The 61348-nt window shown below is 48.4% G+C and overlaps 1 protein-coding gene and 3 long non-coding RNA genes across 4 annotated transcripts; all 4 read left to right on the top strand.

Moving 5' to 3' along the window:
• The first annotated feature begins 5670 nt into the window (after positions 1 to 5670).
• On the top strand, positions 5671 to 7198 carry LOC117879932. Its single transcript, XR_004646429.1, has 3 exons — positions 5671 to 5864; positions 6600 to 6703; positions 7067 to 7198. It is a non-coding gene; the product is annotated as an uncharacterized LOC117879932 (long non-coding RNA).
• A 3582-nt stretch (positions 7199 to 10780) lies between these two features.
• LOC117879771 lies at positions 10781 to 11550 on the top strand. The gene is made up of 3 exons (XR_004646385.1): positions 10781 to 10810; positions 11064 to 11158; positions 11325 to 11550. It is a non-coding gene; the product is annotated as an uncharacterized LOC117879771 (long non-coding RNA).
• Positions 11551 to 12504: 954 nt separating this feature from the next.
• Positions 12505 to 14661, top strand: LOC117881033. Its single transcript, XR_004646674.1, has 4 exons — positions 12505 to 12664; positions 13201 to 13305; positions 13685 to 13884; positions 14026 to 14661. It is a non-coding gene; the product is annotated as an uncharacterized LOC117881033 (long non-coding RNA).
• A 12667-nt stretch (positions 14662 to 27328) lies between these two features.
• Positions 27329 to 33731, top strand: ADIRF (adipogenesis regulatory factor). Its single transcript, XM_034777834.1, has 3 exons — positions 27329 to 27732; positions 31412 to 31474; positions 33263 to 33731. Exons 1-3 carry the CDS (start codon positions 27672 to 27674, stop codon positions 33367 to 33369), a joined length of 231 nt encoding a protein of 76 aa, XP_034633725.1. The 5' UTR covers positions 27329 to 27671; the 3' UTR covers positions 33370 to 33731.
• The last annotated feature ends 27617 nt before the right edge of the window (positions 33732 to 61348 follow it).

Raw genomic sequence — 61348 nt, 5'->3', positions numbered from 1 at the left:
GAGGAAAAGACATGGAGGCTGTGACTAAAGTTAGAGCAGTGAGGCCAGGATAGCCGGGGCTAGGTCCCAGAACTGGCTATCAGAAGACCTGCCATTTTCTATTCCTGGCTTTGGGACCAGTCTCTTCACCGTTGGGTGCCTGCCTCGGTTTCCTCAACTATAGCTAATCAAGGTTTTGTTTCTTTTCCCCATTTTACAGGGTGGGAAACCGAGACACAGTTGGGACCTGTCTATACTACAGGTCTGTAGTGCATTTGTAAGCTGCTGACCCCCACATGTTGTTGAGAGCCTATGGACAACACAGCTCCTAAAGGTGTGTTTGTTCTGTGCCTTTTCTCTATGTACCAGCAGGGCTGGAAGGCCTTTTCTCACTGTGCTGTGGGGAGCAGGTCCTGGGTACTAAGGGTCTGAAGAAGCTCTGAAGGACTAATTTTTTAAAATAATTTTTATCAGTGAATTGGGAGAAAACATACAATCACTGGGTGACAAAATACTGGCAGAGTGGTAATTACTGATGAGGAGAGGGCAGTGATACAGAGCAATCTGGCTCATTCAGCAAGCTGGGCCCATTCAAAGAAAACAAGTTTGACCAGAGCCAAATGCAAGGTCCTATACCTAGCAATAAGGCATGCCGGCCACACCTACAGAATGGAGAGGTGTATCCAGGAAAGCAGTTATTCTGAAAAGGATTTAGGGGCCATAGTGGAGAAGCCACTTGACATGAGCTCCCAGTGTGATGCTGTGGTGAATAGGGCAAAAGCCATCATTAGACGTATGAGCAGAGCCGTGAGTAGGATAGGGAGGTGACACAGCATCAGTGAGACTGATATTGGAATACTGCATCCAGTTTTGGTGTCCTCATTTGAAAAAGATGTTGAGAAATTGGAGTTGGGGCAGCAAAGAGCCACCAAATGTTCTGAGGACTGGAGAAAAATGCCTTCTAGTGAGCTATTGAAAGAGCTCAACTTGTTTAGCTTATCAAAAGAAGAGTGAAAGGTGACTTCATTGAAATGTTGAAGTGCCTTAATGGAGAGAAAATATTGGGTATTAAAGGGCTCTTTAATCTAGCAGAGAAAGGCATAACAAGACCCAATGGCTGGAAGGTGAAAAGAGACAAATTCATATTACAAATAAGGCACAAATATTCAACAGCGAAGATGATTCACCACAGGAACAAGCTACCAAGGGAAGTGGTGGATTCTCCATCTCTTGATGTCATTTAATGAAGACTAGATGCCTTTCTGGAATGTGTTTGCCCAAAAAGTAGCTATTGTGGTATATAGGAGGCCTGTGATATGCAGGGGGTCAGATTAGATGCTCTAATGGTCTCTTCTGGCCATAAAGTCTACTAATTTCTGAAAAACTGAGTGTAGCATTGGGAGCAGCCTCTGATGTTTTACTATCTAGCTGGCTTGCTTCCTAGAATGAACACTCATTGAGTGGGGTGATCCACAGGGAGTAGCTCAAACTTCCAAAGTGTCTGGCCAGCGGCAGGACATTAGCACTGCAGGGGAGGGGTGGGTGTGGCAGTGACATCATAAAGGCCTTTTGCAGGACCTCAGCCTATTGGTCAAAGGTGGTGGGGAGGTGGTGACCTCACAGAGGAATGCTGACATCAGCTAGGCAGGACAGGGGTGCAGGGTCAGGGAAACCTCAGAGACCCCTGTGGCTTTGCTTCAGCAAGTCTCCTTCTCGAGGTCTCTCTTTGAGGACTGAGAGAGTATTGGGGTTCATGTATTTGAGCGTGAGGAGGAACCTCTTTCAAGTTTTCTCCTTTTCTTTTACTGATTTTACTAGAAAACAGACATCCTTGTTTAGAAGGTAAGAGCCTCCGAGAGGTTTGGAACCTCTTCAGTCTGATCCATCTGGTGCCAGCTGAACTCTAGGCATGGAAAACACTAGCTTAAGGTGGCAGAATTTTATTCCTCACCTAGGATTTTGTCCCTTAGAATCACTGGGGATGTTAGGATTTGTCCTTTTTGTTTTACCTTTTTCTTCATCCCTCCCTCCTTTCTCTTCCTCTCTTACTTATTTTGTCCTTTCCCCTGTTTCCCTCCCACCACCAGGAGGGGTGTGTGTGTGTGTCACAGGGAGTGCTCTGCAGCTCCCATTGTGGGAGGTCCACCCAAAAATGTGGGGCTGAAATAGTGCTCGGACAGTGATCCCCACCGGTGACCTGGGCCATCCTTTGGGCTCTCTGGTGAGAATCCTCAGCCTCCTGCCCCTCAGTCTCTACCCTGATTAGCTGAACAGGGGGTTATTGGGAGATTCAGGTCCTTGTTGTTCTCTTTTAAGACCAAGTAAATAAGTCATGACCAGTCATATGTTTGATGAATTTTGCTGCTTCTCTGCATTAACTGTCACTGAGCAGTTCATGATTCTCTCTAGCATTCCAGTTCTCCTAAAATACTTGCTGAATAATTACTATGAACTGTTGTTGGTTTGGAGCTCATTTGAGAGCACTTTATTCAGGTCATTCAATGTATGAAATTCAAGATCCGATGGTTAGTTTGAAAGTAAGGGCTCTTGGGTCATATTCCCAACTTTGCCACTGACTGGCTGTGTGACCTAAGACAAGTTAATTCTCCTTTCTCAGCCTTAGCTTCTCCCTCTTTCAAGTAGGGATAAGAATCTGCTCCTACCTACCTCACAGTGGGGGAGCAGTGCATAATATGAGGTGTCCTATCATGTTTACTCAGATCAGATTATGACATAATAGAGTAGCTGAAATATTCTATTTTATTTGTATTTTATTTTTAAATTGTTAAGAGCAGCAACTACTTAGCTCAGACTGAAGCATCTTGTCTAATTTTCGAGATCTAAGTGTCTCCTCTTTGTGTGCGATGAGACAATTTAACACACTGTGACAAACAGGAGATGCTTTTGTTTTGCAACAAAATATTTTTGCAAAGAATTTTCATCCCACTTGTTAAGATTTCAAGAAACAAACTGATTTATTCTGAATGGGATTTTCTGACAGAAACAGTTTCAATGAAATTTCCCCACCATCTCGATTCCTGGGCTTTATCCCTGCCTCTGGGGAGTTTGTTGTCTGTTAGAACAGGAGTCAGGACTGGTGGCTTCTCTTTCTGCCTCTGCCACTGCCTTGCTGTGTAGGCCCTTGGGTAGGTCACTTCCCTTCTCTGTACCTCAGACTCCCCATCTGTCCAATGGGAACAGGGCTAATTCTTGAACTCTGGGCAGTCGTGAGCCTGGGTGAGATAAGGGGCGTTAAAGCCTTTGTGAAGAAGAAAGAGGAGTTTCACGGTGTTGAGCACCAAGGAATTCTAAACTTTGCTAAACTGTCTAGTCTGCGGAAACAAGAAATGGTCGGGGCCAAATTTTAACCGTTGTCTTTTTTAAAGCCCATTCAGGGGTGTGAGTCCCACTCTTTTAGGTACCTGGGGTTGTTTGCCAAGAGGAGAGAAGAGGTTCCTGCCTCAATTTTTGTGGCCTTAACAAAACAGGTGCTGTGCCTCAGTTCTTGTCTGAGATCCCCGAAAAAGAACATCTTCCCATCCATTAATAAGACAGTACCAATCTTTAAAAGGGGAACAAAGAGAACCCTGGAACTTACACACTAGCCAGCCTCACTTCCATACCTGGAAAGATACTGGAACACATTATTAAACAATCAGTTTGTCAGCACCTATAGGATAATTTGCTTCTTAAGACTAGCGAGCATGGATTTGTCAAGAACAAATCATTCCAAACCAATCCTATTTCCTTCTTTGACAGGGTTACGGGCCTAGTGAAGGTGGGTAAACAGAAGATGTGATCTATCTTGGTGTTAATAAGGCTTTTGACACAGTCCCATAGGATATTCTCACAAGCAAACTAGGGAAATGTGGTTTAGATGCAATTAGTATAATGTGGGTGCACAGCTTGTTGAAAGCCCAGACTCCAAGAGTCCTCCTCCATGTTTGGCTGTCCAACTGAGAGGGTGTGCCTAGTGGGTCCAGCAGGGATCAGTCCGGGGTCCAGTACTATTCAATATTTTCATTAATGATTTGGAAAATAGAGTGGAGAGTATGCTTCTAAAATGTGCAGATGACACCAAGCACTTTGGAGCACAGGATTGGAATTCAAAACACCCTTAACAAATTGGAGAATTGGTCTTCTTGAGCCAAACTCCATGGGTGGGCCCCTCTCTATAGACGGGGCTGAAGCGAAACCCCAGAGCCAAACACTCCTTCTCCTGGGCAGTGCACTCCGACCTTTAATGGTCAGATGCTGCTTAGCACTGTCAGAGCAGCTTTTGCTGGGGGAATTCTCCCAGCACTTTCCAATAGTGGGAAAGTATTAAATCCCTATTTGACTGCTGGGGACAGAGCCATAGAGGTGGGGCAACTTTCCCAAAGTCCCACAGGTCAATAGGAAAACCAGCAATGGAACCCAGGAGTCCTGACTCCCAAGCTCCTGGTCCAGTCACTACAGCAGAGCACACTCCCTCTCAAAGGCAGGGGGACCAGACATGAGGGCCTGGTTGTAATTGCCAGCTGTGGGAGGGAGTGTGCAGCTGTGGTTAGTGCAGGGGCCTGGAAATAAGGACTGCTGGGTCCCATCCAGGGCTCTGACACTTGGTGTGATCCTGAACCAGTAGCTTCCCCTCCCCAGGCCTGTTTCTCATTGGTAGGGTTGGTGTTGCAGTCCCTACAGCCAGGGGGGTTGGGAGGCTCCAGGAAGCTGTGTAAAGTGCTGGGATGTCAGGAGCTGAGAGGAAATGCCACCCCTGCACTAGGGCAGTGTTCTGCACCCCCTGCTGCTGGCTGAGTTTCTCTGTCCCTTGGCAATAAGACAGACTCTTGTTTTCATAGCCAGTTGATTGCCCATTGTCATCACCCTGCCTGCTGGCTGGGCAGAGTAACTCCTCAGGTCACCACCTCTCCAGCCTGCCTTGGGCTTGGAGAGTGAGGAGGAGGGCGAGGGACAGCTGGTTACCCTGAATATCTGCCACCCATCACTCCATCACCTAGAGCAAGTGAGTGGCATTAGGGTTCCTCTGTGGCATCCCCTGTCCATCTGGGGAGAGGCAGAAGGAGGGGGAGAGAATCTCTCCCAAAGGAGATCGGATTTGCAAACCGCCCCCAGGAGTTCCTCGCTCTCAGACCGGGGAGGGGCTTCTCCAGAGCTGTCTCCAGTGTGTTTGGAAAGGTCCCAGCAATGGGGCTCCCAGCCCTTCCCTTGTTGGGAGACTGTTCCCCAGGCTGAGAGTCTCTGAGCTGGGCCAGACCCTGTGAGCTGCTGAGCATGGAAATCAATGGGAAATGAGGGGCCCTGGGCTTGCTATGCCTAAGGACTTTGACATGGGGAATGGTTTCCCAGGAGAAGTCCGGACTCCTGGGTTCTGTTCCTTCACTAGCCTGGGGAGAAGTGTGTCCTGGGATGGCTTGTCCAAAGTGACCGATGGTCTTTGTGACTGACCCCAGTGCTTGAAAAGGAGGAGACTCCCTGGGTATTGCAGCGCCAGGGATGATGAGGGGGAAAGTTGGGAGCAGATCATGCAATGAACTCCTGCCAGTGTGTGTAGATTCCACTCCCTGTACCCCTGTGGGGAGAGGAGGAGCTGCTGTGGCTGAGGCAGGGTTGGGGAGGGACCAAAAAGGCTGGTTAGCGAGAGGCTGCCTTGACCCCAGACTCATACCTGCTCCCCACTCAGTTCCAGGATGGCCAGGCTCCTGAGGATGTTCAGGAAGAAGGCTCTGGAGGTGGCCCCAGAGCCTGAGGGAAGCAGCTGCCATCTTCCCCAGGAGCAGAGCGGTCCCTCCATCCCCGCTGGTGGGGAAGGAGCTCCCGGCTGGGCCAGGAGGTGGAAGTGCCCAGCCTTCTGGCAGAGGAAACCCACTCCTGGAGCAGGTGCCGAGGTGGGAGAGGCACCGGCCAGGCTGAAATAGAGCTGGCCTGGGATGTGGCTGGGCAGGCAGGACCCAGCCCAGGAGGGGAGCTGGGCAGGGTGGCTCTGGGGCTTGTTGTGTGGGAAGCCCTGGCCCCAGGAGCCCAGCCCTGATTCCCAGCAGGAGGCATCGATCGCCCTGCCCAGTCACTGAGGACCTTCACCTCCTGCCCTGGGGAGGCTGGGAGGATCCCTGTCCCAGCACCAGCAGCTTGGCCTGCTTCCCATGGGACAGCAGCAGCACCTGGGACTCGGGCAGCAGCGAGGCCGATGGGTGCTGCTGCTTTGTTCCAGGTGAGGAGCCAGGCTGGGCTCAGGGAGGAGTGAGGAGGGGGCTGTGAACACCCTGGGCCCAGGCACTCAACCAGTGCGATGGGGGCGGGTCCCCAGCCCAGGTGTCTGGCCTAAGCCATGTGAACCCCACTGACACTAGATGCTGCCACTATGGTCCTTGATGCTCCAGCTGGGGGGAGAGGCGGAGAGGCAGGCACCTCCCAGGGAGTCCAGGACAGTGTGTGTGTGTGGGTCTTTTGCTATGGGCTCCTGACAGAGTTGGGGGCTTAAGGCATCACTGAGAGGGGGGAGTGTGGGGCCCGATCTGCCCTGGATCCTGGAAGTGGGAAGGGGGCACGTTGCCCCACCATGCCCCTGTCCTTCCCCTAAATGGTAGCAGACGTCACCCTGTCCCCTTCTCTCCCTGGTGCAGGGACCCCCAGGGACTCAGAGGACAAGGAGAAGGAATGGGTGGATGTGGCCACAGAGGAGGCTGCTCTCAAGAACATCCGAGAACGGCTCCAGGGCCAAGAAAAGGTACAAACATCCCCCTGCTGCGCTGGAATCAAGATTGTCCTGCCCCTTCCCAGCACCCTGACCCCCTACAGAGGGTCTTGTCTCTATGATTCACCAGCCCTAATGGGGACCTTTCTCGTCCATGATCTGGGACCCCCAAGATGGGGGTGTTTGTCACACAGCAGCCGCGGTCTCCTCCCCACCCCCACAGGCACTGTCCCAGTTCTTGACCCTGCTTGTACAGGAGTCGTGGGTGATTTGGACAATGGGCAGGTCCCCACTATCCCCCATTTAGGTTTGAGTCCTGCAGCTGGTGTGGGTGGGGCTGGGAGGTCCCTCGCTAACTGGCTCTCTCTCCCCTAACCCCACTCCTGGTGGGTGCAGGATGAGGCCCAGCAGCTCATGTTCCTACACGCCATCCACCACGCATGTCTTGCTGCACAGCAGAGAGGGCAGCACACATTGGAGCCACACTGCTGAAAGGCAGCTGTGGTGGAGAGGATTGTGGTGAGTGAGACATGGCGCCCAGCAGCTGGAGGGAGGACAGAGACATGGGAGGGGCAGGGGTCTCCCCAGGCCAATGGATGGGGGATGGCTGGTGCTGGAGGGGCAGCTGAGGGCAGGGATTGCTGGGGCTGAAGATTGGGAAGAAGAGACGGGAGAAATTCTGAGATTGGTCACATAGGCGTGCACAGAACATTTCATTAGGGTGTGCACCCAGAGAACCCCACCCTAGCCCTGCCCCCATCCATTACCTCCCACTTCCTGCCTCCTGACTGCCCCCCTCAGAACTCCCAACCCACCCTGCTCCTTGTCTCCTGACTGCCCCCTCCAGGGACCCTGCCCCTAACTGCCCCCCAGGACCCCATTTAAGCCTCCCTGCTCCTTGTCCCCTGACTGCCCCCTCCTGAGACCCCCCCATTGTAACTGCCTCCCTAGGACCCTACCACTGCTCCATCTCCACCCCATCCCACCCCCTTCTTTCCCCACTGCCTCTTTCCCCCTGCCCTGCCCACAACTCACTGTTGTACAAAATGAAGGATGGCTCCCAGCACACAGAAGGGAGCTCAACCAGCACTAGGACCCAGAAGATTGTGTCCAGCTGCAAAGTCCAGGGAGCTGAGTAGCACCTCCTTTTTTCAGCGGGGCTGCACAGCAACTCTGCGTTCACAGAAATGGGGGGCAGGGGAGAAGTGGCATGTGACCTTGCACCCCATGTGGCCCCCACCCCTTGCCTCTCTTTGGGGGGGCAATGCCCCCAAACTATGCCATGAACATTCCCAATCACATCCCCTGATCCTCCTTCACTTTCTGCAGGGAAGCAAAGAACACTGCAGGAGGGGGACCTGAGCTGTTTTCATTCCCCCTGGGGCCCAGGAGTACCCCACACAGACCCCCACTGCCCAGCACCATCCCCGGAGACCCACTCCCCCGACCCTGCCTGACCCCCAGCCACACTCACTGACCTGCTGGGCGGGGGCTATTTGCCTTGCCTGGGCTGAGCCAGCGTCATAGCTGGGGTCGGTGGGGGATCAGAGTGGGAGAGGAGGGGCCTGCCTGGGCTGGGCTCCCTCATAACCCCCTTGCCTAGGGTGACCAGATAGCAAGTGTGAAAAATCGGGACAGGAGGTGGGGGGTAATAGGAGCCCATATAAAAAAAAAGCCCCAAATATCAGGACTGTCCCTATAAAAGCGAGACATCTGTTCACCCTACCCTTGCCTGGCGCCCAGACAAGCCCCCGCACCCCGCTGCCCGAGAATGAGCCGGCCCCTGCACTGGTCTCAGGTGGCTCAGCCCCGGGAGGTGGCAGGCTGAGTGAGACAAGCCGGAGCTGCGCTGGGGAGCGGGGCAGGCAGATCCCTGTGGGACATGACTCCCGAGATGGAGGAGCAAGTGGGCGGAGGGGACAGGGTGGAGATATCTGGGCTGGCCGGACAGCTGAGCGGAGCATGGGGGAGGGGCTGGAGAGGAGCGGAGCCAGCCTGCGGTGGCCCCTCAGCTGGCAGCGCCAGTGCAGTGCAGTGCCTGGCCAGCTGACGGGCCCCTGTTGAGCATGGGCCCGGCGCCAGGGCGCCTGTGGTGCCATTATAAACCCACTGCTATTGCTCAGGGGCCAGGCATTACAGTGTGCCTGGGCACACCCAGCACACGCCCTGCGGATGCCTGTGATTGGTCACTAGTGGGCAGAAATTGGAGGAGCAGGAGGCAGGTGGGGGGATCCTGCTGGCTGTATGAGGCGTTGGCTGTGTAATCTCACTGGGAAGTGTCAGTGAGGCCTGAATCTCACACGCTCCTTTGGGTCTCACAGGAGCTCATTGAGGAGCTGCCTGATAACTTTCCATCCGGCGCCGTCCTCGCTAACTCCCTGATTGCTGTGGGCAACCTCAGGTACCGAGACCCTCCCACCTGGTTCCCTTAATCCCGGTGCTGCTCAGGCCCAGTGCTGGGAGTCACTGTCCCTCCCACTCCCAGGTCACCTCCCAAGGGTGGCTCCTCTGGCAGAGGTGGTGGGAAGATTCACTCTCTCCTGGCTGGGCTGTTCTTTTCACTCCAGTAACATTGCAATGGCTTTGGGGGAAAGGCTCACTCCCAGGATCAGATACTGGAGGGGCAGCAGGGTCCAGGGAACGGGCGTTATTCCTACCCTGCCACTGTCTGTCTGGGAAACCTTGGCCTTGTCATTCTCTGGCTCGGTTCCTCAGTTTCCATTCTCGCCAGCCTGTGCCTATTTCCCTGCAGTTTCACGTCCGTGTTGGTGCCAGTCCCACCCCCGCACTGCACAGTCTAATACTGGCTCCTCTCTCTTGGACTTGAGAGCCACGGAAGGGGAGAGGGGTCTGTCTCCTTCCTGGTGAGCTGTTCAGGAATCAGGAGTTCAGGGAGGACGGGACCAGCCCTGACACCGAACATTGTTCCAATCTAGAGAGACAATGACAAGTTGTAAGCTGCAGGATACAAGCATCATCCTGGGGGAAATAATCCCCTTCTAAAGCTTTGTGATCAATGAATCAGATATTCCACTCTATGCACAATGTCTCAGCCCCTTGGGGATGGGATGTGTGTCTCATTTGCACAACGCATGCACCAGCCCCTTGACCCTGAGCTGCCTCCTTTCCCCACAGCACATTAACTACTGGATCGTGTCCAGGGTGTCACAGGAGAGAGCCAAGGCCACTAGGAGCAGCACGGCCCTGCTTAGATTTACCATCACCCTCCCTGAGTTTGATGTAAGTGACCTCTGACCCCAGCTTCCTGACTCCAGGCGTAGGTGGGCTGGCTCTAACTGGCTGTAGGATCTGCTGCTGCAGGGGCTGTGGGTTAGGAGTGTTCCTCTTGGAGAGGCAGAATCAGAGCAGAGAATGAGCTTGGCTTGAGTCAAGTTCTTCTTGTCCTGGTTAAGTGGTGACTCTGGGCTTTTAAGGGGACCATACTCCAGGTTCATGCCTTCCTGTCAACCTGGAGCATCTGGGGAACAGGAGCGGCGCCAGGGTTTTTGCCGCCCTAGGTGGCAGCGCTCCTCCTCTGAAGCTGCGTTCTCAGTGGGGGGGGGTCCTTCCACTCTGGGTCTTCGGGGCACTTTGGCGGTGGGTCCCGGAGCGAGTGAAGGACTTGCCGCCAAATTTCTGCCAAAGACCCGGAGCAGAAGAAGCCCCTTTGGGTGGCCCTGGTTCTCGGCGGCATTTCCGCAGCCGCTTTTCTTCCCGCCCAGCGGAATCGCCGGCAAAATGCCACCCCCCACATCCTGCCGCCCTAGGCGACCGCCTAGGGTCGACCGTGGAAGCACCGTCCCTGCTGGGGAAGCAAGTCCTCATGGAGGGCCCTGCCCACATCCCTGTGCTCCAGGCTCCCGTGGGGGCAGAGGAAATTAAGGGTCTAGCTCCTATCCTCTAGCATCTCCTGCAGAGGGGCTGAGGGGAAGGAGAGTCCTGGCCCCGGGGGGATGGGGAGCTTACAGGAAAATGCTGATGGAGTCTCCTCTCCCTCCCATTAGAACTCAGCAGAATTCCCCAGGATGGGTCACCATGTGGCACAGCTGGCTCTGTTCATCAGTGACCCAGCCAAGGACATCAGCCAGCAGGCCAGGGAGGGGGTTTACCGGCTCTACCAGCTGCTGCTGCACCAGAGGGGTAAGGAACCCAGCTGGGAAATGGCACCCGATAGAAGAGTGAGACTGGGACCCCAGCCAATTTCTCTCAGACTGACCCCGGCTGGAGGATGAGTCTCTCTCTATCTCTTTCTCTGTTCTACACCACCCCTGCAATTCTGTTGGGCCAGGCACGCAGTGAGGACTCTGCCCACTGTGCAGCCACCAATGGGATTGGAAGCACACAAGCACTGCAAGCAGAATGACAAATGTGTGTGCGTGTCTCTCTTTCCCAGGGCTGACCATCCATGAGGCCGAAGACCTGTGGTGCTGGGACTGGCACCAGGACAGCAGGCTCCTGGGCTATAGGAGCACAACCAGGGTGGGGGAGGTAAGAACACTCTGCCAGGGCATGAGACAGCTCAGGGAGTGGGGATGTCTGGGTCCCCTGCAGTGGCTGCCTCCTGGGGCCACTAGACAGAGGTACTGTTCTAGCCCCAGGATTTGGAGGCTGGCTCTGGGCAATCTACTAATACCTCACATCCTGTTGGTTTTAGATCTTGGGAAAGTTCTTCTTGGAGGGGCAGAGAAGATTCTTCCTCTGGACAGCAGTGCTGGCCATCCACATCCCCCTGCTGCATGTCAGCCAGGCTGGGCTGCTCCTCCCCTGCTCCCTTCTGGGGGAAGCCCAGCAGTTGATGGGGGACAAGGTAAGCAGCTGCATTAGACTCAGGGGATTCAGGCCTCATTCCCATCCTATTGCCATTTGCTGGCCTGGCAGCAAGGAGCAGGGCCGGCTCCAAGCACCAGTAAACCAAGCAGGTGCTTGGGGCGGCACATTTTCAGGGGCGGCATTCCAGCCAGCCTTTCTTTTTTTTTTTTTGGCGCTTGGGCGGCAAAAGCCTAGAACCAGCCCTGGCAGCAGCAGTGTGTCCTGCACCGGGGGCGCCCTGGGGCCGCTGTGGTACGCGTCGGGGAACAGCGCCCACACCTTATGGCCAGGCGGGCTCCGAGCATGGGACATTAGGGTGGGGGGCCGCCCCTCGGGGCACAAGGAGCTGCCCAGGGACTGCAGCAGGGCGGCCAGGAGCAGCAGCAGCAGCGGGGCCATAGTGGGGACTTGTGCCCGGGGTGCTGCTGTGCGGGGTCCGCATCCCGCTCTCCGTGGCTCCGCTCCCTCTGGGGCTGCCCTGCACTGGCTCCTCAGCCCTCTGCCGGGTGGTCCCCCGGCTCTGCCCTCCCAGGTCCCGGCTGGTTATGGAGGCGGGAGCCCCGGCTGGAGGGACCCTGAGCTGAGGCGCGGTCCAGGAGCCCCGCTGCTTACCCCGACTCTGCCAGCGCCGGACCGGCTGGAGGCAAGGAGGGAGCGGGCGGAGTCAGCACTGGTGGGGGGAGAGCCCAGCTCTGGGGCAGCAGGGGGTGCAGGTCGGGGAGGGAGAGCCCAGGGGCGGCAGGGAGGTGCGGGGGGAGCCCAGGGCTGGGGTGGGGGGCAGCCAATACATTTTTGCTTGGGGTGGCAAAAAACCCGGTCCTGGCAAGGAGCCTGGTGGGGAATGAGAGTGAGAACAGGTGCTACTGGAAAGGAAGATGAATTCACCTCCATGAGCAGGAGAGAGCCAGCTTGTCCCCGGAGCAGCTCCAAACCAGCTCTTTAGCAAGGCTAATTAATGACAAGTATTGCCTCATCACGAACTTATGTTCTTAGGACACGGTGCTGTTGCTCTTGGGAAGGGCAGAAGAGTCCCCTAAGTGCACTCTGTGAGCCTCTCCTGTCCCACCGGGCCGCACCCAGTTCCCAGTGGCCTAGTGTCCATGTCACCCAAGCCTCCACCCAGAGTTGCTCCCATGCCTGGCAGCCTGGGAGGCCAAGGACTGACTGGTGATGGCGACTGACCAGGTAGGGCTGAGGTACATGGGCGGGGGAAACTTGTCCTGCTGCTGGCAGGGCTGGACCCGCTCTAGAGAGAATGGGAGGATTCAGCCAGCAGGGGCAGCTGATCTGCCCCATTCACCAGGGCTGCCATCCTGCAGCTTCAGCATTAGTGGCTGGGATGACTTGGGGAAAGGTCTCAACCTCCCCACCTCCCACTTCACTGCTGCCAGAATCCCTCCTGCCCCCCCTGCTAGAGTGGGGGTGGGGGTGGGGGTGGAGAAGAGGGTTCTGAGAACTTGAGCTGTGGATTGGAGATGGAACAGCTGTCAGGGGCACTGAGGGGGAGGTGGCAGAAACTCACCCTACAAAGAGGGGGGTTGGCACTGGAGGTCACTAGAAAGGACAACAAGACCCATTCTGGGGGTCAGGAGAGTGAATCCATCCCTCAGAGGTGGGCAGGTGCTGCGTGGAAATGCTGCTGGTTCCAGGTGCCCTTACCCCCCCCCCCCCCGATTCCTCGGGGGTGTCTGAGTCTCTGACAGGTTCTCGTTCCCTTGCAGCAGGAGGATGCCAGCTCCGCATCATCCGGCACTTGTGCCAGGTGCCTGAGGCCCTGCAGGGGCTGTGCCTCTGAGGCCACCAGCAACTCCCGCTCCCTGCTGCAGGTACTGCTCTGGCTCACTGTAAATGGGGAGCTAGTGGAAGGGGAAATGGAGCCCCCTGGCACTCACAGAAACTCTCTCCCCTCTCTGTAGAGCAGGGTCCTTCCCTCTGTCCCCCAAATTCCTTCATCTGGGGCAGGAGCCGTTCCCCTCAGACCCATTCCTCTCCTGCTTTGCCTTGGTCTACCCCCATCCCATTCCCCCTGCTCCCAGGCAGAGCTCTCCCTGCCCCATATGGTGCAGAAGGGCTGTTGTGTCAGGGCAACAGCCCCTAGCCCCACTGAAGCTTGGAAAGCTCCACTTTTGAGGTAGTGGGGGTGGGACAGAGGCTCAGGGCTAGCTTCACCTCCTGCCCTTTATTCTCCCCTTGGCCCTTCTACAGGGTCTCTGGGTGTGAAATGAATAGGAACCTCCTTCCCAGCTGTCTTCCAGGCCCTGGGATCTGTCACAGCCTCTCAGACGGGAGCAGCCTGCAGCTGAGCCACCTCCGGGAGCAGTGGGGATGGGTCACCTCGTCCCATCAAAGCAAGCAATGCTGGGTCTCAAAGAGGCTTAGATGGAAGACCCCACTCCCTCATGGAGGTAAGAGCCATTTACTCCTTGGGGCATGTGGGTCTCTTGCGGGAGAAATGCATAGCCTGGCTGGGAGCTTCCCCTGTCCCTGGCTCCCAGCTCTGGGACAGAGATGTCTCCATCATCGTACCACCCTGGTTTTGTTCCTAGGAAGGGACTCCCCAGAGATGTCCTCGAACCTGGACTCCTGAGAGCATTTCCGGTAGGAGGCTCCAGCCCCTCAGGCATGAAGAGAGCATCAGGTAGTCTCATTCACATGGTATCTCCGGTCTCCAGCTCCACTTCCCGCAGCACAGCAAACGAACCCATCAGCTCCCAAAATCCCAACTCTTTGACCTCCTTCCGCTCAGCAGTGGGGTTTCTCCAGCCCCCTCACCACACCTGTCAGCCTCTGAATGATGAAGGTCCTGAATGTCAGAGTCACCAGAACAAGAAAACTCCAGTTCCAGGCAGTGGGACCTGTGTGTACTCAGCCCCTCTAGAAACCAGGTCTGAAATGGGGAGCAAGAACCCCAGCCCAGTAACAGTAGGAGTAGACAGAGCAGACCTGTAACAGGGTGCTTTCTCCTGGGCTGCACAGCCTGGGGCTTAGCCCAGCTGATTACAGAATGAGCCCTAACTGAGAGGCACCATATACCTCTCCCCCTAAAGAGGCAGACTTCAGTGGTGATACAACCCAGCTGGGGTATCAACAGGAATGAGAATGAGGTAGGAAGTTCAGAGCAGCAAGGAACTCCCTAGAGGGGAACTTGAGAAGAGAGGTAGGAAGTGCCCAGGGAAAACTGCAGCAAAGAGAAAGCAGCAGACCTAGCTGTTGGGTACAGGGCCCTGGGCTGCTACCAACGTCAGGATGGTACTGGGTTCCTCTACTGGCCCCAAATAAGGGGGCGTACACGCACCCAGAAAGGGTTACCATGCCCAGCAAGGGGGCTTCAGGCTGAACAAGAGCCCCAGCGATGGCAGAAGGACTTCTTTTTGTGGAAAGACCTCTTTGGACTTTTAGTGTAAGACAAGCTGGGCCCCAGAAGGGTGGACTAATGGTGGTGACCTGGCCGAATGGCTGAGTTACCAGGCAGAAAAACTGCCATGGTGCTGAAGCGACCATTGATGGGGGACACTAGCCCAGCGAGAGGGCTGTGATGCCATGCCTGGCCGCTGGGGGCGGGGCATATAATGATGAGTAGATTCGTTTATGATTGGCCTAGTCAGGAGGATTGAATTCCTCCTGTGATCCATGAGGGCTGATGGAAGTCTTGGTTGCTGAAGGAAGGTCTGTCCTCTCAAGCGGATGTATCATTGGACTGGTCATTGGATTTCCCACTTCAGTTCCAGGGACTGGTTAAGCAGCCAAAGCAGATCTAGGGGTTTCTCCAGCAGCTCCTAGAAAAACAGAAGCAGAAGGAAGTGCAGGCAGAGCTGCAGACACAGGAGCAGCAGCAATACCTGTGAGAGATCCTGCAAAGGGAAATCAACCCAGGGTCTGCTGTGCCCGTGGACAAAAAGAGCAGACAAAGAGAGCATGCCTGGGCTGTGCTGAGAAGGTTAGCCCAGGAGAGCAGGGCATGAGAAAGTGTACAAGTGTGGCCTAATGCCAAGTTGGGGACAAGAGTTCTTTGTTTTGGGTGCAGAGAAGCAGGCCATATCAAAAGACACGGGTGACGGCCTGCTTAGGAAATTGCTGAGTGACAAAAGGAGGGGCCAGGGCCCCGACAAGGTAGAAAGAAAGGAGAAGGTGTCCTCTGACACAAACCCACATGAGGCAGGCAACATGGAGGTGGCAGGGATGGCCGTGGGCCTTGCAGACCCTCCACCAACACACCTTGTTGGGTGCTGCAGGGAGATGAAGGACAAAATGGTTGGCCCAGAGATTAAGCAGACTGATGTAGGGACAAACACAAGGGTGGAGCAGTCCATGGTGAGTTCTCAGACCCTGACAGAAAAGGTTTTGGCATATGCAGCGGCAGTAGCAAAAAGGCTACAGAAGAAGCTAAAGGCTTCAGAACAGGCTCTGCAAGCAGTTGTTAATAAGAATGAGTGGCTGCAGGAAGAGCGTTGGGATACTGCAGAAGAGAAGGATTGCCTCTTAATTCTGGTGAGCGAGCTGGCAGTGGAGCTGGAGACACTGCGCGCACAGGCTGTACAAGCGCGTAGCCGGTGACAGTGATGAGATGACGAGGGATGAAGCTTGGACAAGAATAGAACTTAGGGGCCAGGTTCTAAGAAGGAGGGTAAATAACAGGGGGGCTTGGCCTGTGGGCGGGCTATGAAGCCTGAAGCTAGGCCAAATGGATTACAGAGTGAGCTCCACCTGAAGGGAAAACCAGGGAAAACTGCAGCAAAGGTACAGGAGCAGGCCTAGCTGTTCGGTACAGGGCCTTGGGGCAGAACCTAGATTCCGGAGTAGGACTGGTTCTCCCATGGTCTCTAAGGAAGGGGATGTACAAGGCCATAGAAAGGGCTATTAAGGCCAACAAGGGCAGGCCGAGCCAAAGTCAGGCTGAGGAAGAGCTCCCAAAGGGATGGAAGACCTTGTTTCTGTTAAAGACATTTTTTGACTTTTAGTTTGGGATGAGCGTGATCCAGGAAGGAGTGGACTAAAAGACAGTCACCTGGCTGAAGGGCTGAGTTCCCAGCCAAAAAACTGCCAGAGTGCCCTAGCAACTATCGGCAGGGGTGCTAGCCCAGCAAGAAAGCTGTGACACCTTGCCAGGAAAGACTCCTATCGGTGAGTGAACTCTGTTACAAGACTGCTTCCATAATGGAAACAGCCTGGTATTGGAGAGTGGTGGGGATGGCCTATGGGAGAGGATGGCTGGAGGGGTCATACAGGAGGGGCAGCAGGTTCCAGTGATGAGAGCAGGGAATGGGTTGTACTGCAGCCCTGCCACTGTCTGATAATATGATCCTGGCCAGGTCACTCTCCCACCTGGTGCCTCACTTTCTCTATCTTTGAAAGGGGGATTATCCTGATCCACATTAAGAAAGTGTTTGATCCTGTGCTCTTGCTTCCCAAATCCCTGCTCTCTTTGCCCCACACAGGCCTCTGCCCTATTCCTCAAACATCCATGCCCATGTTAGTGCCTGTGTCGCCTCCCAATTGCAAGGTCTCATGTACAGTTTCCTGCCAGCAAACTGAAGCCACCCTAGATCCAGAACAGGAATTGCATTTCCTGTGTGCTGCCCTGAATGGAGTATAGACCATGGGCATGGGGAAGGCCAACACTCACATCCAGGTAGATCATCAACCTACTCCTCTGTCCCAGGAGCAGGAAGGCCTCTGGTTCTTGCTCTCTTTGGTAGCTGGAGCTGCTGAGTTGGGCATGCGGTGGGCAGAGATGGGAACAGGCCATAGGATTAATCAAGTGTCAGGGGGAGACTCCCCCTCTGTGGGAGATTATGTTGCCCCTCTGTGGGGAATCCCTTCCTTGCAGATGCTGTGCATTGGTTCCTGGACTCTGCCAGGAAGCCCAGCTCCCATCCCTAGCAGCTTGCCTGTTCCCTAACCTGCTGTGCACAAGGCCCTCTGCAGAGAACTGCTCTGGGTAAGGACTGCAGAGCCAGCTGTCATCCTGCCAGGTGTAGCCCCAGGTTCCATGACCCTGACCCATGGTCTCCCTCCGCTGACAGGGTCTGAAGAAGGCCTGCCCAAAGACATGGATGCCATGCTGAAGAGCTTGCTGACAGCAACCCCCAGCACAAACTCCAGCACAACTTGGAAGTGAGCATAATGGGCAGGGGCAGCAGGAATTTTACCTTAGCTCTGGGGAGGCCTGGAAATGAGAGACTGGATGATCCACATTTCCATTGCGTCCTGCTACCTGAGAGCCATTGGGCCACCTGTGGTCAGGGCAGTCAGTGCCGAGCAGTGTTGGGGCCCTTCCTCCTTCAGGGACGGAGGGAACGCGCTGGTGCTCGACAACAGGGTTCTGCCTCATTCTGTTGAGCACTAACTCCAAGGCCCCAGGCAGGCTTGTGGAGTGAGAGCATCCTACCCCTGTGAGGTCCAGGAGAAGGCCCTCAGAGAAGAGCACTGGCTCCTTCCTAGGAAGCTGCTGAGATTCTCAAGGAGGAATTCATCCCTTCTCTCCCCTGGACACAGAGTATTGTAAGGAGCAGGGCGTTGTTCTTTGTCCAACAGAGACCTGTCCTAGGTCTCACCCACAAACCTGGGAGAGAGCTGGGAACTTGATTGGGTCCTATCCCAGCACTTGCCCTGATACACTCTCTTCTCCCCTCCCCTCTTGGCTATTTAGCTATGGCTCTATGAACATGAAACAAACAGGAACTTCTTCTCCATCTCTAAGCCAAACTGGTTTATCAAGTCTGATCCCTCAACATATTTTAGGGGGTGTATTTCCAGTACAGGTACAGAACTCATTATACCCCACTCGGACCTACATCACACAAGGATATTCATGACCTGAGTGTTGTCAGCTTTCCAAACATAAGAACAGCCATACTGGGTCAGACCCAAGGTCCATCTAGCCCCATATCCTGTCTTCCAACAGTGGCCAATGCTGGGTGCCACAGAGGAAATGAACAGAACAGGTAGTGATCAAGTGGTCCATCCCTTGTCGCCCATTCCCAGCTTCTGGCAAACAGAGGCTAGGGACAGCATCCTTACCCATCCTGGCTAATAGCCATTGATGGACCTATCCTCTATGAATTTACCTAGTTCTTTGTTGAACCCTGTTATATTCTTGGTCTTCACAACATCCTCTGACAAGGAGTTCCACAGGTTGACTGTGCGTTGTGTAAAAAAATACTTCCTTTTTTTAGTTTTAAATCTGCTGCCTATTCATTTCATTTGGTGATCCATAGTTCTTGAATGACGAGGAGTAAATAACACTTATTTACTTTCTCCAGGTGAGTCATGATTTTATAGACCTCTATCATATCCCCCCCTTAGTCGACTCTTTTCTAAGCTGAAAAGTCCCAGTCTTCTTAATCTCTCCTCATTTGGCAGCTGTTCTATACCCCTAATAATTTTTGTTGCCCTTTTCTGAACCTTTTCCAATTCCAATATATCTTTCTGAGATGAAGAGACCACATCTGCACACAGTGTTCAAGATGTGGGCGTACCATGGATTTATATAGAGGCAATATGATATTTTCTGTCTTATTATCTATTCCTTCCTTAATGATTCCCAACATTCTGTTTGCATTTTTGACTACCGCTGCACATTGAGTGGATGTTTTCAGAGAACTATCCCCAATGACTCCAAGATCTCTTTCTTGAGTGGTAACAGCCAATTTAGACCCCATCATTTTATATGTAGAGTTGGGATTGTATTTTCCAACATGCATTACTTTGCATTTATCAAAATTGAATGTCATCTGCCATTTTGTTGCCCCGTCACCCCGTTTGGTGAGATCCCTTTGTCACACTTTGCAGTCTCTTTTGGACTTAACTAACTTGAGTAGGTTTGTATCATCTGCAAATGTTGCCACCTCACATTTTACCCCTTTTTCCAGATCACTTAGGAGTATGTTGAACAGTACTGGTCCCAGTACAGACCCCTGGGGGACACCACTATTTACCTATCTCCATTCTGAAAATTGACCATTTAGTCAGACCCTTTCTTTCTTGCCTTTTAACCAATTACCTATCCCAGAGAGAACCTTCCATCTTATCCCATTTTGCTTCAGAGCCTTTGGTGAGGGACCTTGTCAAAGGCTTTCTGAAAATCTAAGTACACTATATCCACTGGATCACCTTTATCCACATGCTTGTTGACCCCCTCAAAGAATTCTAGTAGATTTGTGAGGCATGATTTCCCTTTACAAAAACCATGCTCACCTCTTCCCCAACAAATCGTGTTTATCTATGTATCTAATAATTCTGCTCTTTACTATAATTTCACCCAATTTGCCTGGTACTGAAGTTAGCCTTAGTGGCCTGTAATTGCCAAGAGCATCTCTGGAGCCTTTTTTAAACATTGGTGTCATATTAGCTATCCTCCAGTCATCTGGTATGGAAGCTGATTTAAAGGATAGGTTACATACCACAGTTAGTTAGTAGTACTTCTGTTTCTCATTTGAGTTTCTTCCGAACGCTGAGTGAATACCATCTGGTTCTGGTGACTTACTGCTGTTTAATTTATCAATTTGTTCCAAAACATCCTTACTGAATGCATGGCATTAAGGGGTAGGCTGGGTCCCCAAGGATAACTATAGGCATTTCAACATTCCCAATGGTTATTTTCTGGTCTGGAAAGTAAGTCCCTTGCTGCAGCTGTTCAGACAGACCAGAGTTCCTGAAGATGTGAGGGTCATGTACCTTTTCCAGCCATCCCACGTTGATGTTGGTGAAACATCCCTTGTGATCCACCAGTCCTTGCAGCACCATTGAAAAGTACCCATTTCAGTTTATGTACTGGCTGCCGTGATGGTTCGGTCCCAAGATAGGGCTATGCGTTCCGTCTATCGCCCCACCACAGTTAGGGAATCCCATTGCAGCAAAGCCATCCACTATGACCTGCACATATTTCCCAGAATCACTACCCTTGATAGCAGCAGGCCAGTGATTCGGTTGGCTACTTGGATCACAGCAGCCCCTACAGTAGATTTGCCCACTCCAAATTGATTCCCGACTGACTGATAGCTGTCTGGCGTTCCAGAGGGCTATTGCCACTCGCTTCTCAACTGTGAGGGTTGCTCTCATCTTGGTATTCTTGCGCTTCAGGGCAGGGGAAAGCAAGTCACAAAGTTCCATGAAAGTGCCCTTACACATGTGAAAGTTTCGCAGCCACTGGGAATCGTCCCAGACCTGCAACACTATGCTGTCCCACCAGTCTGTGCTTGTTTCCCAGGCCCACAGTGGGCGTTCCACAGCATGAACCTGCCCCATTACCACCATGATGTCCAAATTGCCAGGGCCCATGCTTTGAGAGAAATCTGTGTCCATGTCCTCATCACTCTAGTCACTGTGCTGCCATCGCCTCCTCGCCTGCTTTTGCAGGTTCTGGTTCTGCATATACTGCAGGATAATGCTCATAACTGCCGCGGTGATCTGAGCGGGCTCCATGCTTGCCTTGGTATGGCATCTGCAAGACTGCAGAGTTGCAGGGGAAGCAGTGGTTGGATGACCAGTTTTGCACACTGTCTGCTGCCAGGACACAACAGCTGAGCGGGCTGCACGCTTGCCATGGTATGGCAAAACAAGAGCAGGAGAGCTGAGTTGCAGCAGAAGCGGTGGATGTCGACAGTCATATAGAGGACCTGCAAGACCAATAGGAGAGCAGAGTGGCAGTGGAAGCAGTGGTCGGAAGACCAGTTTTTTTGACCTATTGCACCGTCTGTGACCAGAGCAGGAGAGCAGATTGGCAGAGGAAGCGGTTGTTCGATGACGACGGGTAGCAGTCCTACTGCACGGTCTGCTGAAAGCAGTATGGCACCCGCACGAAAAAAAGGTGCAAAACGATTGTCTGCTGTTGCTTTCATGGAGGGAGGGGCGACTGATGACGTACCCAAAATCACCCGCAACAATGTTTTTGCCCCATCAGGCATTGGGAGCTCAATCCAGAATTCCAATGGGCGGTGAAGACTGCGGGAACTGTTGGATAGCTACCCACAGTGCAATGCTCCGAAAGTTGACACTAGCCTCAGTACTGTGGATGCACTCCGCCGACTTAATGCACTTAGTGGGGACACACACAATCGACTGTATAAAATCACTTCCTAAAAAAATCGACTTCTATAAATTTGACCTAATTTCATAGTGTAGACATACCCTTAAATAGCCTGGGACCTACCCATGAGAGACCATACTGCCACAGCCCAAATCAGCAAAGGCACCTGAGCCGAAGCCCCATTCCTATGAGAAAGAGGGAGCAACTGGCAGGGTTTCTCCATTAGGGCTCCAACCCTTTAGAACTTATTTCCTCCCCAGGTCTATAACAACGTGAGTTTGTTAGCCTCTGCGGTCAACCGCATGCAGGGCCGGCCGGCTCCAGCATTTCTGCTGCCCCAAGCAAAAAAAAAAAAAAAAAAAAAAAGCCGCGATTGGCGGCGGCAGTTCAGCAGCAGGTCCTTCGCTCCTAGAGGGAGTGAGTGACCTGCCGCCCCCGAATTGCCGCAGGTGCCGCCCCTCTCCCTTAGCCGCCCCAAGCACCTGCTTGTTAAGCTGATGCCTGGAGCCGGCCCTGACCGCATGGCCCCACTTTTCTCCCTTGCCCAGGAGATGAGAGCTCGGCAGTGGTAGCGTGGGACTCTACTGGAGATTGCAAAAGGAGGCTGATTACTTGTTGTTATGTCTATGTTGTTGCTGGATTATTTGATTTGATCATGGTACCTGAGTGTTCTGTTTTTTTTTATTATTATTTATTTTTTAAAAGATTATCAAGGGACCCAGAGCATTCAATGTGTACTCGTTTATTGTAGTATGTAAAAATCCAAATAACTAAATCATTGAGAAAAAGAAAACCAGCCAGAAACTAGAAAAAACTACCAAGGGGAGAAAATAGTTAAAATGCTAATAGACCTGACTGGGAGAAAGGATGGCTGCTGTTTGAAATGAAAATGAGTGGTGCCAAGAGTTCACAAGTTACTCTGCCATTGAGTGCACTCATCGAAGTGGGACTACTCTTAAGAGTAAGGTGCTACTCAATGTGCATCAAGGTATCGAAATCTAGACCAAAGCATTTTGTGAACTGGAAAGTACTCTGGTGATAAAGATGACACCACATTCCACAGTGCTGAATGGACCACTAATACCTGACTCTTCCAAGAAAACAGTAGTTTATATGGATAAATGTTCTCTGCACACAGGATTAGTGGTGGAACAAAAACTTTAAAGGCTAACAGAAAGCCATGAAACACAGGAGACTAAGGCCAGGCCTAGACTAGAAACTTTTGCCCATATAGTAATGTCAGCTGGAGGTGTGGATTTTTTTTTTTTTTTGGACATTTCTATATCAGCAAAAGCCCTAGTCTAGATACAGTTATACCAAAAAATGTTTTTGACAGTATAGCTTTTTTCATTCAGAGAACTGGTATAATCTATACCAGCAAAAGCACCCTTTTGCCAGTATAAATTGAGTCTACACTAGGACTATATAGATAGTTATACTGGCAAACATCTTCCAGTGTAGACAAAGCCTTAATAAACCATGAAGAGAAGGTTACTTAACTTATAGTAACTGGAGGTTCTTTGAGATGTGTGGTCCCTATCTGTACTCTGCTTGCAAGAATTCCCCGATTCTGGACATATAGTGTCCGTTGGTCCATGCATGTGTCCTTGCCTTCCTCATGCTTCCAACTGATGGCATAAAGGGCGGAGCAGACTCACCCACTTTCTAGTTCCTTTTTTATCACAATCTAGTAAAGATCCAAAGGAGGGTGGTTAGTAACATCCAGTTGCAATAAGTTAAGTAACCTCCTTTTTTTTCTTCAGGTGCTGACCCCTATCTGCATTCCTATGTGCATTCCATTGTGGATGACTGACAAGCAGTACTCAAGTGGGTGCGAGGATGCAGATGGCAGAGCCGTCTGGAGAACCACTGTCCTAAAGGAAGAGTCAGTGGAGTTCTGCAATAGAGCATAATGTCTCGCAAACATGTTTTCTCCTTTGCAGGTAGAAGGCATGAGTGTGATGTACATTGAAGGCGTAAAGTCTCTCTTCTTCAGAAGCATGCAATTTCAGAAAAAACACAGGTAAGTGAATCGATTGATTCATTTGAAATTCCGAAACTACGTTGGGGGGAGCATTTTGGATGTAGTTGTAAAGAGACTTTGTAGTGAGACCGAATGGGAGTACCCTGTGTTGAAAGTGGTCAGGGCCCACAATGAATTTGATAAAAGGCCTGTAGGCCAGGTGAATATCCATGTGAAAGTAAGCGTCCTTCATATCAAAGAGCTGTAAAGCATGTCTTTTTCTATTATTAATAGGACTATTGATACCAGAGTGACCATACGAAATCTCAGTTTGCATATACAAGAGTTAAGATTGCAGAGATTGAGGATAGGTCTCCAACCTCCCGTCATTTTGGGAACTTGGAAGTACACAGAATAAAAACCTTTCCCTTAATGTTGAAAAGTATGCGCTCTATTGCTCCTCCCTGGAAGAGGGATTCCACTTCCTGCCTGAGAATCCCCTCATGATGGGTCCCTGAAGAAGGACAGAGATAGGCGTTTTGCAGGAGGTAGATAAGTAAACTTGATATCATAGCCGTTATGGATGATATCTAATACCCACCTGTCTGTTCATATGGCACTCCAGTTGTGGAAAAAGAATGCTACATGATCTTTGTAAGGGTATGTGGGGGTTGGGTAGTGGTGTCATAATAAATAGTTTTCAGCTCTCAAACTCCCATCAAAAACATCTTTTTGCAAGGAAACAGGATTGAGATGATGCTGTAGACGTGGCAGGTGCAGGGAAAAGAGACGTCTGTACTCTTTGTCTCTTACAAGGAGGGTCATAGATTGATGGAGATAAAACTGTTCAGATGCTGGTCTAGGTTAGTAAGGTTGCCTGTGATACTTCCTTTTGGTGGCAGATGTATATACTCCCAGGGTGTGGAGGGTGGCCCTGGAGCCCTTTAAAGTATGTAAGGACTCATCCATCTTTTCAATGAGGGTAGGTCCTCCATGGTGTTTTGGACCTCGCTGGGAAACCCTGAGGAGTGCAATCATGACTCACAGCACATCACAATGGCCATTGCCATCAACCAGGATGATACATCTGATGCATCAACCACTGATTGGGGTGAAGTTCTGGCCACTAGCTTACCCTCTTCAATAAGAGCCTGGAAGTGAACTCTGTCCTGCTGTGACAGCTAGTCCACACAATTTATTAATTTGGAATCATTTAGGTAGTTGTACTTAGTCAACAGTGCTTAATATTTCGGTATAGGAAACTGAAGGCTAGTAGATGTGAAAACCTTTCTTCCCATGAAGTCTACACATTTAGTCTCCTTGTCAGAAGGAGTGGATTAAGATGTTGTCTAGATCACTCCATGGCAGCCTGGACGACCAGAGAGTTCAGTGCAGGGTGTGTAAAGAGAAAGTCTACTCTCTTAGCTGGAATAAAACAGGGTTTCTCTGCCCTCTTGGGTATTAGGGTGTATGTGGCTGCTGTATGGCAGACTGCTTTAGCAGGTTCCAGACTAGCTTCATTAACTGGAGGTGCTATTTGATCGAAGCCAGTGGTTTTTAGGATATCCAGGAGTACGTGTCAAGGGTCCTGGACCTCCTGTAGGGAGAAATGGAGTTCCTCTGCCACCCTTTGCAATAAATCCTGAAGCTGTTTATGATCTGGAGGGGACAGAGTTGCCATGGTGACTCCTTCATGAGAAGATGAAGACGACAATCTTGTCGGTACCAGTGGAACTGTTTAGCATTCCTCCTCTTGCATGGAGTCAGGAGGCTCTGGCTGTTTCCTTAGAGGCTGTTCCCTGGCAGAACGCACAGGTTCTGTATATCTGGCACATCAAGATGATGTTGTGGAGGACCCCGTGACATGGAGTATCAGCGGTCCAGAGGCAGAGGTTGGTACCAGGAGGCTCTGGTTCTCCTGTCTGAACTAACATTTTTGTAGAGGAGGAGACAATGCGTCATCTGGCAATTTGGATCCTATCAAGTAAGAGAAGAAAGGGTCCAGATCAATGGCAACAGTGACGGTTCAGATGGAGGAAAGGCATAACCAACAGATAGAAAAGGCGATAGGTTTCTATCAAAAGTAATCACTTGGTGGAGTCACAGTCTCCCTAGTGGAAGAAGTTCCCTGATGATGGGTGAAACTAGGACTTGGGAAGAGCAAAGTCATCCTCTGGTGCACTATTAGTCTTTGACGTTCCTGGAGTGCAAGGGGTCTGATCTTTTTGTGCTGATGGGGCAGGAGTAGGAAGAGGGTTCCATGTGCCAGAGTATGAGACAGTGATTGTACCACTGGCAGTAAAAGCTCGGATTGTGCCAGAACCAATGGATCTCGACTTTTTGACTTGTAGGTTACCAGTGGAGTGGGTGTCACTGGTATGGGGTCTGGTACCGGTAGAACCCTGGATTTATGGACTTAAGAGTTGTGGCCATGGGATTTAGGACATACTAAACTTTTTGGGGTTGAATGATCAGATTTGCTTGATTTAGGCAGAGTTGCTTCAGATGCAGACTTCAAGGGAAGACCTGCTCTTCTGCTTGTGCGAGCATTCTCAGCCTTCCTGATGGGAGGTCTTTGGGTATGGATTCCCCTGCAGTTGGAGCTGGGGCTGTGTGCCCCAGACAAAGCCACTGCTGCATGCCCCTGCCCTTTGTCTTTGGCCAGGGCTGAAGCCTGGGCTGTGTGTCCTCCCCGTCCTGTGGCTGAAGCAGGGGCTGGAGCCAGGGTTGTGCTCCCCGACATTGGTGGTGGGACTGGGACTGTCAGTCCCCACCATCGGGCTCCAGCTGTTATTCCTCCCTCCCCAGCCTTTTCTCCCCCGTTATTTTTAGTAAAAGTCATGAACACATAACAGCTCCCATTAATTTTTGTTGATTGTCTGCAATCTGTCCGTGACTTTTACTAAAAATAACCGTGACAAAATCTTAACCATGCCCATGGGTATGGCCAGGGAAAGAGTGGCAGATATTACACCTAGCCACAACATGTGCCTCCTTGAGACAGTATAAACTGTTATGGAGGTTGTCACTGATCGAGAAAGAACAGGAAACACAGTTTTTTGAAGCCTGGAGTTCTGGGCATAGTCCAAAACCTATAGAGGTACGGGGGTGAGGTGTTTCCCCAAGGCTGGGAATCTACCTAACTAGAAAACTCTGCTAAAAATTATAAAACTATTAAAAACTTGCCAACTATACAGAACTATATACAAAAGGCACCAAGGCAAACTTTGAAATATTTACAGATTGAAGCAATCGAAGGAAAGCTCTGGACACTGGAGGTTCTAACCCAGGCCACCTGGCAGTAAGAAGGAACTGGAGAAGCAGTCAGTGCATTCCACCCTTTATACCTTTGTTGGAAGCACAAGAAAGGCAAGGAGGCACGCGTGGACCAATGGATGCTGCTTGTAAGAATTCTCTGATTCTAGGAGTATGGAGCATACATTCACATCCGCATTGGAATACACATAGGGACAAGCACTCAAAGAACCACAGGCATCTGGAGGATATTTGGGAGACACAAACTCTACCTTTGAAATCCAACTAGACACACAACCAGATTGTTAGGTTCACTTTAGGGCCTATGTTCATTAGAACTCTCATCTTGTAAGGGTATTCCAAGGGATTTATAACAGCCAAATATGGGGCTAAGGTAACAAAGTGCTTCAAACTGTAACATCACTTATAAGGACATTTTCTTTGTGTTTTTAGCCTACCTCCACAGCACCTACAGCATAAAAGAAAAGAAAATAAGGGGAAAAAAGAGACCCATTGGAATAAAAACCTAGCCTTCCAAAAATCCATTCTAAAGCTTACTTCAGTAATTTTCAATGTCCTTCCATTGCACTTTTATGTTTTGCTGAGAAAGTTAATTTTTTTTGTTTAGAAATGTTTATAAAAAAAACAAAGGCGATGAAAGAATTAATTCCTCTGTTGCAAAAACCCTAGATGCATACACCCTCTCTTTGGGAAAAATAAATAATTCACAATTTCACTGCACACTGTCAGCTCTCATTCATTAAACTCAAATTCTAAGCCTTCCAGCAGCTCCACCCATTGAAACAATTTGCCCAGTGGGCATCTGGAGGAGCCTTGGCACATGTATAAAATCAGCACAAGTTAGAGCAAACCTGGCATAGCGTATAGTATATTGCTTTGCTTTTTTAAACTGAAGCAGAAGATTTTAAAAGCTTTTAAAAGCAACCATGTCTGGTAAGGGCTTCCAGGGTTTTAAACAACACGCAGAAGGGGAGGTCCAGGATGCTGGTAAGAAACATTAAATATAATTTCTCTGTTTGTTGTTCTGAAAAAATCAAGGGCTAGTTTCTGCTCTCACTTACACCAGTCTAAATTTAGAGTTACTCCACTGACTTCAGTAGAATTATTTTGGATTTAAACTGGTGTAAATGAGAGCAGAATATGGGCCTGGATCTATTTTTGTTTGTCCTGAGGCTGGTTTTGTAATTTTGTCAATCTCATAATGTCAAAAACAACATAATATTTTGGTCTTTTATTTGATAGTACAGTGAGAATCCAATCACTTTATAGATGGGATTAGCCAATCAATGTCCATTATTATTTGAGACTGATTTTTTACTACTTCTAAAGGGAAAAAAAATTGATTTTACTGCTCACAAAAAGACTCATACTGACAGTATGGGAGACTAGTGTCTTCTGTTCACAAACAAAATAACTGGGATTTAGGTTTTGCCATTGACTTCAGCGAACACAGAATCAGAGCCATGGACTGTAGTTAGACAAGCTTCCCTGTTAAAGAGCCTTAGCCATGATTTGGAGAACACCACCTTCAGGATTAAGAACCCGACCCTGGAATGAGCTCCATGTGGACAGCCTCCCTCACCCGGATGGAATTTACTGCAGGATAGAGTTCTAAGAAGATGGTTCAGTCTTTATGCTTGTTGAATAACAACTTATTTTAAAACTTCATATTTTGCAAGCAACTAATTACTTTTTATTCTGAACCATTACAAATACTTCAATGTTTGTTTTTGGGTTTTTTTAAATGGTTACTGCCTATGAGCAGTGTAACCTTTTTCATACACTGCTCTCTAAACTGACCTCTGTTGAAGAAATTAGATTTAACCTGTGGTGGGTATGTTTGCAACCTGGAGTGAATAACAATGCTTTGCAGAAATCAATTTTAGTATTTATACTGACTAAAAATATAGACTAATTCTAATAAATATAATATAATACTTTGGTTTTACTCTCTACTATGAGCTTTCAGATTTCTCTGGGTTTAAACAAAAACCTTTATACTTTTTATCATAGGGGATGTTTGATGTATTGCAATAACTATAACTATATTATGACTATTATTGTGCATCAGAGGTTTATATTTCAACTTAACGTACAACAATTTTCTTTGTAAATTAATATATCCACTCTATATATGGCTTACTATACCCCTTAAAATATGTTTGCTGTAGATTTATTTACCCTCTGCTGAAGCTTCTACAGTTTGTCATGAGATCACATGACCTCCTTAGCCCAGAGCAGATCTTCAGCAGGTAGAAACAGCACTGCTGGATATAATCCAAGGCTCTAATCCTGCACATACTTACGTGTGTAGCTTAAGCATGTGAGTAATCCTACTGACTATAAAGGAATTATTCTTGTGCTTAAAGTTAAGCATATCTGTAAGTGTTTGCATAGCTGGGGACAAATTTTAATATACAAACAAAACCTAGTTTATTTTGGTATCTACAGGTTTTATATTTCCATACTTGGGGAGTCCAGTTTCCAGAGATGCTGATTTTGTACATCTCACTTCAGATGCTGCTCCAACCACACTCAAAAATGTGTAAAATTAACGTACCCAAACCTCTTTAACTGCTCAATTGCTAGCAATCCAGTTAAACAGCATCCATTTAAGCCATTGTTCAAATATTACTTCCAAATTCATTCTAGAATCCAGGCTGTGATGCTCAGTTTCTTTCTTAATATATTTGATACTCCTTTTATGGCTTGAAAACAGGTACAGAAACAGGGTATATAAACTGAAGTTGTCTTTCAGGGTATAAACACCTTCTCTTGCATTTACTCTCATCTTTTTTCCTTACTCCATCTCTCTATGTTAAGCCAAATGTGCAGATGACTGAAAACTGGATTACCTGGGGGGGGCCTCCCCAGGAGGGCAAAAGGAACTCCCCTCCCTCAGCTCCTAGCTCCACGTGCTGCCTCCACCCATAGGCACCAATGGGAGCTGCAGAACCGGGGCTTGAGGTGGAGTGGAGGCAGCACATGGAGCTAGGAGCTGGAGGTCACCATTTCCCAGGAGTCGGGTAGGGAACCTGCCCTGTTCCTGCCAACCCTCCTCCCCCCAGCCTCCCGAGCACCCGTGGCGCCCCCGGGCCACAACACTTCCCCCCCCCCAAAACCCCCTGCAGCGCCCCCAAGCCCTCGCGGCGCCCTCCCAGGTCACAAACCCTCTCCCCTCCCCCCCGAGCACCGATGGTGGGCCCCTGGGCCATCCCTACTGAGCCTGCCTCCCCAAGTTTTAGTCAGGGATAAATAGTAAAAGTCATGGACAGGTCACGGGCTGTGAATATTTGTTTACTGCCCATGACCTGTCCATGACTTTTACTAAAAATACCCGGGACTAAAACATAGCCTTAATCATGATACACTGACCAGAATTTTCCAATACAATTTAACTCCAAATCAGTGTGGATCAGACAGAGGTGCAGGGCACTTCAGCTGGAGATTTCTATTGCTGTATGTATAGATGTTCAGTTCAGAAGAGATTAGGAAGTAAATGTCATCTAATGTTAATGTTTAATGCTAGCCTTATGAGCTCTTCTCAATGTGGTATGTGCACTCCTGTAACATAAGGTTTATAAAACAAAATGTACCTAGCTATGTTTCTAAGTGCCACATATTTTCAGTAAATTCTTGTCATTGATAAGGCAGGTCACCCAGATGCTGGGAAAGTGAGACTGTGCTTTCATAAACTGCCTATATCTTTGATGTGAAATGGCTTTTAGAGGGACATTCCCACATAATTTCTCATTATTGTTTGGTGTTCTGCAGTTGATCCATTATATTTTTACCTCTTGTTTCTCTAGCTGTTCCTTGTAAACATACCCCTTTCCCTTCACTGGCCTGTCATGGCTCCATCCTTCTTTCCTTCCTGAAACCACACTCCTTCCAAAAAGTCTACAAAGGCTAGGTCTATACTACCCGCCTGAATCGGTGGGTAGAAATCGACCTCTCGCGGATCGATTTATCGCGTCCCGTTGGGACGCGACAATCGATCCCCAAATCGGCATTCTAACTCCACCAGCGGAGGTGGTAGTAAGCGCCGCCGACAGAAAGCTGCAGAAGTCAATTTTGCCGCCGTCCTCACAACGGGGTAAGTCGGCTGCGATACATCGAATTCAGCTACGCTATTCACGTAGCTGAATTTGCGTATCTTAAATCGACTCCCCGCTGTAGTGTAGCTGTACCCAAAGACTATTTTACCCTTTGAGGAAATGTTAACAACCCAGATGACAAAACATCTTCAAAACAAGAAATGTAAATATATAAATAAAAAACCAGCATCATGGAATTAGCAATGTGCAGCTAAACGCCACTGCTAATGACATCATTCTCTCTCTCTTCCTACATTTTGTTATCGTATCTATCACTAACATGCCCAGAACACTGTTGTTGCTATATAATCACATAGCACACTTCGCTGGCAGCATGCCAGCCAGCTTATGTACCTCATACAGATACCCATCAGCAATCTGCATAGCCTCGACCTATTCTCTATTAATAATCTTCTGATATACTCCCACCATGGTCTACAGCCTGTTAAACATGCAGCAGAGCCAATGGTCATAAGCACTTCATGGGCTGTGCTGTGGAGAGTATGGGAAGAGAGAAGAGGAGAACATAATCTTTAACAGGTTAAATGCATTGTTTTTCTTCATTACAGCAAATGCGCTGGGAAAGTCTGCACAGCACGTAGTGAACCAGGCTACAGATGCGGGTCAGAAAGGTATGAGAAATTATATTACATTCAATGAGGGCAAACAAAACTGGGCATGAAGGGAAAGCTAGCAAAAGACAGCCATCTTTTTTTTTTTTTTTTTTTTTAAAAGAGTACAATGAACCCAGGTCCAAATCCTAATGTTCTTACACAGTTTTTACTTGCTGCTTTCTCGGGCAAAATTCCCATTGATTTTAGTGAGAGTTTGACCTTACAAAAGGATTTACTAAAATGGGGGTAAGAATTTCAGGATTTGTATATGTATTTACTCTTGTTGTAGCTGTGCCAGTCCCAGGATATTAAAGAGACAAGGTGGGAGAGGTATTATCTTTTATTGGACCAACTACTGTTGGTGAGAGAGACCTGAAGAAGGACTCTGTGTAAGCTCGAAAGCTTGTCTCTCTCACCAGCAGAAGTTGGTTCAATAGAAGATATCACCTCTTCCACCTTGTCTCTGTGTATTTACTAGCAGATTCACTACTATTTCTATAGCTCACACAGTACATTTAGCATTGTGTTCAAAGTTCATCATTGATCACAGTGAGGGTTCTGGCAGTAGTGTAGTCAAAACTTTGTCCATCTTTCCTAGAGGCTAAGTAAGCATGTGGTGTATCTTGATTTCTCCAGCTCTAAAGGCAGGAGGCCGTAATGATCCCAAGCCCAGCTCCAATACGTGGCAGCTCAAGGAGCTGCAGAGACAGCAATGATGTCAATTATTAAATGGTGCTGGCAACCTTATGGCTGTTGTGAGGGGAGTATTTTGTTTCCTTTCTGGTGATGAGAATTGCCAGAGCAAAAAGGTCACTAAATCAGTTTCTAAGAATGATGGCAGCATTAACAACTTTGGAGTCTAAATGTGCACTTATTTGAAAGCCAGAAGCTAATGGTAATATGTTCTCTCCCTCTAGAACAGGGCCTCTCATACTGGTGATTGTGACACCAAGGATGGTCACCAGGGCGTGGGGTTTTAGCAAAATTGCCAAATATGGCAGCTGCTAGGACCCAGGCAAGAGAACTAAAGGGACACCAGGAGAAGCTCCACTCCTTGCTGCTGCCATCCCCTTCCCTGCCATTCCAGCTCTACTACAGCTTCCCATTCCTCCCACTTCCCCTCACTATCCACAATGTTCTCTGCTTAAAAATAGTGAGAAACCAGCAATTTTGTTCCTGCAGCCTCTCTCGGCGTGCAGCTCCCTGCATAACTAAACAGTGATTTCCTGAACTTTTATGCAAGCTAGGGAAGGGAGGGGCCGGGAGGAAGCACCTCCCTACATTTCTTACCCCACTGACCAACACCACTCTCCCTTTCATCAGTACCCAACATCCAGCCATACCTCCAGTAGCCACTAGAACACCTATCATCCCACAAAGTAGCATCCACCCACTCATCCAGACAGCACCTCCACCATTCTTAACCAGCAGCCCCCCAACATCCATCAGTTCCAGCACCAGTATCCCCAACCAGCATGCCCTATTATCCCACCTAATAGTTCCCAAAACCCACAGGCACCTGCCCAGCAGCACCCAACCTGTGTACCAACACTTAATATGTCCCACCACCACCACCCCAACCTGCACTAGCAGAGAGAAACTCGTCTTTAGGAAATGTAAGCAGCTGGTATCTGGTGTAGTGAAGATGAATCATATGGTTAATGATTAAGTACACAGTTTGGTGTAACAACAATATGGATACTTGAGTCAGTTTCTCACTTCCCCATTCCAGGATAAATATGAAACAACATACATTTGAATGTATTGACTTTGCTTTTATATTAGCTGCCTCTCTATTTTTCTCAGCTATTGATCAGGCTTGCAAGACTGCTCAAGATGGTGTAGAAAAAACAACTGGACAAGCATCAGAAGCCGTGTCTGGCCTTGGAAAAAAAATTGGACTTAAGAAATGATGATAATTTAAACAGAGTGTGAGATGTTGTAAAATCAATGTTTGCACTGCAATTCAGTAATCATTTCTGTAGAAATATGAACGCTGTTTTAGATTTGCATCATTTACTGTGCTTAGCTTTATGCCATATGCAGAATGCTCACCCACTAAATAGTTTTTAAAAAAATCTTGTATGCTCTAGTCATAATCTCCCATTCAGCATTAATCACAAAAGTTTCCGCAGTGACTAAGGCATTGTCTGTCTCATACAGTGATGTAAAGGTTGTTGATACATTAGTTCAATGTACCTAAGAATTTAAATGATGAAACTATTAATACTCCTGCCATTACATAGGTAATAAACAGCAGAAGATTTACCTATGACATTCATGTTTTTTTTCCCAGCCAGAGCTAAGTTGTTGTTACATTTCAAGCCAAATGTTCATTTATTCTAAAATTTTAAAATAATGGATAAGGTAATAAGAAAAACATATGATCAAATTTCTTTCACAAAGGAAAAATAACATATAAGTACACTGGTTAATTATATAGAGCTCTCCACCAAAGGATCTCAAAATGTTTTGCAAACCTCTCTGACCCTGATCCAAAATCCATTGAGCGGGCTAAGTATCAAACACATTTTACAGATAGACAATTCAGCCTTTGTGACTCAGTTAGCCTAAGGCCACAGAGGAACTCAGTGGAAAGGTCTGGAACAGAAAAGAAGAGTTCTGGTACTTAGTTCTCTGTTCTAACACGGCTTGCCTCATTTATTGTTATATTGTGCACCTGTCATAGTGCCTGGTCCTACTGCCATTGGAGTCAATGGCAAACCTCCCATTGACTTCAATGGGAGTGAGCAGGATCAGACGGGCATTCTCCAGGCACACTATATAACTATTTCAAAAACACATACCAACAGTCAGTTCTAGTGATGCATCACCGAGGCTGAAATAACTCTCTTAACCTCCAACTCTTGCCTATCCGTAAAGTACCCACTCAGAAAAACCCTCACTAAATATACTGCCTTTTAAACATGCCTTAAAACTAATCAAGTTTAGTTTGTCTCACACCGTGGGAAAGTGAATTCTAGAACCATGGGCCCTCCACCAGTCTAACCTCACCCATTTAATGTACAAATCTAGGAAATGTCAGCTTGAAAATCTCTGCTGATCTTAACAGTTGATCAAGACCATGCAGAGGGATGCAATCTTCAAGGTTACCTTGACCAAAACCTTAAAGCGTTTTGTAGGCTAAAATTATTACCTTGAACTGATCCCTGAAATATACTGGAAACTAATGCAGTCAATACACTCCTGGCATAATGTACTGTATGCATGAAACATTGTTAAAGATGTGGGCACCTGCATTCCATGTGAAGTGAAGTTTTTGAGTGGTCTTCCAGGGCAGGCCCGAATACATTACATCAGAGTAATCCAATCTGGAGGTTACAGAAGCATGGATGTCTGGTACAATGTCCAAATCCAAGAGGAAAGGAGATAATATTCTCCCTTGGCAGACAGTACCGGGTTTACCATGGGGCCGGGCCCACAATCAGAAGGAGCCCCAGCCAGCCCCATCCCCCAGCTGGCTGAGCTGGCCAGGAAAACTGCCCCCGCTCCATCCCTTCCCCAAAGCCCCCACCCCTCCTCTGCCCCCACCCCACCCCTCCTCTGCCCCAGTCCCACCCCAACTCCACCCCTTCCCCTGAGCTACATCCCAGGGGTCTGCAGCAGGGGTCAGGCCTGCCCTGCACTTCCCAGGCAGCGGGAAGTGGAGCAACCTGGCCCCAACCGGCTCCGCGCCGCTGGTGAATGCTGGGGGGAGGTACCCCCCTGCCCTCCAAAACCGGGAGTCAGGGGAGCAGAGTGGAGTGGGCTGGGTCCGGGTCACTCCACTTCCTGCCGCCCCGTGAGTGTGGGGGGGGTCGGGTCCGCCCTGCAATCACCGGGCGGCAGAATGTGGAACAACCCGGCCCCAACCCGCTCTGCTCCTCCGGCTCGTGTTGGGGAGGCAGTTTCCCCTCTGCCCGCCAAGCCTGAGGAGGAGATGGAGCAATGGGGAAAGGGTATGGGATGGGGAAGAGAAGGGGGCAGGGGGAAAGAGGCAGTGAGGAAGGAAGGCGGTGGGATGAGGAGGAGATGGAGCGGTGTCGAAGGGGTGTGGGATGGGGAAGAGAAGGGGATGGGGGAAGCTATAGCTCAGCATGCGGCATCCCCTTGGTAGAAGCTGGGGCTCCCCTGTTAAGCAGGCCCATCGAACCCTCACCTTGACACGCCCCACCTCCCTTGCAGCTGTACCACCCCGATGAGCCCCCCCAGACACTCTCCCCACTGAGCCCCAACCACCTGCACCTGGACCCCCACCCAAATGAACCCCACCGCCCCTGCACCTAGACCCCCACCCATCCTGAGCCCCAAACACCTTCAGCTGGATTCCCTGCACAGTCCCATTGCCCCTGCACCTGGAACCCCGCAATGAGTGTCTGTGCATCCAGGTCTCCCACTGAGCCACCCACACCCAGATTGCCCCACAGCGACCTCTCTTACCCCGACCTGGATCCCCCCCCCACACTAAGTCCCTCTGCACTTGGATCCTGCTGCCGGGCTGAGCCTGCTCACCCACACAGGGTGGCACACAGGGGGGCAGGGCCCCTGGGGGTTTCTGGGGCAGGCCTGGCCCTTGCACTGTGTCAACACTGTGGGGGTGGGGGAGGCTGCAGGGTAATCTCCCACCTCCATGCAACCAGCGGCCTGTGCCCCCACTGCCATGTTGGAGCCTCCACATTTATTTATTGACAAATAAAATTTGGGCATAAGGGTGGGGCACTGGGCATGCTGGCAGCACAGGGCTGGGCAGGCCAGTGTGCGTCTGGCGGCTGCAGGCTGCGCAGAGCAGGGCTACTCCCACCGCACTGTGCCTCATTGCCCCCAGCCTGCTCTTCACTCTGGAGACTGACCATCCCATCGCCCCTGCACCTTGCCCCATGGGGGCCCACAAATATGTTTGGCGCCAGGCCCACAAAGTTAATCCAGCCCTGTTGGCAGCTACAGATCATAAGGAGCATTTTTGTTTGCAGCTGCTTTCTGGCCAACCCGGAACAAGCTGGAATGGAATAGAGCCGCGGGTTAGTGCGCCTTTTCAACAAAAGAAAATGATATCCTCTGAATCAAAGGGACCAATAAATGTTCTCTTTCTCTCTCCTCTGAGTATTTGCTCGGCCACCAACATCAGCTCTATTTTATACAGTTCAAGACTTACCCAGACAGCTCTTAATCAAGCCCTAGTCTTGGCCACACACAGGGAAAGCTGAGTGACCATAGTATCTGGGTCAGATGAAATCGCATGTAGCTGTTGGCACAGCAGTGCAGAGTGACTCACTGTCTCCCCCAGTGGCACATACCTACTGATCGGGAGGCATAACAGAATAGATCTTTATGCATAGAGCCCTGCCAAATTCATGGTTCATTTTGATCAATTTTACGGTCATAGGATTTTAAAAATAGTAAATTTCATGATTTTCAGCTATTTAAATCTGAACGTTCACAGTGTTATAATTGTAGGGGTTGGGGCGGGGTGAGCAAGGTTATTGTAGGGAGGTTGTAGTACTGCTACCCTTACTTTTGTGCTGCTGGTGGTGCTGCTTTCAGAGCTGGGCAGCTGGAGAGCAGCAACTGCTGGCCAGGAGCCCAGTTCTGAAGGCAAAGCCACCTCCAGCATAATAGAATATTGCCATCCTTACTTCTGCACTGCTGCCTGCAGAACTGGGCCCTCGGCAAGCAGCTGCCACGCTCCAGCTGCCCAGCTCTGAGGACAGCAGTGCAGAAGTAAGCGTGGCACAGTATGGCATTGCCACACTTACTTTTGCGCTACTGTTGGCAGTGTGCTGCCTTCAGAGCTGGTGCCTGGCCAACAGCCGCCGCTCTCCAGCCGCCCAGCTCTGAAGGCAGCGCAGAAGGAAGGGTGGCAATACTGTGACCCTCCCCCCCAAAACTTCCTTTTGGATCAAGACCCCCCCAATTTCAGAAACGCTGGTCTCCCCCATTAAATCTGTATAGTATAGGGTAAAAGCACATAAAAGACCAGCTTTCACAGGGGGAGACCAGATTTCACTGTCTGTGAAGTGTTTTTCATGGCCGTGAATTTGGTAAGGCCCTATTTATGCATATTAGTAACTGTCAACAGGCTCTCAGAAGAGTGACTCACTACTGAAACCACTGGAGAAAGCTGTTATCTCCAATCTGCACAAGGAGTGTATGCATTAAGAGTATGTTTACACTGCAATGTAAACTCAGGGGTTGAACTAAGGCTCAAGCCTAACCCCCCCCCCCCCTTCTGCCTACATAAAAATTGCACTAATCCAAGGCACAGACCCAGGGTTCCAGTACCCCACAGGAATAGAGGGTCCAAGCCAGACTCAAGTCAAGACCCAGAGTTCAAGCCCTATTGCCCTGCAGTGTAGACACAATCCCACTGGTTTCATGCTCTGTAAGTCTGCCAATCCCACGTATTTCACAATCCCACGAACTGACTTTCTTTGTCCTCCGGACAATGACGTTTGATGGACAGTCAAGTTTTCTCACACTGCACCACATTTTGGGAAGGTTCTAGGAAGTCTGGGATATGGGTGGTTAGACACAGGCCTGCATGATGCAGTGGCGCTCCAGGGCTCAACAATTCCTAACCTGGGGTTACAAGTGAGTGTAGATGCTCAAACCCTATGTTAACAAACCCAGGGTCTGCTAAGTTGAGTTATACTAACCTTGGTCTTACTCTGCAGTTAGATATACCCTAAGAGCCCTGCATGGATAACCACGTATAGCAGTGGTTTTCAAACTGTGGGTCGCAACCCAGTTCTGGGTTGCAGAATGGAAAGGACTGGGTCACGACGGCTCTGGTCAGCACCGCCGACCGGGCTGTTAAAAGTCCTGTTGGCAGTACTGCCTGGCTAAAGTGGGCTAATCCCAACCTGTTCTGACACTGCGCTGCGCCCCAGAAGTGGCCAGCAGCAGGTCCGGCTCCTAGGCGGGGGGACACGGGGCTCCACGCGCTGCCTCCACCCCAAGCACCAGCTCCGCACTCCCATTGGTTGGTTCCCTGCCAGTGGGAGTTGGGGGGGGCGGTGCCTGCGGGCGAGAGCCGTGCAGAGGTGCTTGCGTGCCTCCACCCAGGGGCGGCTCTATGTATTTTGCCGCCCCAAGCACGGCAGTGAGACAGCCTTCGGGGGCATGCCTGAGGGAGGTCCGCTGGTCCCATGCCTTCAGCGTACCTACTGCCAAATTGCCGCCGAAACTGCAGGACTGGCGGACCTCCCGCAGGCATGCCGCTGAAGGCAGCCTGACTGCCGCCCTCATGGCAACCGGCGGGCCGCCCCCTGCGGCTTGCTGCCCCAGGCACGTGCTTGGTGCGCTGGTGCCTGGAGCCGCCCCTGCCTCCGCCAAGGAGCTGGACTTGCTGCTGGCAGCTTCTGGGGTGCAGAGTGGTCTGCGGTGCCAAGACAGGCAGGAAGCCTGCCTCCGCACCCCCCGCTGTGCCACTGACCAGGCGCTGCCCGAGGTAAACCCGCACCCCAATCCCCTGCCCCAGCCCTTAACTGCCCCCAAAACCCAGAGCCTCTTCCTGCACTCCAAGCCCCTCAACCCAGAGCCCTGACCCCCTCCCACACCCCCAACCCTGAGCCCCCCCAAACCCAGAGCCCCCTCCTGCACCCCGAACCGCTCATCTCCAGCCCCACCCCAGAGTCTGCACCCCCAACCCAGAGCCCTGACCCCCTCCTGCAACCCAACCCCTGCCCCAGCCCAGAGCTCCCTCCCACACCCTGACCCCCCTCATTCCCAGCCCCACCCCGCAGCCCTCACCCCTGTACTCCAACCCTCTCCCCCAGCCCTGAACCTCTCCCACACCCCAACCCCTCATCCCCCGCTTTGTTGGGTCACGGGCATCAATAATTTTCTTCAACTGGGTCGCCAGGAAAAAAAAAGTTTGAAAACCACTGATGTATAGTACATAGTCTGTGAATAAACAGGGAATTGCCATGCATTGCACAGAGAGTGCCACTGCAATGTCCACTGTTATTTAAAGCTTCAAAACCTAAATATTTACCCAAGCCAAGTCCACAGTGGAACCATTACACTGCTGTACTCTGTTACTGGGCAACGCACAGTATTCTTAATTATTTAGTACTTTTCATGGTTACTTCCCTGATGGTAAAAGATCCAGAGAGTTTATCTGAAGCAGCTTGGAATTTTGAACTCTAGAAGGCTGCTGTCATTATCTTTATGACTCCAGGAGTGGTTCTGGGTGCCAGTACTCATTCACATAGAATTGCCATGAAGTATTTCTGCAGTCACATTCACAACGGGACTGAACAGATGTATTTACTCTGCTACAGCCAATAATCATCTTACATGAGTGTTGATATTCTTACTCTGTGCTCTCGGTAAAGACAGAGATTTCATGTTCACTTGACAGGTTATTTATGTTATCTTATTACACTTCCAGGCTGTGTCTTCAGAGTATTACCCGCTTTCTTTTCAAGTTTGTTTCATGTTTCAGACTGATATAAAAAATGATGGGGCCAAATTCTCAGCTTGTGTAAATCAATATAATTCCATGGACTTCTATGGAGCTCTGTCGCTTTACATCATCAGAGGGGCTGGCCCATAATATCTGGTAGCAGCAAAACTGGGTATGGCAGAGGTGTCTGGTGAGCCAGGGTGAAGACCTGCAGGTCACTGTTGGAAGCTTTTAGCAACCCAGGATTATGACCTGTAGGTTGCTGTCCAGACTCTGTGGGGTTGGGAAATGATTAACAAATCATTTGCTTAGCACATCAAATGCCCTCTGTGATAAAATAAGCAAGTCCAAACTGAGCCACAAAGTTAGGGATATGGCAGAGGATGGGACGGCCACATAAGCATAAAAGCTGTTTGAGAAGGAGGTAGGGAGAGGAAATGTGCCTTTGTTCAACTGACCCACAAACACCAACCAGCAGATCCTGGCCTCCCAATCCCTACATCACAGACATGACAACGATCCCTGACTACTGTTAGGATCCCAGGACTGAACCCAGGCTCACCAACTCTGTAGGCAGCATTAATTAAGGCACTGAACTGCTGTCCCCCACCGATAGCTTTAGTGCTAAAGGCCTAAAGAGCCACAGCAGCCCTGCCTCAGGCCTGATTGGATGGACAAGCAGCACTCTCATTTGGTACCTGGATTATATAAAGACCCCAGCAGGAAGAGGCAACTGTCTGAGCAATGGAACATTGGCTGCTGGTTGTTGCTTTGTCTGACCTTGCCTCCCTAAGTCACTGACCCAGCCTCTTGGATTGGATCTTCCAGCTACTGACACCTGCAAGAACTTGGCCATTGCCTCAGACTGCTCCTTATACCAGTTGATCTCCCAGCTAACTGATCACCCGTGCACACTTGACTAGTGCTCTGGACTGCCGCTTAGCCCACCTGGGCCACCAAGCATTACAACCAGAGGCATAGTTTGTTTTTTGGGGGGGGCATTGCCCCCCCCAAACAGAGGCAAGGCATGGGGGGTGCACATGGGGGTCATATGTGACTGCCTCCTCCCCAATTTCTGCAAGTGCGATGATGCTCTGCTCAGCCTGCTGTGGGTGGGGTGGATCTGTCCTTCCTGTGCTGCACCCCACCCACTCCCAGCACGTTTCCAGCTTGCTCAGCCCCTCTCCCTGGCAGCCAGGCGCCAGCAGGGAGCAGAAGGGATGAGACAGAGCTGCTTCTCCTGCCGATGGTAGCCACTCTAACTTGCTCTCTTTGCAGCTGGACACTGCCTCCTGCCAGGTCCTAGTGCCTGTTGTCATCGCCTTCTACAGGTGCCTGCATGGCCACCATCTGGTTTCCTGTACAACAATGAGTACCTGGGAGGAGGGGTGGGGCAGAGCAAGGGGGACTGGGGAAAGGGATGAGGTATGGGGAAGGGAAGGGGATAGGGGAATGGTGCGGCGGGGGGCGGGAAAGGAGCTCGGCCTGCAGCATCCCCTTGGCAGCAGCTGCAGCCCCAGCAGGAAGACAGCTGCAGCAGCACCGCAAGGCACCAGAGCAGTGGCATGGCCACAGCTCCTGCACTCAGGTCACCACAGAGGATAGCAGCAGCAGCAGCAGCTGGGGCTCCCCTGTTAAGCTATCCCAGAGCTCACCCCTCTCCCCCAGCCCCAGCAGCCTCAGTACCACTCCAGAAAAGGAGGAGAAAGCCAGTGAGCTTGGGAACTGGCTTCACTGCGCGCATGCATGCTTTCTTCCTTCACCCCACCCCCATATAGCAGTCAATCTATGCCTATGATTACAACTACAGACTTCATATTCTTCACCACAGACCACATGCCTCATGAACTCTGGAACCCCAAATCTTGAATCCCACAACTGGACACAGCATCCCAGACCAGAGTGGAACTGAATGGGTACCTCTCCCCCCAGACTCCACTGATCTGCACCACTATGTGTTGTGATGAATGTTTTATTCATAGTTATCTTAGACCCCAAACTTTGACTCTTGCCTACAGAGCCCCTTATAGATTCCTTCCCCTACTGCAAGCAGTAACTTAAGTTAGTTTGCCCTGTGAATCTAGGAGAGAATCTGATAAAACAAACTCATCTCTGTCTCTGCCTTGCCTGCTCTTTCCAACCTAAAGCAGCCCCTGCCCTGCAAAGTCCTCACAAAAGGGAAAGTGAGGAAAATGCAATGGAGGTGGCACTCCCCTTTTCCCAAATAATCTAGGGGAGCGTCACCTTTGTGCATGAATCTCTGGGGTAAGATCTGGCCCATGAATTTAAGTTTCAAAGTATCAGAAGTGAGTTTGAGCAGTTTATTTTAGTATCTCACTTTCTAAAAAGTCACCACAACTTCATCCTGTCAGCTAGGGGAGGCTTAGAATATTAAATACTGCAGTTTTTTTATATGCAATAAAAAACATTTTTTTAAAACAGCTTTCGAGCTTCAAAACAAAAACAAATCCACAAAGTTACATTCTTGCACTCTGGTAACAATTATTTGTCGTCTTGTAGTTTCTGTTTCCAGCCACAGCGTGGAGCAACTGTCTGTGAATACAATTATGTGGTATCTTCATTTATGTGGTTGGTAACTGTTACTCAGGTTTCCTCTGTAATTATAGCACTGTGTTTTGTGCAAACACAAAGTAACGTGAAATAAAATGAAAGACATTAAATGAAAAATATCCCCTTTTCAATTACTGTTCTCCCTCACTTTATCCCCCTCGGTCCTCATGTGAGGGAAGTTTGAAGACTCATTCTACATGAGTGACATGATTGTGAGGTGGAAGCATGTGGCTGTACCTAGAGGTGGGTGGGTGGCAACAGTACCAGTTCCCAGGCTAGGTGAGGGGGATGCAGCTAGTGAGCTAGACAGCCAGGCACAGACTCCACCACCCAGAGCCAGAAATAGAAGCTAATAGGGAGCTGGGGTTCTGTTGAGGAGGGAGGAACATACAGGGGCGGATGGGGAGGGGTCCCTGAGACTAATGAAGGCGCTGAGGTTCAATGGGAAAGGGTCATTTGAGGAACTTTATTCATGTAACTATAATAAAAACACAGTATTTTAAGGATAAACCAGTAACATTAAATTCCCCCCCAAAATAAAATGATAAAAACAAAAATGTCACAGGGCTGTAGCTGTAATTTGTAATCACAAAACACAGTGGGTTTGTTTGTCATGTACAGTGCCTTTGCATCATATTGGATAGGATATAGGAAAGAGAATGGGAGCAAGTAAATAAATGTATCTGAAAAGAATCAATGTCTCCAGAGAGACCTATGGCCAGTCCAACCAAAGAGTGAGAGTGTGTGTATACATGTGCACCTCTTCCCCAATAAATACACAATGTGGGAACTGTATTGGAATACCCCTTTTGCTCCCTACTATCACTCCTACCACACCCCCTATTCATGCAGAGCTAAGAGAAGACAGGGCACCATGTCAAAATTTGTTATGGGTCTCCAGGTGCCCTTTTTACTACACAGCATGTGCAAACTTCTCTGAACATATCCGGTGAGCATGTGGAGGGTGGTTGCATATGTTCATTGGCACAGCTTGATGAGGTCACAGCCTTTACCCTGCCATTTGCCCTCAGTTAAATAATTGCCAGGTTTTCCTAGTATTGCTACCTCTTGCAATTGTATCATGAGTCTCTCATATTTTAATGTTTTATTACAAGTCCAGGTGCTGAAATCATGATAGCACGAGGGAATCTCAACTCTTTTTTTTACTCCTTTTTTTACGTAAGTTCAGTCCTCTTGGGTGCAGAGAAAAACTTCAAAACATGAAATGAGTGCAACCTTAAAGGTTCAAAAGTCAGAAGGCAAGTGCAAAGAAACCACCTTTTTTTTTCCCCATGATTTTGGGAGGTTGACCTCATGATATTTGATTACTTGGGGTTGGAAATACTGTTTTCCCCAAGGCATTGTTTCCTATAACTATGCAGAAGGGACAGTGGATGGGGAAGTCTTGTCTGTTTATGGTCATAGTGGGGGATGGAATTTGTAGGAGAAACTGGAAAGCTGGCATTCCTACTGGGGGCAGTAGTTAAGGTGCATTCTCTGAGGTGTAGAGTGATTCAACTAGCGGTGAGCTGTGTATCTTTGGCTGGAAGAGCAGAAGCGATAAGTTCCATGGTGTGGACAAAAGAACCTGGGATATGATTGGGAGGATAACTTCTGAGGCTCATGTACTTGAGGAAGTCAAATACTCACTTAAACTAAGGGACGATGCAGGACATGCAGACATCATTTTTTAAGTGGATGCTCAGGTACACAACTATCATAGTAGAAGAAAAAAGAGCCAAAAGGAAAAGACTATCACTTCAAATGATCTCTGTGCATAAGTTTTGAGCTTGACAAATAGGACAACAATCTTATGCTCTGCTTGCTTCTAGTACAATCCATAGGCCAAATTCACCACTAATGTAAGTGAGTGAAGCTACAATGATTTAAAAGGATTTGAACTTCCCCACATCAATGGTAAATTTCACCCTATGCTTCTAACCTGACAACTCAATTGTGCTGAACTCTATGGGTGGGGGAAGAAGTAGCAAAGGTGTAAAGAACCTTTTTCCCCTTGTGCACCCTCTAAGCTAGGACTGGTACCAACTCTAACTGCCTCAAAGTGATTAGAGAGAAATGGGTGGGCACCACAGCACCATCCTTTTGGAATAGCCAGAAAGTCAGTGCAAGGGAAAGTGTACATGGTAGCACAGTAGACACACTCCGCCTCTCTTCCAGTAAGCATTCTGTCTGACTGAAACACAATGCCTCCTGAAATTTTCACTGGCATGACGCATCTCCGCATTGCTACATCACCTCTTACTGCAGACTGTGGCTTAAAGTGAAGTTCTAATTTGAAAACTGACTGTAAAAATGATACCTTCTTACTCAGAAAATCAATTCCAGCAATATATTCAGTCAGAGCTCTACTAAATATGAACTGAGCTTTTGCTAAATGAACCCATTCATAGTTTTCTTTTGCTGGGGTATAGGGAAGTGTTTTTAATCAAGTTAAAAAACATACTATTCTGATCAGTTACCTTTTTCAGCAGTTCTGCTTGAGATGCAAAGCCAATTGTCATTTGCAGCTTGTGCATGTCTACTCAGTACACAACTGGTCCTCCTGCATCCTTATTGGTGATGTACAGTTAATTTTGTCTCCAATCTCCTCTCCGGGTCCACAATACCATGAGACCCCCAATTCCATGAAGCTCCCAGCTGCTCCCAGCTCCAAAATTTATGTTCCTCCTTGGGAGAGGAGGGGGTCAGTGTTCATTGTGGGGCAGGGGATGGGCAGATGTGGGGGAGAGAGCTCTTTCAGCACAGGTCTAAATCACCTTATCCAATAAGTCTGGGGGGCATGGGCAACACTAATTGCCAAACACCTGAGGGTGGACAGGGAGACATTCAAAAAAATCAGAAGACAAATCAAAGGAAAACACAGTATAGCCTTCAAAAAAAAAAAAAACACCTCATGATTTTTAATAATTTAAAGGGGATCAATTTATGATTTTTTTATCTCTTGAGGTTGGTGCTGAGGGTGCATAGGACAAACTTGGACTGCCACATCATCCTACTATACATGTGACTCCAGCTTCACTTCTTGTCCAACTCTGCCTTGATTGCCATTCAGAGTAATCACTGAGTGTGCAAAGTCATCTGTGGAGTTATAGCAGGAAGCTTAGTAAGATCTTGCTAGTCTAAGGGCATGGCTACCCTTGCAGATGTAGAGTGCTGAGAGTTAAACCTGCCTTCATAGAGCGCAGTCAGGAAAGCACTGCAGTCTGTCCACATTGACAGCTTCAAGCGCACTGGCGTGGCCATATTTGTGGCACTTGCAGCAACATTGGGAGCGGTGTATTATGGGCAGCTATCCCAGCATGCAAGTGACTGCAATGTGCTTTTCAAATGGTGGGGGTGGGGTGGGGTGGAGTGTGACAGGGAGTGTGTTGTGTGTATGTGGGGGGAGAGAGAGTGCGTCTTTGGGGTGCTGAGAGTATGTCAGCATGCTGTCTTGTAAATTCAGACCTCTGCCTCCCCACCCACCGCTCTCTCACTCACTCAAAGCAAACAGTAAATATTTGCTTTTTTTCAGAACTGATAAGCAGCCGGCTTCTCCGAAATGGAGCTTTGAAAGGGCATTTCTGCATTCCTGCAGCCGATTTCACAACAATGACAAGAGTGGCCACTTGATTTAAGGGGATTATAGGACGTTTCCGGAGGCTGATCACAGTGCAGTAACGTAACACCTTGTTCACACTGGCGCCACGGCACTCCAGCAGGGGCACAGCAAATGTTATGCCACTTGCCGAAGTGGAGTACCAGCAGCGCTGTAGATGCTGAGTCAGAGCGCTCTCTGTGCCTTGCCAGTGTGGACAGGGAGTGAGCTAGGGCACCCAGGGCTGCTTTGTTGCACTGTAATTTGCAAGTGTAGCCAGCGAGCCTGTTCATGCGGCTACGTTATGGAAGCATGTTAGTGCCTCTATAGTGAAGGTTGTGTCAAGTTTTTGCATTTGATGGGATATAAATACCTCTTGTCATTCAAACTGACTGATCTGTTTTAAAAAACAGAAAGTGGAAGCTACTTTGAGGATTTGGATGAATTTTTAAAGCGATTCTGGGCAATGACAAATACTACTTGGTTAGGATATAAATGTGCTAAACTCTCCCACTTCTAAAACTGAGCTAAGTGCATCTTCCCTATTTTTTATCTATTTTCTAAACAAATCTACTGTGAACATTCACACCAAACTTGAAATAGAACTGAAATTTAATTTGCATATATAATGCAAATATGGACATTTTCTCAATAGTTTGGTGAAACTGGAGTTATGTCAGAAATGTTTTTAATCTGTAGAGTGCTAAGCCAAGAAATGCAGGTAAAAATCTGGAGTTTCAGCAAATCCTTCTACTTCTTCTGCCACATACCTGACCAATGTAGAGGAGAATGGGAGGCAGGGAGTGAGTCAACATGTGGAGGGAAGCAGGGAACCAGTTGCAGGTGTGGGGAGGGCAAGGCACACAATCGCTCCCCCATTGCTTCCCATTTCCATTGCCCCCCATAGTTGGAGAGGGTCAGCCTCCCCAGTAGTGCTCCCACTTCAAACTTGCAAAGCTCAGAGTGTGTGGGCTTATGTGAAAGCATTGGAAATGGTATGGTTGAAGGAGGCAGGGATATGGGGAGAATGGCAAGTGGGGTTGGCTTGGTAGCAGAACTCTTCCAATAATAAAGCTTCCATGTACAATGTGTCATTTGTGCAACAGCTTCTTATCAACCTCAGTAGCCTTAGAGTTGAAGCTGTTCAGGTGAAAAGGGAATGAGTGGCTAACTGTGGGGGATTGTGGGAATGATCTGAGACTTGCGGAATCTCTTTTTGGCATCTCCAGGGGGTAGAATTTGGTTTGTGGGTGGAGTTTAGGATAAGATGTAGTGTACAGGAACAGGGTAGTATTGTTTTAAATTGTTTAAATCCTTAAGAGAGCTCACTGGCTTTTATGTTTTAGAAGTTGCCAGAACCCAACCAGAGCAACAGCGCGTATACGTAGTTAGGCCATACATGTTGTCTAAATATGGTTATTTGGTGGGCCCTGCCATGCTGTGTGATTCTTTCATATTATATTTCTTGTGTGAATAGCAAAAGACACAACAGAATAGTGCTACACCTCTACCCCGATATAACGCTGTCCTCGGGAGCCAAAAAAATCATACCGCGTTATAGGTGAAACTGCGTTATATCGAACTTACTTTGATCCACCGGAGTGCACAGCCCCGCCCCCCCAGAGCGCTGCTTTACTGCATTATATCCGAATTCATGTTATACCAGGTCACGTTATATCGGGGTAGAGATGTACTTCTTTTTCTCCCATTTGACCTTTGCTCCATATAATAGCCTAGAAGTAGATGTGCTATAAAAAATAAAACATGAAACAATTAATCTGCTACTGTTTACAGTCCAATTAGGAGCTCAGATTTTAAAAATCCATTTTTCCCCTTTCAGAACAACTTCAACTGCGAGGGCTTTAAAAGCAGCAGAAACTATGGCACAGGCTACAGCCAAGAGCTAATTTAAGTCCATAATAGAGATCTAAAGATCCTGGTGCTTTTCAGACACTTTGAATGGAAAACAATTAAAAAAAACATTTTTAAGAAACACTTATACCTCTTAGATTTTTTAAAATGTCTTAGTTATTTTTCTTAATGTTGAAAATTCTCATTTTGTGAGTAATAACAGATGCTGTGTCATCCTGGCATATCTGTCTTTGGCTTTATACTTTGCTATATACTTGCAGCATGCCAATCCACACAAACCCTGCTGTTATCACATATACATATAGGCCCAGATCCTCAAAGGTGCATGAATAGTTAGGCACCTATATACCTTTTAGTATCTAAGCCATATAAATATAAAAATAAAAATAGTGTATATGTATATAACACACACACACGTGTAATGGGTTGTATAGCAGCCATTAAAGAGTTAATAGATGGAGCAATTACCTCGCCAGTAGCAGCTACAAAGTGGCTAGCTACAGCTTAGGTAGGGAAGGGTGATTGCCAGAGAGTTACCTTTAAAAAAAAAAAGCCCCAGCAACAAACAGGGAGAAACCTACCAGAGGGGTAAGACTTCCAGGTAGAGTGAGTCAGAGAGGTAGGAAAATGCCTGCAAGCAGGTATGAGGTAGGAAGCAGCAGCAGATTTTAAGAAACAGTCCTTGGCTGCCTAAACACAGGGTTGCTGGGCTGGAACCTAGATGAAAGGGTGGGCTTGGGTTCCTTACTATCACCTGAACAGTAGTGCAATTCTTTGAGCACAAAAGGACAAGGACTGCTGAGTTCCATGTTAGAGATGAAGACCTAATTTAAGGTCATTGGACATTTGGTTCTGTCTGAACTTTGGTTACCCCAGAAAGGGCAAGACTATGAGCAACCTGGCTGGAGGACTAATTCTCCAAAAGGGGTAGATTACTGCAGCCATTGAGAGCATCTCATAGCAGGAGGCACTTGATGCAGAGGGACTGCCATGCTGCTTTCTGCAGCAAGGAGGTGCGCTGACCAGTGAATGACCCTCAAATTATGTAATGTTGCAATTATGTGATTTCAAAGTACAGTTTTCCAGATACAGTCTGCAAAATATCAGCTGAGTAGCAGGGAAAACAGCCTCATAAGAACGGCCGTACTGTGTCAGACCAAAGGGCCATCCAGCCCCGTATCCTGTCTACCAACAGTGGCCAATGCCAGGTGCCCCAGAGGGAGTGAACCTAACAGGTAATGATCAAGTGATCTCTCTCCTGCCATCCATCTCCACCCTCTGCCAAACAGAATCTAGGGACACCATTCCTTACCCATCCTGGCTAATAGCTATTAATGGACTTAATCTCCATGAATTTATCCAGTTCTCTTTTAAATGCCATTATAGTCCTAGCCTTCACAACCTCCTCAGGTAAGGAGTTCCACAAGTTGATTGTGTGCTGTGTGAAGAACTTCCTTTTGTTTGTTTTAAACCTGCTGCCTATTAATTTCATTTGATGACCCCTAGTTCTTGTATTAGGGGAATAAGTAAATAACTTTTCCTTATCCACTTTCTCCACATCACTCATGATTTTATATACCTTTATCATATCCCACCTTAGTCTCCTCTTTTCCAAGCTGAAAAGTCCTAGCCTCTTTAATCTCTCCTCATATGGGACCCGTTCCAAACCCCTAATCATTTTAGTTGCCCTTTGTGAACCTTTTCCAGTGCCAGTATATCTTTTTTGAGATGAGGAGACCACATCTGTACTCAGTATTCAAGATGTGAGCGTATCATCGATTTATATAAGGGCAATAATATATTCTCTGTCTTATTCTCTATCCCCTTTTTAATGATTCCTAATATCCTGTTTGCTTTTTTGACTGCCTCTGCACACTGCGTGAACATCTTCAGAGAACTATCCACGATGACTCCAAGATCTTTTTCCTGATTTGTTGTAGCTAAATTAGCCCCCATCATATTGTATGTATAGTTGGGGTTATTTTTTCTAATGTGCATCACTTTACATTTATCCACATTAAATTTCATTTGCCATTTTGTTGCCCATTCACTTAGTTTTGTGATATCTTTTTGAAGTTCTTCACAATCTGCTTTGGTCTTAACTATCTTGAGCAGTTTAGTATCACCTGCAAACTTTGCCACCTCACTTTTTACCCCTTTCTCCAGATCATTTATGAATAAATTGAATAGGATTGGTCCCAGGACTGACCCTTGGGGAACACCACTAGTTACCCCTCTCCATTCTGAGAATTTACCATTAATTCCTACCCTTTGTTCCCTGTCTTTTAATCAGTTCTCAATCCATGAAAGGACCTTCCCTTTTATCCCATGACAACTTAATTTACGTAAGAGCCTTTGGTAAGGGACCTTGTTAAAGGCTTTCTGGAAATCTAAGTACACTATGTCCACTGGATCCCCCTTGTCCACATGTTTGTTGACCCCTTCAAAGAACTCTAATAGATTAGTAAGACACAATTTCCCTTTACAGAAACCATGTTGACTTTTGCCCAACAATTTATGTTCTTCTAGGTGTCTGACAATTTTATTCTTTACTATTGTTTCGACTAATTTGCCCAGTACCGACGTTAGACTTACCAGTCTGTAATTGCCGGGATCACCACTAGAGCACTTTTTAAATATTGGCATTACATTAGCTATCTTCCAGTCATTGGATACAGAAGCTGATTTAAAGGACAGGTTACAAACCCTAGTTTATAGTTCCGCAATTTCACATTTGAGTTCTTTCAGAACTCCTGGGTGAATGCCATCTGGTCCCGGTGACTTGTTAATGTTAAGTTTATCAATTAATTCCAAAACCCCCTTTAGTGACACTTCAATCTGTGACAGTTCCTCAGATTTGTCACCTACGAAAGCCGGCTCAGGTTTGGGAATCTCCCTAACATCCTCAGCCGTGAAGACTGAAGCAAAGAATTCGTTTAGTTTCTCCGCAATGACTTTATCGTCTTTAAGCGCTCCTTTTGTATCTCGATCATCAAGAGGCCCCACTGGTTGTTTAGCAGGCTTCCTGCTTCTGATGTACTTAAACATTTTGTTATTACCTTTTGAGTTTTTGGCTAGCCGCTCTTCAAACTCCTCTTTGGCTTTTCTTATTACATTCTTGCACATAATTTGGCAGTGTTTATGCTCCTTTTTATTCACCTTACTAGGATTTGACTTCCACTTTTTAAAGGAAGTCTTTATTTCTCACTGCTTCTTTTACATGGTTGTTAAGCCACGGTGGCTTTTTTAGTTCTTTACTGTGTTTCTTAATTTGGCGTATACATTTAAGTTGGGCCTCTTATGGTGTCTTTAAAAAGCGCCCAGGCAGCTTGCAGGGATTTCACTTTAGTCACTGTACCTTTTAATTTCTGTTTAACTAACCCCCTCATTTTTGCATAGTTTCCCTTTTTGAAATTAAATGCCACAGTGTTGGGCTGTTGAGATGTTCTTCCCACCACAGGGATGTTAAATGTTATTATATTATGGTCACTATTTCCAAGCGGTCCTGTTATAGTTACCTCTTGGACCAGCTCCTGCGCTCCACTCAGGACTGAATCTAGAGTTGCCTCTCCTCTTGTGGGTTCCCGTTCCAGCTGCTCCAAGATGCAGTCATTTAAAGTATCGAGAAATTTTGCCTCTGCATTTTGTCCTGAGGTGACATGTTCCCAGTCAATATAGGGATAATTGAAGTCCCCCACTATTATTGAGTTCTTAATTTTGATAGCCTCTCTAATTTCCCTTAGCATTTCATCATCACTATCACGGTCAGGTGGTTGATAATAGATCCCTAATATTGTATTCTTATTAGAGCATGAAATTACTATCCATAGAGATTCTATGGAACATGTGGATTCACTTAAGATTTTTACTTCATTTGATTCTACATTTTCTTTCACATATAGTGCCACTCCCTCCCCCTCCCACCCCGCGCACGACCTGTTCTGTCCTTCCAATATATTTTGTACCCCGGAATGATTGTGTCCCATTGATTGTCCTCAGTCCACCAGGTTTCTGTGATGCCTATTATATCAATATCCTCCTTTATCATGAGGCACTCTAGTTCACCCATCTTATTATTTAGACTTCTAGCATTTGTGTACAAGCACTTTAAAAACTTGTCACTGTTTATTTGTCTGCCCTTTTCTGATGTGTCAGATTCTTTATGTGAATGTTTCTCGTCTGATCTGGCCCTTACATTATCCTCTTCCATCCTCTGCTCCTGACTAGAACATAGAGAATCTCTATCAATAGACTCTCCTCTAAGAGAAGTCTCTGTCTGATCCACATGCTCCTCTGCAGCAGTTGGCTTTTCCCCCCCATCTCCTAGTTTAAAAACTGCTCTGCAACCTTTTTAATGTTAAGTGACAGCAGTCTGGTTCCACTTTGGTTTAGTTGGAACCCATCCTTCCTGTATAGGCTCCCCCTATCCCAAAAGTTTCCCCAATTCCTAATGAATCTAAACCCCTCCTCTCTACACCATCATCTCATCCATGCATTGAGACTCTGAAGCTCTGCCTGCCTACTGGCCCTGCACATGGAACTGGGAGCATTTCTGAGAATGCCACCACAGAGGTCCTGGATTTCAGTCCCTTCCCTAGCAGCCTAAATTTGGCCCCCAGTTCATCTCTCCTACCCTTCCTTATGTCATTGGTATCTACATATACCATGACCTCTGGCTCCTCCCCAGCACTACACGCAAGTCTATCCAGATGCCTTGAGAGATCTGCAATCTTCGCACCAGGCAGGCAAGTCACCATACGGTTCTCCCAGTCATCACAAACCCAGCTATCTAGGTTTCTAATGATTGAATCTCCCGTTACTAACACCTGCCTTTTCCTAAGGACTGGAGTTCCCTCCCCCGGAGAGGTAACCTCAGTGTGAGAGGATACCCTAACACCATCTGGAAGGAGGGTCCCAACTATGGGAAGGTTTCCCTCTGCTCCTCTTGACTGCTCTGCTTCCCTAGCCCTTTTGTCCTCCTCAACAGTGCGGGGGCTGTCTGACCGGAGGTGGGACAATTTTACAGTGTCCTGGAAAGCCTCATCAACATACCTCTCTGCCCCCCCTTAGCTCCTCCAGTTCCGCCACCCTGGCCTCCAAAGCCTGTATGCGGTCTCTGAGGGCCAGAAGCTCCTTGCACCGAATGCACGCATACGCCACCCGCCCACAGGGCAGGTAATCATACATGCTGCACTCAGTGCAATAAACTGGATAGCCCCCACTCTGCTGCTGGGCTTCTGCCTGCATCGTCTCCTAGTTAATGAAAGGGTTTTGTTTAAATCAAGAAGTTTTGAATGTAGTTTAGTTTATAGTTAAAAACACACACACACACACACACACAAAAACAGCAAGGGGCCCTTGCCCCCTTCCCACTCCCCCTCATTACTATTAGATCTGTTGTACTGTGAGATAGTCATTCAAGAACAGTACTGAACATTTGTTTGATGGAGACATTTTAAAAGCTATACTTATTGAAGCACTAGAAAATAAACTATAAGGAACAGCCCTTCACTAGCCATTGGGGAATGGGATATAAAATAGATTATTTATGCACTTTTCCATTTCTAGATTCTATTAAAGTAGTTCATTACTTTTTAACATTCTAGTTGGCAAGTTTTGGGACTTTTGTTTCATTGGTCAGTTATGAACAGGAATTGGAGCAGCAGCAGCCTAGGACATGGAAATTATTTCCTGAAACCATTGCCAGTTATCCATGGTTAGATTATTTGGAAGAAACTATAGACATTTTTCCACTGTGTTAATATGGACTGAAACCACAAGGGTCAAATTCTGCTCTTAGTTATAGTTATACCAGAGTAAATCCAGATGTAGCCTTATATATAGTTGTGTTACTTTAACCAATTACCCACCCCCAATTAACCAACCAAACAACAATAATCACACACTGCAGTCTGGTAAAGGAGAGAGAGATCATTACAGAATGCATAGTATTTTCACTACTCACAGCATGCCTTGCAAAAAACCTCAAGTGTTAGTCATCGTCCTCCTCACCATCATCACCACCACCACCAGTGGTTGTTATCCTGGCATCTCCCTGAAGGCACACAGGCTGGAATACAGCTTTTATAATGTGTTATACTGATGCCCACTGGGATTCATACATATTTATGAAGGCTTTACAAAACCCTTTTCCTTATTTGAATTTCCACACCCCACTACTTTTGGGGAGCCCTGTTTTTCATAGGCTAACTCATTAGTTTCCCCTTATACTCATTAACACGTACATCATCTTATCACCATAGTAACGGGTGGTTACCTTAAGGAAGTCTCTAACATTACATCCCAGCTACCAAGAGTTCTTCCATGGTGTCTACTGATCTCTCATGGACATTATTATCCAAACTAAGTAGTTATTTTCAAAACATCAGCATAAACACAAACAGACACAAGCTCAGCAAGTTATTAATTTACTTATGCTAATTTACTTATCCTGGGTCCTAAGGCCTAATGTGGCTAAGCTAAATATCTAACAAGTATGAGGCCTGTAGGCCACATGTTACAACATTAATTAGTACTTATATTTTACCTCTATAACCTAAACATACCAGATAAAAGATAATTCCTCCATAGTTAATGGACAGGTAACCCAGGTAACTGCAGGCAAAATTTAGCCCTGAGTCTGTAAATGAGTAGACCAGAGTGATTTTAACTTTGAAACCTAGACCTCTTATGGACTTAATTCTAGGTGTGTCTCATTTAAAATAAAGACAGACAACCAAGATGTTAGTTTTGGAAAAAAAAAAAAAAAAAAAAAACCCACAATACATTGTGCTCAGTAGTTGGTTTTACATGTGGTATGCACTCCCTTAGAAATTCACTGCTGAGAGTTGAAGGTAATTTGGTGTGGAATATAACAAACAAAATATTTTTAAATTAGGATTGTGCAGTCAATAATAAACTTCAGTGACTGGAAGAAAAGGAGAGAAAAGAGATTAAGGGACAGATGATGCAGTGTGTGTCTTTGGTTTGGTTTTGGCTTTGTTTTGGGGACTTGCGGGAGAGACATAGGGAACCCTCTTCCTCCTCTAATCAACCGTTGGGATAGCAGAGTGAAGGATATTTAGCACTTCAGTGAATGCGGAAGGTGGGAATAGCTGCCCTGGCTGCTAGCACTTCAAGACTGAAAATAGGCATAATTTGCTGTCTGTGGGTGTGACCAGTTCCCCAGCCAGATAGCTCATATACCTTGGCTCATGTGATATCCTTCCTGTTCAGGACACTCAGAACTGTACTGTGTTACCATTCTGCTTCAGTTAGAGTGAGCTTTGCTACTGCTAAGTTGTGTGTCAGTTCCCTGACGCAACAGCTTGTGTGCCTTGTCAGCAAGCTCTTCAGGGCTCTAGCAATCCAAACCTTGTCTTGCAGGTAACAATCAGTGAACCCCAATTCCTCAGTTCCCCAGAGTCTCTTTGTAGTGTGCAGTTCCTCTCACTGGACGCTTACAGAAGTTAATAAGTTTCCTGCAGACAAAGAGACAGTATACAAACCAACCTGTTAGGTTAGCTGAGGATACACCCTACGCTATTAATACACTGCACTGAGATGGTTGTGTAATAAAACAAGAATTAGTTTATTAATAAAAAAATAGAGATTTAAGTGATACTAAGTGTAGTAGTTTTGGGCTGCGGTTCGGCCCTCAGCGAGGCTGTGGGGTAGCCTACTGCCTCGCTACAGTCAGAAAAGAGCCCCAAGCCCTCAATCAGGGCAGGGCAGTAATCGCACAGTCAGGCAAATACCCAGGCCTTTAAGCAGGGGCTGGGTCAGAGTTTGTAGCAGCCCTTAAGCAGGGGAAATGGGGAGTCTGCCACCCAAGGAGTGGGTGGCAGGGGGGACGCAGGCACTCCCACTCCACTGCGTCCCAGCCCAGGGCCCTAGCAGCGGCAGAAACTCGCAGCTGTCATTGGGGATCCTGGCCACAACACACTGACATCGGCTCTGGCAGTGCAGCAGGCAGACTGGGGTTAGCTGCCCCCGGGCTACTTCCACACTCCCCCTCGTACGGTACCTGGGCCGTGTTAGTGTCATCGGTGCTCTCCACCAGCATTGGCTCCTCTGGGTAGGTAGCGAAGGGCAGGCTCGGCTCCTCCTCGGGGTAGCTGGCACGGGGCAGGCTCAGCTCCTCCTCGGGGTAGCTGGCACGGGGCAGGCTTGGCCAGTCCTCCTCGGGGTAGCTGGCACGGGGCAGGCTTGGCCAGTCCTCCTCGGGGTACTGGGCGAGAGGTAGGCTCGACCAGCCCGGTGAGTCAGCAGGCCGGTTGCAGCCTGTGGCTGTTTCTCAAGCAGGAGCTTGGCCATGGACATCTGCTCTCTCCACCGGCCTGGCCTCCACTGAGCTCTGCAGGCGGGCTTTTATACTTCCGGGTCGGGGCCGTGACCTCGGAGGGGCGGGCGCCGGACCCGGTGGCTCCGCCCACGTTGGTATTAGGGGAGGTTCGGCCATCAGCGGGGCTGTGGGGTAGCCCACTGCCTTGCTACACTAAGCAAGAATAAAAGACAGGTGTGGTTACAAACATGCTTTCTGCTGATTAAAGCTGGTGTAGCTAGCCATGCACGCTTCATCCTTACCCAGGTGGGGTGTGGATCAGAACGTGTAAAGGGTGGGCAGGGTTCAGGATGGAGCTCATGCATTCTGTTCAATCCTTCACTAGTGCACCAGCCCCAATAAGATCACTGCAGCTGGCATACTTAAAACAGCCCTTAAGCTGCTCTAAAATATGCTATGGACCATTTTGCACATACACACCCTAGGCTCTTCCCCGACCACTCCTTAGCTGTGCACAGTCTGAGCTTGATGCAGCTCAGAACTGAGCCCAGAGCTCGGGAGGTGGGGGCGGGGGGAAAGGGTTGAAATTTTTTTTAATCAATAGTTTAATTAAATTAGTATGATAGAACTGAGTTACTTGGCTCCAGAATAGATATTCTCTCTCTAATGAGATTATCCATGTATGACCATTTGCATAATAAAATTGTGTTTTATGTTTTCTTACACTGAATCATATTTACAATGCCTTAGCTGGATAGGGAAAAATCCTTTGTAAGTGAACACTTTTCCAAGTCAGCCTTTGAAAGCCTGTCTGAGTGTTGGGCCAATATTTATTTAGCTTTTTCGCTCTATATTCTTGAGACTTTTTTTTTTTTTTTTTTTTTTTAGCATTTTCTGCTGTTATTGTGTAGCCTCAGAGGCACTGCGCCTGCTTCAGGCTCCTCCAGCGACCTTCACTTGGAAAATGTCTTATAAGACCAGCTGTGGAATGTATTTTGTCTACTAGCTTCGCACTGGGAAGCAAAGCTTTTATTCTAGGGCTGTTCTGGATTAAATCCACACCTGCTCTTTGGGAAGAGGAAAACACTAATTCTAAACATTCCTACCCTTTGATGTCTTAAGTATTAGTCACTCAGTGAAGTCTTGGGCCTCATGTGTTCCAATTGTGCAGTTTGCCTTGTGGCTATTGGGAGGAGCTCTGCTTTGTCTATTAAAAAAACAAAACCCAGCACATTTGAGAACAGTGTAACAGAATCAAATGTAGGGTTTCACTCACTCATCCTTTTACTGAAGGAAAAGACATACAACTGACCACTGTTTTGGATTGGAAAGAACCTTGCCAGGGAAGCAATACAACAGGCAGGGAGTGCTGTACAATGCACAGGTAAAGAATAGTCACTCTCCCTCCCTTGTGTGTGCATGTCTCTATGTTCTAGTTTAAAAGTTTGATAAAATAATTGATTTAACAAGGGTTGTCCTGCAGCTAATGCACAAGACTGGGACCAGAAAAGACAGTTATTTTTTCCGTGACTAGTGTTCTTCGAGATGTGTTGCTCATGTCTATGCCACAATAGGTGTGTGTGCTCGCCATGTGCACCGGTGCTGGAACTTTTTCCTCTAGCAGTACCCCTAGGGGAGCGCCCCTAGTGACTCCTGGAGGGGCTCCTCCACTCTCAGTTCCTTCTTGCCAGACAACTCTGCCAGAGGGGAAGGAGGGTGGGATGTGGAATAGATATGAACAACACATCTCAAAGAACACCAGTTATGGAAAAGGTAACTGTCTTTTCTTCTTCGAGTGATTGCTCGTGTGTTTTCCACAATAGGAGTTCACAGACTCTCGGGACGGAGCATAGCTGTGCCAAACCCAGCGTCTTCCCTGGTCTGGGAGACGATTGCATATGCGAGGTGAACATGTGAACTGAAGACCATGTGGCAGCCCTACAAATGTCATGAATGGGGACAAGGGCTAAAAAGGCAGCCGACGAGGCCTGCGCCCTAGTCAAATGTGCCATCACAACTGACAGCGGGGGGATACCCGCCAAGTCGTAACAGGTACGGATGCATGAGGTGATCCAGTTGGAGAGCCACTGAGTGGAGATGGGCCGACCCCTCATGCATTCGGCCGAGGCGATGAACAGCTGCGAAGAGTTCCTGAATGGCTTAGTCCGCTCCAGGTAAAAAGCCAGAGCCCATCTAACATCCAGCATGTGGAGGCGGCGCTCCTCACTGGATACATGGGGCTTGGGGCACAGGACCAGCAGGAAAATATCCTGACCCATGTGGTAGGCTGTGATGTTATGAGTGTAATATAATATCTCATTGAAAGGTGACAGGGCCAGAAAGAGTTAATGAACTCACAGATTGACATGACCCATGGCCGAACTTTAAAGACTGGTTAGGAAGATATGTAAATGAATAGAGCTTTGAAATGCAAGTCTGCATTGTTAGAGGTAGAAGGGTAGATGTTTGCTCAGGTCTTGTGATGTAAGCAAACAAGTCTTGTCTATTGCTATAGCTTTAATTCAAAGATCAAAAAAGGAATATTAACATTTAGGAAGATACTTGAGTGAAATAGTATTATTGTCTATATGTCTCCTTGAAGGTTGTGGTAACCTGTATCTGAACTGTTTAATGGATAAATTACCCTGTGCTAATTGCCATGATGTTTGGGAGAAGGAGAGTTAAACCTATTGTTTTCTGAGGCCAAAAGGCTGCTGGAAATGTATAAGAACCCTGGGACACGATCCTGCTTCATCTCAGATCTGCTTTGGGTTTCAAGAAGGGGAAACCTTAAGCCATAAGGATTGAGATCCCCAGTCACTGAATATGGACATTGGACTATAACCTATGGACTATTTCTAAAAGGACTTTTGGCAACTACAAGCTCATCTCTGCTATGTATCTGAATCTCAAGAATTGAATTCAAATCTGTATGTATATTGATCTTTTAACCAACACTCTCTTTTCTTTTTTTAATAAATTTTAGTTTAGTTAATAAGAATTGGCTATAAGTGTGTATTTTGGGTAAGATCTAAGTTATAATTGGACCTGGGTATGTGGCTGATCCTTTGGGATTGGAAGAACCTTTTCTTTTATATGATGAGATAAGATTTTCAGTAATCATCATCATAGCTCTCGCGTGTGTCTGGATGGAGGCCTGAGGCTGGGCACTTTAAGGGAACTGCATTGTTTGGACTTCTGAGTAACCAGTGAAGTACTAGTTGGGGGAGAGGGATAGCTCAGTGGTTTGAGTATTGGCCTCCTAAACCCAGGGTTGTGAGTTCAATCCTTGAGGGGCCACTTAAGGATCTAGGGCAAAATCAGTACTTGGTCCTGCTAGTGAAGGCAGGGGGCTGGACTCAATGACCTTTCAGGGTCCCTTCCACTCCTAGGAGATAGGATATCTCCATTTACTATATACTACTATAGAAGCTGTTCTGTGCTGGCTTGGTAAATCTAAGTATTGGAATAACCACCAGCTTCTGGGGTTTGTCTGCCCCATTTTGTTTGCAGTTCACCCTAATTGAGTGACCTCAGCTGGCTCCCACTGGCAGCACCATCACATAGGTGGAGACCAGTTTCAGGAGTAACGAAGGATGTGGGCAGAGCTGGACCTTATCGTTATGGAACACCGTGTACGGGCTCTGAGTTCCAAGACCCATCTAGCAGACGTGATTGCCACCAGGAAAGCTACCTTCCATGAGAGGTGTGACCAGGAGCATGTAGCTGGCACCACTTCCGTTGCTCCTAAGCCAAGGAGCTGCCCCACCTCCTGCTCGAGCAGGGCCTCATGAGAGGGGTCCCCTGGAGGGACGGGGAGGGGAGGGTGGTTGGGCAGGATAGAGGTAAATTGGAGGGTGTAGCCCTGGGAGATAGTGTTGAGGACCCATTGGTCCGAGGTCAGCTGCGACCACTCCGGGAGAAAAGCACATAACCGGTTGGAGAAGGGAAACTTTATTGCAGGTGGATACTGTAGGTTGCCCCCGGGCGTCCCCTCAAAACTGACGTTTCCCCACCTGTTTACCCTTGGAGGACCCAGGCTGGGGGGCAGACCAGGACTGCCTCTGCAGGCGTTTCTTATAATCCCACAACTTTTTATAAGGGGACTCGTATTCAAGTGGGTGCCCTGGGTGGGAGCCTGCTGTGGGTTATGTAAGTGTATTACCTTCGTAATGTAACTGGTCTCTGACTCAAAGCTGGAATCCCTTCAAATAACCTGAGAGTCTCTGGATAAAGTTGAGAAGTGGGAGCAACAAGGGTGATGTCGTGGTTGGAGTCTGCTATAGACCACCAGACCAGGGGGATGAGGTGGACGAGGCTTTCTTCTGGCAACTAGCAGAAATTGCTAGATCACAGGCCCTGGTTCTCATGGGAGACTTTAATCACCCTGATATCTGCTGGGAGAGCAATACAGCGGTGCACAGGCAATCCAGGAAATTTTTGGAAAGTGTAGGGGACAATTTCCTGGTGCAAGTGCTGGAGGAACCAACTAGGGGCAAAGCTTTTCTTGACCTGCTGCTCACAAACAGGGAAGAACTAGTAGGGGAAGCAAAAGTGGATGGGAACCTGGGAGGCAGTGACCATGAGATGGTCGAGTTCAGGATCCTGACACAAGGAAGAAAGGAGAGCAGCAGAATACGGACCCTGGACTTCAGAAAAGCAGACTTTGACTCCCTCAGGGAACAGATGGGCAGGATCCCCTGGGAAAACAACATGAAGGGCAAAGGGGTCCAGGAGAGCTGGCTGTATTTTAAAGAATCCTTATTGAGGTTGCAGGAACAAACCATCCCGATGTGTAGAAAGAATAGTAAATATGGCAGGCGACCAGCTTGGCTAAACAGTGAAATCCTTGCTGATCTTAAATGCAAAAAAGAGGCTTATAAGAAGTGGAAGATTGGACAAATGACCAGGGAGGAGTATAAAAATATTGCTCAGGCGTGCAGGAGTGAAATCAGGAAGGCCAAATCACACTTGGAGTTGCAGTTAGCAAGAGATGTTAAGAGTAACAAGAAGGGTTTCTTCAGGTATGTTAGCAACAAGAAGAAAATCAAGGAAAGTGTGGGCCCCTTACTGAATGAGGGAGGCAACCTAGTGACAGAGGATGTGGAAAAAGCTAATGTACTCAATGATTTTTTTGCCTCTGTCTTCACGCACAAGGTC

This window comes from Trachemys scripta, chromosome 7 (assembly GCF_013100865.1).
Source record: "Trachemys scripta elegans isolate TJP31775 chromosome 7, CAS_Tse_1.0, whole genome shotgun sequence".
In the NCBI taxonomy this organism is placed as follows: domain Eukaryota; kingdom Metazoa; phylum Chordata; order Testudines; family Emydidae; genus Trachemys; species Trachemys scripta.
The sequence above is the reverse complement of the archived record's forward strand: the minus strand, read 5'-3'. Positions and strand labels throughout refer to the sequence as shown.

Bases quoted from the DNA above. Each gene is read 5' to 3' on its own strand.
- ADIRF (XM_034777834.1), top strand. From the start codon at position 27,672: ATGTCTGGTAAGGGCTTCCAGGGTTTTAAACAACACGCAGAAGGGGAG. The intron at 27,733-31,411 runs GTAAGAAACATT...TCTTCATTACAG, and splicing joins AGGGGAGGTCCAGGATGCTG to CAAATGCGCTGGGAAAGTCT. The intron at 31,475-33,262 runs GTATGAGAAATT...TATTTTTCTCAG, and splicing joins TACAGATGCGGGTCAGAAAG to CTATTGATCAGGCTTGCAAG.